Raw genomic sequence first — 72,089 nt, 5'->3', positions numbered from 1 at the left:
TTAAAAATAAATGGCAACCAAATTTTCATCACTAAAAATGTAATTTTCTAATTTTTTTAATATAAATTTGTTAGTAAAATTAATTAGGGACAAAAATTTTATTGCTAAAAATGTACTTTTCTACATTTTTTAAATTTAAATTTACAGGTAAAAATAAGTAATGTTGGAATTCCATCATTAAAATTATTCATTCTCAGACTTTTAGATTGATCTTTTTGAATGGAAATTAATCCCTATTGAATAGAGAGAATTAATGAAAAAATTCTATCGCTAAAAAGGTAGATTTCCATCACCATTTCTCTTTCATTTTGTCGTATTTTGGGAATTGATCTTTGTTAATTAAGGATTGATCCCTATTCTTAAAGGATCAATTCTTCCTCAAAACGATCAATCCTTTTTACTTTTAAGCAAATTTTCAATTACAAACCGTACAAAAATCATTAACATAAATCTTAATATAATTATATAATATCAGAATTCAACATTCAATTCATTTCTATGTAATAAATCCATAAATATTCATAAATAGTCATAAATAGCCATAAATATCCATAAATATTCAAATTTGACCACAACTATTCATTTGCATCATTCATCAAAGAACAAAAATTTGGTGCCCTAGTATTTGGTTGTGGCTCTTCAAATCTTGACTCATTACCAAAATTAACATTTGAGTGAAAATTCGAATATAGAGCATTCATAATTATACTGGCATATGAATTTTCTTTTTTTACTTGAGACATTGGATCAAATTCTTTATCTTTACTTTTTGATAATTGACCTAGTTGAACTTCTCCATGTGCATACCAATTCATGTAATCAATTTAAAAACCTTTAAACAAAGGTGTTTACGTATATCATCGGCTTTATTAAATCGTTTATTTTTACATCCGATGCAAGGACACTTAATTCTGTCCCCACTAACAAACTTTGTACAAGAAAATACAAAATTTATAAACTCTTCAACTCTTGACAAGAAGTCATCGATAACAAGCTCATTTGCATCTAACCAATGATACATCCAAGATCTATGCCTATCCATTTTGTAAGCCTAATTGATTCCAAAAGATAATAAGCATATAATGTCATAAAGATTTCAAATCATTCAAAACAAATCGAATATATTAGAACTTGATATCCAAAGCACTTAATTATATATATGACCTAATTCAACATTAATTCTATAAATTCCACAAATTTTACACAAATTTCACAAATTTTTCATAATTAAACAAATTCCACTTTAATTTCATAAATTTCACACCAATTCCATAAATTTCACAATTTCCACAATAATTTCATACCAATTTCCACAATCATTTCATACCAATTTCACAAATTCAACAAAAATATGATAATTTCCACAATAATTCCATATCAATTTCACAATATTCACAAATTACTAAAAACCTTAAGTTTCCTCTAATTTTGAAAAATTAAAATTTACTAGCAAAAAGATTAACAAAGTGTTGTATTCCACATCAATTTCACAATATTCACAAATTACTAAAAACCTTAAGTTTCCTCTAATTTTGAAAAATTAAAATTTACTAGCAAAAAGATTAACAAAGTGTTAACCTTAAGTTTCCTCTAATTTTGAAAAATTAAAATTTACTAGCAAAAAGATTAACAAAGTGTTGTTGGACCGTAACTAAGATCTTGTAGGTTTTTAAAACTTGCAAAAAAAACAAGTAAAAAATTTATTATTTAAAAAAAGAAACAAATAGACTAAAATTAAACTACAAAATATAACATAAATAATAAAAATTCAACACCTAAAAATAACATATAAAAAATACCAAAAATTTAAAATTTAAAAAAATAAAGAAAAAGAAAAAGAAAAAGAAAAGGAAAGAAACTAAAAATAAAAAAAAGGAAAAAAAAGGATCAGGAGCTTACCAACAGATTTAGGAGTTAAAGAAAGTTGGGTTTGTGATTTGAAAGGGGAACTAGTGGTGTGGCTGGTGGTCGATTTCATAAAAAAGGGAGGGTGCTATTTGGGTTATTGTTAGTGGTTGAAAGCATTATTTCTTGCGAATAAGGAGGATTTGGTTCGAGGACGATGGCAAAGCTTTTAATGGTCGGAAGGCATAAGTTGTCTGAAGTCAATCAAGGTAAGGTGTTTTCTAGAATAAGGTTTAGGGTCGGGAGAAAAAAAGAGAGAAAAGGAAAAATGGGATTTAAAGTATTTAGTTGTTAGCAATGGAATTCTATTGCTAATTCCAAATGTCAATAATTAGTGACAAAATGATCTTAATTACTTAATATTTTATTGTAATTAATCGAGCACTTAAACAAAAAAGGTATATTTTGTTTAATTTTTACATATATTACTTGTGCCATATGGTAAATTTTCTTCTATTTTATTGATATCACATGAAATTTTATATTAGTTGGCAAAAAATAATAATGTTAATTTTTCATCCAAATAAGAGCTTAATTGAATGCAAATAAATATTTGAAGCATTGATTGATTGTAATAAAAAAAAAAAAGGTTAAGATGATTTTTTAATTATAGTTTAGGGAGTTATTTTATACCATTTAGCCTAAAAATGGGAAAAAATTGTAAAAGCTCTCTTCAAAATCTCCAAATGGCCAGCCAACCCTCTTATTTATAGGCCAAATGTGAGGTGGTTGAACTAATTGAAAAGTAGGAAAATTCAAGCTAAGTTGCCACATCTTCTAGGTCTTTCTAACTCATCTACCTTCCTTCCTTAACTTCTTTGTTTGCTTCTTCTTACTTCACTTCACTTTATGCTTTCTTCCATTGATCTTATAAGCTCTAAAAAGTCAAAGTATGTCCAGTGTGAAGCTTTCAAATTGGCAACTAAGCACTGTATTTGATCCTTTACTGAATCCACAAAATGGTGCTACAAGCTTTGATCACCCATCAAATACATATAATAGCATACATTGAATCCTTGTTTCAATTTTTGGTGCCAACTTGTAATCAGTTTCTTTTTAATTTGCTACCAAATGCAGACCATTTAGTTACCAATTTATACAAGAAAAAGTCTAGAAAATTCTCAATTCTAAAGATGGCTTCAAATTACACTAATGTAATGATCACCATCTAACACATGTAAAAATACTATAAAGGTGACAAAGCACTAGTGAACTAAAAAAGATATTTTCAAATGAAAAATATGAGAATTAAAACTTGAAATAAAGTTCAATTATGCTCAAATAAGCTAAAAAAATCATAGAGTAAAAAAGTAAGCAAAACTCTTATAAGTGGCAATGTAGCACAAGTACATTAATTTTAGCATTTCATAACTTTTTACACCAAAATTCCTCCAAAATAAGTCTAAAAGCTCCAAATTTCTTGATTTTTCATATTTTTACCTACACATTGAATATTTATACATTTAGGAGCATTTTGCCAAATTTCTCAACAAACAAGTAAATATTTAAGAGAAATTGCTCTAAAAAGAGGTAATAAAACGCTAAAATTTTAGTGCAATCCAATCCCAAACTTAAGCTTTTGCTTGTCCTCAAGCGAAACAAGATTGAGAAGAATCATCACCAACTTTCAATGCTTCTTTCAACATGAATACCTCATGGATTAATTAATGGATACAATTAAAGCAAAATCATGAGCATGTGCTAATCTACAAAAATCAACCTAAGTTAAGTTTTTTCCTAACTATGTTTCTAAGTACAAGCAATACATCTCTATTATCCTTGCATGAAATATAAAGATGCTATGTAAAACATGAAGTTTCGAAAACAAAGATTAATAAAGTGTGACAATTTTCATATGTTTGCTTATCATATCTTTCTCCACTAATGTAGATAAACACATGACCATAAATCATTTAAGTATTTATAAGCTTGTAATGTAAGTTAGGGTCAAGATATAATAAAAGTCATTTAGGCTTAAGTACCCTAACTATGCATTACTTTGTTTAGGACCATTCAATGTTGGGCTTTCAAGGGGAAAAAAAGTTAAAGTTTTTCTAAAGAATCACCAACAAACTTAGTTTTTCTCATATTTGTCTTTTTTTTCTTTTTTTGCTATTTCACCACTTTATTGATTTTTCTTTCTTCTTTTCCTTTTTTCTTTTCTTTTTCATTATTTTTTTCTTTTTCTTTTTAGTTTTTCATTTTGTTTTTTTCATTCTTTTTCCAAGCTCCACCTTTCATCCGTAATAATGCAAAACTAAAAAATAATGCATGAATGTCCTAATACACAAGGTAATAGACCAAAAGATAAGAAATATAATAACAAAGGTTTTAGTTTGTAATGTGCTTTCATAACAAAGAAGGGTATCATTAGGCTTAAATGGGTGACTATCAAAAAATTATATCAAACTTTGCTTCAAAGGTTCAATCAATCCAAAGATAGCCTATATTATTTCTCTAATCATGTATCTTTTAATATATCACCTCTAGAGATGATCAAAGCAAATTCTATATCATGAAACATAACTTTAAAGACCAATGAAAAAAAATCTCATACTCACATAATAATACACTAGATAAAAAATGTAATTCAATTATCAAAGTATTAGTCACAAATGACAACTCATACTTAAGAAGTCACAAAACCTAAGCATCGTCTCATATTTTACACAATATTCAATCATTTCTTAAAGCTATATTCATTTTCAATCTCTACCTACCATTTGGCTTAATGAAAAACTAATAAAAAAATATACTAATAGTTCAAGCTACAACAAGTCAAGCTCAAATTCAAGGTAAAACTTAAAGAAAATTTAAAAATTTTACAAAAAATTTAAGCAATTTTCCCGTACCTCTAAACTTAAAGATCACATTATCCTCAATGTGTAGTAAAAAAGAAATAAAACACATAAAAGGAACAAGGAAACTCTCCTATCATCTTGATAACTTGGGCTGAAACTTCCTCTTTTCAATCTTTTCTTTAATCTTAAAAACCAATAAAACAACTTCACTAAGAAACAACATCAATATGTACAAGAAATATATAAGCAGCATAACAAAATAAATAAATGAAAACCAAACATCAAAATATACAAATGAAAAAACACAAATCAACAACATGAAAAATAAAACTTGGGTTGCCTCCTAAAAAGCACTTGTTTAAAGTCAAAAGCTTGACTTTCATTGATGTTAGAGAATCACACCATATTTTCTTCTTGTATCTGCCCACTTTATTTTTTTCCTTTACACCAAACATGTAATAAAAAACTCTAAATGACCCCTATGCTCAATGATAGATTTGTATCCCACTTTTATGAATATTCTAAGCATATTGCAATCTAACCAAATAGAGGTGTTTATTGGCTTCAATACCAATAATAAAAGTACCACCATGGAGAATATGAATTTTGGCTCTACAATGAAAGAACCCCCTATAGATGGTAAAAATTGAGTGAGCATAAAAAAATGAGAAGTCAAAGGTATCAAGTTAAGAATTAGAGGTTGTGAAAATTTCTAAGCAAGTAGAGAACCTTTTTATATCATTATCATCCAAATCGTCTATATTATCAACTTTTGACATTTCTTTTAAATGTTTTTCTATTTCATCTTTATCATTTTCACTAGGCTCATAATAGTGTCAAACAGTGGGTTTTCAGCCACTTGAATTTCTAATCATCATAAAATGGGTTTTCAAATAATAAAAAAAATTACATAGGTGAACTATAAGGCTCAATTTTTTGTTGACCAAGACTATAGCTAAAACCTTCTTGAAAATCAAAGGAATTGATCCATCCTTACTAAAATCATTTTTATTCACTTTTTCTTCCATGAATGGTTTATCTTGATAAATCTTAAAAGATGAGGTATCTAAAGCTTTATACATATAATCATGGAATGAAAACGCTACTAGATAAGTAAGTTTTTTACTAATGAGTTTTTCATCATTCTTAAGCTTAAAACTAGATTCAAGAGGGAATGTGTTTAAGAGCTTAAGTGATCTATTTAATAGGCTTACCTTATTAACACATCTATCCATCTCATCCATCTCCAAACAATCAGGTAAGTGATCTTCAAGGAATTTAAAAAATGGCATGAGTGAAATGTTAAGCTTAATTTTTTTTAAATGTTTTTCTCTTTCTAAACTTTCCTAAATGATCCTTTATCATTATATTCCCTAACCATAAGCTTATTCTTTACCTCCATTAACTTTTCCTCCATAACTTTAACAAAATGCGACATTTTCAACACAACAAACTTATCATCATCATAAAACCATATCAAAGTCCCTTTCCTATAGTAATCCCTTGATGTGCACTCCTTCTTATCTACCCAATATGGTTTTGACTCTATAATACTAGACATGAAATCTTTAGGGAAAGTATTTATGGTATGTTCATTTTGACTAAATGGCCCAAAATTCCTATTAAGTGCCTCTTATAGTTTTGCATAAGTTTGAAGTAATTAGTGAATGCCTCATCAGGGAATGGTTTCTTTTCTTGTAAAGGAGGTGATGGTGAATAAATGATATAAAAAAGAATGGTGTTGTGATGAAAAAACATATCATTGTAGTGGAACATAATGTGGCATTTAAGCAAATTGTGGTAATGGTGGAAACTATTGGCGTAGTGAAGGGTATTGTTAAAATGAAGGCTTAGTAGGATAAGTTAGGGTGTACTTAAATGGTAAACTAAAAGAAAAGCTCCAAACTAGTATCTCACATGTTTTTAAGATGACCTTCATAATTTTAAGTAATGTAGGTGTTTAAGTAAGATTGGAATTATTGGTCAAGAATATACTTATCACTAAGGTAATTCCATCATGCACTTTACCATTGTCATATTGGCTTGAGAATTTATGGCCAACGGCCTCTAAATTAATTGTTATAAAGTTAAATTTTTAGGATAAAGCTTCAAAAACTGACTTTTTTTTGCCTTTATTTTCATCACTTGGCCATTATACTAAGTAGTCATCAGAAGAATAAGGTCTAGCATGGTTCATATGATACTTGGCTACTCATAAGATTTGAATTCCCATAAGAGATGAAAAATAAAACCTAAACAAGAACATAAGAGCTATGTATACTAAAACTCTTTACATTAGCCTATCTATACCAAAGCTATGAAAACTAAAGAACGATGCATGTACTCTAGTATAAGCTATGCTAATACTATGTAAACTAAGTAACTACTAAGGCTATATAACTACGTAACTATTCTAAGTATTGACAACCAATAAAATGAGATAACAAAAAAAGTTAGCTTATGTACAACCCAAGGAAATAACAACAAGGCAAATTAGTAACTAGCCTAGCAAATCTACACTAAGGGTGAACTGATAATTCTATTTTTTTTAGAATTATTATGTACTTAATTGGTTAAATTTTAACTTACTTTATTTATTTTTGCTTGATTATCCACCTAAATTCTCTAAATTTCATGTGTAGAAAAAATAGAAACACTATACCCACACCTATTGTCATCATGTAAGCAATAGCCAAAATTTAGTAGAAAATTCACCAAGGTAATTCAAGGGCCTGTAAGAGATGAAAAGAGCTGAGTTCCATGAAAAAATAGAGCCATGAAGAAGAAGAAAAAAATGCCAAGACATGTCTATAAAGTCTCAAGCTATGAGCCACTAACAAAGGTATGTGGAGCTTTTCTTTTCTTACATAAAATGGCTTGCTTGAGAGGAGCTGTTATATAAGCTGATATGGAAAAGCATTAGGTTGAGTTTAGAGCTGAAATGAGATAAAAAGCAAGCCAAAAATTTAAGCAAACTTGACCAAAAAGAATCGACAAAGAAGGATAGAGCAAAGGGAACAAATTGCAAGTCAAGTTAGAAGTAGGAACACAATGAAAAATAAAAGTCAAACATGGTTGCTGGTTTGCATGGCTCAAGAAATCATTTATGGACTAAGAAAAGACCTAGGCTAGGGTTAGAAAATATGACATTTTAAAGAGACAAAAAGGGGGAACCGATTGCTTGTAAGATTTTTTCTTCTTTCCTTTTTAGTTTTCACATCACTAGTAAGGTAACCTTTGTTAATTTTGCCGTGACTTTTGGAGGATTATTTTAGCTTGTTTTCATAGATTTAATGGGGGCTTGACTTATGCTTAGAGAGGACACTATTATAGGAAGCTTTTAATTTTACATTTTGCTATTGTTTTCTTTACAATTTTAGTAATGAATTTTCAGCTTTCATTTTTTTTCCCCAACTTTGTTTCTTTTTATTTTCTGCCTTAGTTTGTTGTATATTTTAGCTTTTGATTGGATGAAGAGGATAATCCAAGGTGGCCTTGGTTTGAGAAAATTCTCAAAGGGGCTTAAAAGACTTGATTCATTCTTTTTATTTTCATTTCATGCTATTTCACTTTGTATTAATTTATGCCCAGTTTTCTTTTTGTTTTATGTTCTGCCTTATGGTTTTTGGTGCATGTTTTTATGATGTTTTTACATTGATAAGATGATAAAAAGAAAGTTGGTTTATGTTTGGTGAAATGATTAGGAAGTAGTTTTGGTTTCCATGCATCAAGCATTTTTCTTTACTAGTTTTCTAAACTGTTTTGCTCATTTTTTGGTCAGTTTTAGGCAAAGCTTTCTATAACTTTTTTTTTCTTGTTTTTATGTCTATTTTAAGGTATTAAAACAGTTTTTGTAAATTCCCTAGGTAGGATTACATTTGCCAAACATTTTAGTTGATAGGTCTTAGAGTTTATGCATTCTAGTATTTCGGTTTGCATTTAATTTTTTGCATTTTGTGAACTATTTTAGAGAGGGGTCACATGTATCCTTTTGGTTCATTTTTTAGTCTATTTTAATGTAGAAAAATAGGTTTTGCAAATTCTAGAGGTAGGGTCAAATTTGCATAGCATTCTAGGCTATAGGTTGCATGTAGTGTGCATTTTTCAGTTTGGTTTTGCATTGTAAATTTTTGCATTTTTGTTTAGTTTTCATAGTTTTTCCACGCTTCATTTTAGTTCATTTTCAAGTCCATTTTTATGTAGTGCAATTAGTTTTTATAGTACCTTATAGATTTAGGTAATTTTCATTCGATAAAGTAGGCTAGGTTGCATTTTAGCTTTAATTAAAGTGTTTAGCAATTTTTTTTTGTTTTTCTACTTTTTTATATGTCATTTTCATTAAGCTTAGCTGAGATTTAATTCTAGTTATATGTCTTAGGATTTAGGTTAGTTAATTAAGGAGTTTGCATATAATATATTAGTTGTTCGATGAAGTGCCTTAATGAAAGTTAATGGCCATTTCATTTAGGATTTTAGTTTAGCTTTTAGGTAACTTTTAATTTTTATTTTTAGGACATCATTCAATGCATTTCCATGCTAATTTCATGTTTAATCTTTGTTCCATACATTTCATGCATTCTAAGCTAGATTAGGATTTTTAAGTAAGTTAATCTTTAAATTAAAATGCTAATTATACTTTTTATGTTTTATTAGGTTAATTTCAATTTTTATTGCTGAATTTAAATTCTATTTTGATCCATCTGCTCTTAAATTTCAATATTAAATTATGTTTCTAATTATGTTTAATTTAATTTTAGATTTTGTTGCTTTCCATTTTTAGTAACCCATCATTTTAGGAAATTAACTTTTTTAGTAATTTTCCTTGTAAATCTTTAACCTTCATAATTTGTAGTTAAATTTAGGTTTTGATTATATTGTAATTTTATTAGATTAATTTTAGGTTTGTTAGATCTTTTAAAATAAAATTTGTATAACCAAATATACCTAAAAGGTTGAAATCAGTATTTACCCTTGTGGTTTAAAACTCTTAGATCTCCAAGGAGATGATATTCAGAATACTTTCAATCTTTATTACTTTTATGACCTGTACACTTGTAGTATTTTTTATGGGTAGTAGATAGAAGAGTATGGTGAAGCATGGCATTAGCCTAAGACTTTTGACTTTTAATCCTTGGCAACAGTGCCAAAAACTTGATTGGATTATTTTTGCAAGTGTATAGGTCATTCAAGTAATAATAGAGACTGTAAGTCTAGATATCATTCCCCTAAAGATTAGCTAAGCTAAAGAAATTCTTAGTCTAAGTACCTTTTATCCCCACACTCCCTCTAAAGTTGATTTAATCAAAAGATTTACATAAGAGTGAGCTAGCATCAACACATGGATTAATAAGAGAAAAGTGAGAAAAGAGTAAACCAATCACCCAACTAGGACAGGAGAGTCTTAAAATGTTGTCACTCATTTAAGCTTTAACTTTACCACTAGATCTAATTGGAACTTTCAAAAATTTTTTGGAATTTTGTAGAAAGAATTTGAACATGAAATTTTCCAAATTTGTAGATATATGAATGTAGAATTTATAAAAAAAAATGGCTCAAAACTCATAAAAATTGATGGAGATTTGATGTAGAAACCGTAACTAGGTCAAATGAAGAATTAGCCAAACATATTTGAGATTCAAATGAAATTGCATCAAATTGAATAAGAAATCTTAAAGAACATGAAATTTTATTGACTGAATCTTAAAATGCATGTAAAATAAAGGCAAGAAAAGTAAATTATGCTAGAAAATAAATGCAATTTTCTTCTAAATAGCCTCTAAAAGAATAAGGAGGAAATTGTTTGGAAAGAGAAAAAAATAAAATACAAAAACTATAAAAGTCTCTTCAAAATCTCCAAATGCCCAGCCAACCCTCCTATTTATAGGCCAAATGTGAGGAGGTTCAACCAATCAAAATGCAGGAAAATGTCAGCTACCATATCTTCTAGATCCTTCCAACTCATTTATCTTGCTTCATTAGCTTCCTTGTTTGCTTCTTCTTGCTTCACTTCACTTCAAGCTTTCTTCCATTGATTTTGTCAGCTTCAAAGAGTCAAAATTATGTCCAATGAGAAGCCTTAAAATTTCCAACTAAGCAGCTACATTTGATCCCTCTTTGAATCCATAAAATGGCACCACAAACTTTGATCACCCATTAAGTGCATCTAATGGCATACATTGAATTCTTGTTTTAATTTTTAGCACCAAACATGTAACCAATTTCTCCTTTAATTTTCTGCCAAATATAGACCATTTGGTTACCAATCTATGCATGAAAAATTATAGAAATTTCTAGAAATTTCTCAATTCTAAAGATGGCTTCAAACTACACTAATGCAATGATCACCATTCTAGCACATGTAAAAATATTACAAAGGTGACAAAGCACTAGTGAGCTAAAAAAGACATTTTTAAATGAAAAATATGAGAATTAAAGCTTGAAATAAAGTTCAATTAAGTTCAAATAAACTAAAGAAATCATAGAGTAAAAGGGTAAGAAAAACACCCATAAGTGGTAATATAGCACATGCGCACTAGTTTTGGCCTTTCATAGCTTTTGTACCAAAATTCCACTCAAATGAGTTCAAAAGCTCTAAATTTCCTCATTTTCCATATTTTCACCTACACATTGAGTATTTATGCATTTAGAAATATTTTTACCAATTTTGTCAAGAAATAAGCAAATATTCAAAAGAAATTGCATTAAAAAAAGGTAATAAAAAGCTAAAATTTTAGTGCAATCATGTTCCATATAGAAACATGTATCTGTACATCAAAATTATGTAAACCTTATCTGGTATAAAATCATTAATAACTATTTTCTTCATGAAACACATGAGATAACAGCCGCATTCTTGAGTTCCTAATTAATGAGAAACCTACGAATCATTATTTGGTTGTCCAGTGCTTTTTACTAAACCCTAAACAATTACAAAAAATAAAATAAATAAACTTACCAAAAATGTAACCTAGGTTATTTTCTTCTTTTTATTATGGATATTCAATCCCTGAAACAACATAAAGGAAACTTTAAACAAAACATTATACTTGTAAATAAACTGTAAACATAACAAAAATTATTTGACATAACTAAGATAAGTACCCATTTATTACACCTTTTAGTTTTAATGATGGTTTCAGGTTACCTTTTCTTGAGTCAAAAAAGTAAATTGTATAGGTTGCATATTCAATGACAACCAACAACCAATGACCTCAGAATAAATAGTATCGATTCCAATGTTAGAATTTAACACTTTTAACAATTATCAAATTTGTATAAAACAATGTAAAGTAATTAACAAAGTAAACAATGAACACATACACAGGATTATAAGGCACAAAAAAGTATTAGGACTCTCTTTCCAATGCACATGTCAAAGCAAATACAGGTTCGAGTACAAAGCCCACACCATTGATATGACTTGGGTGAATGAATCTATAGGTAGCAGTCATCTATCTCTCATTCACATGGTTGTAAAGGAGACTATATGATAAATAAAAATAAATTATAATACCAGTATACAATATATATGAATGAATATATAAACTAACTTCATTTACACCAAGATTTCTATAACTAATATTTTCATCATTGAATAAAATCTAATAATCTCTTTTTATCCAATCCAAGAAGCAGATGGATCATTAAATATTTCATCTTCGATTTTCACATTTATTAATGATCCACCTATTAATTGATGTTTCCTAAAACTGAAAAGTGCATACATACTAGATTCCGTAAATGAATTTTGGATAATTTCAATTTCTCAATTTCCAAAACTTGTTACATATAAAATTCAAATGTATTCATAAAAAATCAAATCACAATTACCAAATAATCCAATTAATTAATTCAGAATGTGTATTACTAGAGAAAAAGAATGGTCAAAAGTTTTATCTAAGAATTCATTTCCTATATTTTCGATAAATGTCTTACCCATTGTGTTAGTTGCCATAACTACCAATTGTGCCTCCAATTTAGCTATTCATTCATTTTGTCGAGTTATTATGGATAAATATGTAGTAGTTTTGGATGTCCGAGGTTCAGGTTTTGTTTTGAAATAATTTGTTTGACAAACAAAGCTACCAACACCTTTCTAACACAGTCAAGTTTGTCTTTAAAACCAAAAGCTAAGGTTAGCACATCTATGCCATCACCAATTTCAATTTCACTAGATATACATCTCATAGCTAAGTCATCCTAAAACATAAAATGCTTACGTAAATAAACACGATTTATTAACATGCATAAATCAAGAAGTAACAAATGAGATATACATGAACTTACCATCTTCTCAGCTATTTTTTCAGTTACTTCATCATTATACTCTCTAGTTTTTTATGCATGTACTTTTTTTTGAATATCTCATCTTAATATTTTATTAATTGATCCAGATGTTTCTTGAAATTATATGAAATTATAAGTTTGCAACTTGAATGTAAATGAATTTCAAATTCTTAAAACCAAGTGTATAATAAAACAATCAAAAGAACTTTCAAGTTCATACTTCACATTTGTATACCTTTTTCTTGATACTTGATGGTTATACTTTTTTTTAGCCTTTATTTTTTGTTGGGCTTATTTTATTTTTTGCAACAAACAATTTGAAGAACACATGAAATAAACAATTTTAATAACATTAAAACAAACATCTCATCTTCAATAAATTAGGTAAATAAAAAAGATTGTTATGTGATAGCACCTAAATTTATAGCGATTTTTCATGTTAAAATAGGTGTAAAATTTTAAAATTTGATGGATTTTGGTAATGTTAATGCTGTTTTCATGATTTCTAAGGTTTAAGACCAAGGAATGTGATTTTTATGCAATCTATACATGCAAGCATTCAAGATGAAATTCAGTCATGCAATGGAAATGGTGACCGAAACCTTATTAACCTTACACTACTACCATTTGGCCAAGAGATGAAGTTTACATAAACAAGGACTCCCATAAACGAGGACTCCTATTTCCCAATTGCATTCAGCTAAATCAACTTTCAAGAGAATTTCATGCAATTTCAAGCACACAAAGACATTATCATATTCGACCAAAGGTGTTTGTATACAAGAATAACTCTTGTGTTCATCTTTTGAAGAGTTGTGATGAAGGAAGGACTTTTGCAAGCTACATCCTAAGAGTTTGGGTAAGAAGAAATCACATTATCTTAGAATCCAAGCCTTAGCGGAATACATTGATGAAGCAAGATCAAGATATACAAAATAAAATGAACAACCAAGATGATTTTATATGTTCAAATAGGTCTACAATTTTAAAATTTGATGGATTTTGGCATTGTTAATGCTGTTTTTATGATTTTTAAGGTTTAAGACCTTAGAATGTGATTTTCATATAATCCATGCACACAACCATTCAAGATGCAAATTCAGCCATGCAATGGAGACGGTGACCAAAATCCTATTAGCCTTACACTACTACTATTTGGCCAAGAGAAGAAGTTTATTTAAACATGGGCTCCTATTTTCCAATCACATTCGGCTAAATCAACTTTTAAAAAGATTTCACAATTTCAAGCACACACTAACATTATCATATTCAACTAAAGGTGTTTGTATACAAGAATGACTCTTGTGTTCATCCTTTGAAGAGTTGTAATGAAAAAAGGATTTTTGCAAGCTATATCATAAGAGTTTGGATTAGAAGAAACCACATTATCTTAGAATCCAAGCCTTAGCCAAATGCATTGATGAAACAAGATCAAGATATGCAAAATAAGATGAACGACCAAGATGAATCCCAAAGAAAAATATTTGGCTAAGACACTTCAAGGCCTAGAGTCACATTTAATCATGCCTTATTTAAAGATGAAGATAACTCTATCTCTTAACATTTGAATAGAAAAATAACTTTTGTAATCCCTATCCCCCCTATGGCCAAACCCTTTATTATAAATAAGGGGCCCTCCTATTATTTAATCCATCCCTCATACTATTCTTCTTTTCTCTTCTCTAGTTGTCTCTTAATTTTCTTGTAATTTCTTATAATTGACTTAGGTGACAGATTTACCAATACAAGTTATTTTCTAAACTCTTTTCTTTAATTAAAGTATCATTGCATTCAAAATCTAGTTTTTACAAAGCTTTCTTTTCTTTACAAAATTTGGTCTTAGTATTTCTTTATTAATTCCAAGTTTCAGCCATTGTTATTTTTGCATTCTAGATTTTGATTTACATGCACTTTGCCCTAATCTTTCTTTTATGCTTTAATTCTTTTTGGTTTTATTGTTTACAACTTTTAACAATCTTAATCTCTATTACGATCTTTTAGACCTAGTTTTGGCTATCATTTTATTACTTACCAAATGACAGTTGGTTAAGTAAGATTTAGGCCTATAAACTTTTTTATTGCTTTCATTCTCTGATTTGCAAATCACCTTAAGTTTCTAATAGATATAAAATAGTACTCTATCAATTTTGGTACTTGAATTAACTCGACAATTAATTCTATTATCTTATAGGACAATACTTTGACACTTATCACTTTATTATTTGATTTGATCTATGTATTTACAAACATTGCAAAAATAGGTAATCACTTTGCATTTGTTGAATTCACTTTATAGTCGAATTGAAACAAAATTTATCCACTTTGTATCACTAATTACATCTGAATATGTGGCTAGGGAATGTGCTAAAAGTTTAGAATTGTCAGCATTAGGTAATATATATTTTTGAGTTAATTGAAGTCTTTGAATTTCAGCCCAATAGATTGCAATACAACATTCTTATACTTAACTGGTATGTCAAAGCGTTCTTATAAAGAATAAGAACATACATTTGAACAAAATAATGTAATTGCATTCCATAAGCTATAAACATCAATGACTAATAATTTCAATTTGATTAATATAACTTACTAGAATCGATTGCCATATATGGTCCTTTTTCTCTGTTGGAATGTTCTTTTAATTGTTGTAGTTAATGGATATTATCTTTCAAACAAGACATCCACTAATGCTAGTCATCTTTGACTTACCACTTAAGACAGGTTGGCCATCAGCATTAAATTCAATGTGTATTTTCTTACCAATTGCTTGAAGCAACTTAGATCGTCCCTTAGATTTTCTTTTTTTTGAACATGATGTGTCAAACTAATGTTTTCTTCATATTCGATTGAAGTAGACATGTGTTCTTCAAAATCTATTATATCAACTATTCTATATAAATAAATATGGAATGGGAAAAAGATAAATAAAATAACATTGACAAAATGACAAGAACAACATTCAAATACTATTATTATTTACATTATTTCATAATATAAGAACAATGGAGAAAATGATTTACAATAGTATAGCATATTCGAATACTATTATTTATATTGTTTCATAACATAAGAACAAGGGGAAAATGATTTACAATAGTATAGTATATTTGAATACTATTATTCACATTGTTTCATAACATAAGAACAAAAGAGAAAATAATTTGTTACCTGAAACAATGATGACGAAAATGACAGCAACAATGGCGGCAATGACTATTATTCCATGATGTAGTATTAGGGTTTAAAAATATCAAAAGATGCAAGACTAGTAATCTGATTTAGAGAAAAAAATTTATAAAAAACCTAAACACTATATTTATCATTTCATAAATGTAGTGCTTGTAAAATCTTTTTTTTTTTACATGGAAACATTGCATTTTTAATGGTAGAAACATTGTCTTTGACATAGACTACATTTGAACATGTGAAAACATCATGCTTGGTTACATATCAAAGACTGCATTTCTTTCTCCGTAAATATTGTCTTTGATTAAATGATTACATTTAGCAAATAGAAACGTGGTACTTGTATGCTTCTTTATAAACCAAAATGTAATGGTTGGTTATTTATTAAATATTATGTTTATTACCATAGAAATGTAGTATTTGTTTCAAACACTGTGTGTATACAAGAAAAACGTAGTGGTTGGCTGTTTATTAAACAATGTGTTTATCGTCATAGAAACAAAGTGTTTATTTCAAACACTGCATTTATACAATATATATATATATATATATATAGTGGTTGGTGTGTTTATTGTAATAGAAACGAAATGTTTGTTTTAAACCTGCGTTTATATAATAAAAATATAGTGCTTGTGTCAATTGTTTTCTTAAAGACTGCTTTTATATTTAAAAAAAATGTGGTCTTTGAACTTTATTTTATATATATATATATAGTCTTGTCATAATATACAACTTTATTTTAAACATAATAAAAATGAAAACTTTCTTTATTTTTATTGTTTAATGGTTGTCACATATTTAATTTTAATAACATCAATTGGAAGTTGAAATATTTGTCATGTGTTATTCACATGTAATAAAAGATATTATAATAAAAAAATCTTTATTATATAATATGAGATTTTATGAACCAAACATAAAAATCTAATACATTCATGATAGAAAGAATCATTCTTTATCATAAATCTATTTTTTTTCAAAGATCACTTTCTTTTTTGAAATTTAAAATTTCACAAACCAAATACTTCTTAAGATTAAATTTATTAATATACCAAGATTAGATGGTGAATTTTGTCATTATATTTTAATTTTATTAAAATTTTTCATTATATTTTTAATTTCATTAATTTTTTGACAAAAAATAACATAATTGAAATATTTAATAATTTATGTAAATGACAATGATAAATTTTCATCAATTTTATTACTTTATTTAAAAAATATAATACATACAATTTTAAAATTTAATTTTGTTTTGTAATTATTTATAAAATTGATTTAAATATAATAATAATCATGTAAGTTATTCTAGAATATTAAAATTTTAATTTAAGTTACCTAATTGAATGCATGAAAGTGAAAATTTAAAACCAATAAGTGGTTAACTTAATTGATTAAAACTCATCTTTTTTAAAAAAAAGTTTTGAATTTGAGTTTTATCAATTGTTATTTGTTGATATCATCTTAAATACATGACTTATAATTAATCACATATCTTAATTTGTATTTTAAGCTATAAGATAAAACATTAAATTTTTTTATAAAATAAAATAAGAAATTGAAAATTTAAAAAATATATTCGAAAGCGGACCAAACATTGCCTTGAACTTGAAGCCCAAGGAAAGACATGATATCGCGGACGTGGACCGAAGACGGAAAGTCGCTCAAATCAGATTTCATTCCTTATATATAAATTTAAGAAAATATCACAGAATTTCACTTGCCCAGTGCGATCTATACTTTCCAACGGATTCCATAGAATCTGACCCTTTTCCCTCACGCCAAAAATTCACCCTGGATTCAATTTTCCCTGGTTAGGGTTTATACCAATTTTTACCCATTCCCTGTCTTACACAACCAGCCCATCCTCTCCACTCTTCCTTCTTACACTCCAACCTAATCAAAATCCTAAGAAAGAAAAAAATAGTCGAATAAAATGGTGGTGAAAGGCGAAAACTCTGATAAAACCTTAGAGCTCTTCTTGAAGATTGGTTTAGACGACCGAACTGCGCGTAACACCATCGCTAACAACAAGGTCACTGCTAACCTCACTGCCGTCATTCACGAGGTACGCTTCTACATTTTACTCTTCTTTTTTTTCTTTTTTTGCTTTACTTTGGATTTTTTAATTTATAATTATAATAAAGTTTCCCTTTAGGCTGCGTTGACTAACGGATGCGACCGTACAATTGGAAATCTTTTATACACGGTAAGTTGATATTTTTTCTTGGTTAATTTCTCTCTGTTTATTTATAAGGTTCAAAAAATTGTAAAATGGAGATGATTTTTGCTATATATGTTTCATAGGTTGCCACGAAGTTCCCTGCGAATGCGATCGTGCATCGACCCACTTTACTTGAATATGTTGTCTCATCCAAGGTTTGGAAAATAATCTGTGTTTTCGCAATATTAATTAGCTTGATTAAGGGGAAGCGGTGGGAAGGGAAATATTAGGGATTCTTTGGTTGTATTTTTATTACTATTTCTTAAGGCTGTTGAATTTTTTCAGATTAAGACGCCGGCACAGTTAGAAGCTGCATTTTCATTTCTCTCTAATGTTGCATCGGAGAATTTTAGGCGGAATGAATTTGAAGAAGCATGCGGCGTTGGTATGTCATTAGATTGTTTATGCTTCGGATGAATGATAATGTTAGATGCACTGGCTTTAATGATAATGTTAGATGCACTGGCTTTGTTTCCTAATTTTATTGTTCGTGTTTCTCTCAAAGGATTTGTTTGTTTGTTTTAGCTTGAGTTTTCTTTAGTGCCGCATATTATTGATCTTGATTACTTTTTGTACTTATGAACAGGAGTTGAAGTTTCTGTGGAGGAAATTACACATACTGTCAATGAAATTTTTGAGGAGAATAGGGCTGTAATTTTGGAGCGACGTTATCGAACAAATGGTTTTTCTACCTTTCTCTCTCTCCCTCTTGCTTTCTTGCTCTTTTGCTCTTATACACATGCACACAGATGTAGAGGATCAAAATATACTTGCTAACATACACACCTATAAAAACATGCGCGCATAAAATAGGTCAAGCTCGAATGTGCATGTATAAAGATGTGCTAACTGTACACATTCTCACATAAAGTGTAAACATAGGAGCTTATAGCATAAGCAGCCTGTTAGGCATTCCTTTATTTTTCTTTTTGAAATCTCTCAGCTTTTCACTTTATTCTAGTTCCTCTATTGTGATATATATTGTCTGAGATTTTTGCACCTCTTTCTCTTGTGGAGGTGCATTTTAATAAATTTTTCTAATTTTTATCATTTACCATCATATCTAGTTGGTGAGTTGTTGGGGAGCGTTAGGAAGAAGCATCCATGGGCTGATCCAAAGATTGCTAAGGTGATTTTCTATACTTTCTAAATAGTCTGAATAGGTATTAGTTATTATAAAATTCTCTGATTCTGCTATCTTCTTCTCTGTCAGCAACTTGTAGATGCAAAAATGTATGAATTACTTGGTGAGAGGACAGCAGCAGATGATGAGAAGCCTTCAAAAAAGAAGGAAAAGAAAGAGAAACCTGCTAAAGTTGAGATGAGCTTCAGTACATGCTTTTCACATTTTGCACATGCATGTTATGTGATAATAATTTCTCTGACATCTGTTCTTATTGTACTTGTGTAGAATGAAGCTGTTGTTGATGCTACTCCTGCACAGCCATCTGAAGAAGAACTTAATCCATTTTCAATATTTCCTGCCCCAGAAGACAATATAAAGGTATATGAATAAACTAGTCTTGCTTAGTTTTTCATCTTCACTTGCCTTCTATTCATCCAAGATTCAAGAACAATGTTGTTCGGCTCAGTATTATTGTTACTAGAATCTTTATTTGTTGTCTATAGTTCTGGTTGTATATATTTGTGCTACTCATGTTTGTTGGTCTGGTGATGACAATTATAAAATTAAAGGGAATGATGATGGCAAGGAGTGTAGGTTTAGGGCAATTTTCTGATATGAATTCTTATGAAAATAGAGAAAATTGAATAGAGAAAAGTTAGATATTCCTAAGCTTGACACAATGGTTCCTTAGGAGCAGATTGGAGAAATCCCCAATCCTCAAACCCAGGGTTCCTTAGGAGTTACAGCTAAGCTTAATTGCGTCATTCAATCACAAGAATTAATGCTGAAATTTTCTGATAGTAATTCTATATTTTCCAATAGAAAAGTACATTGATTTATATAGTCCTACGATCCTAATTCTTCAAGAACTAGACCTGGAAAATATGAAGAAAACAAGAGGAAAAGAAGATGAATGGTGAAGCAAGGGTTTACATGATCTATAGTGTTCTTTTCATGGAAAATCAGTTGGACTGTCCAATCAATGGTATCTCTCTTGTGGGTATTAGGTGCACACCGAAGTATTTTTCAGCAATGGCTCTGTTCTAAGATGTTGCAATACGAGGGAAATGCTTGACAAACACTTGAAGGTGACAAGGGGAAAAGTTTTTACTCGCTTCCCTCCTGAACCAAATGGATATCTTCACATTGGACATGCAAAAGTAAGTTTTATTGATGATTCATTTGGAAATTACCCAAGCACTGTATTGATATACTTTTTGATTTATAATAATTGTTCCTAATGCTATAACTATTTCTCAGGCAATGTTTATTGACTTTGGTCTTGCAAAAGAGAGGGGTGGATGCTGCTACCTGAGGCAAAAATTGCTTTTTTGTGCTATCATCTTAAGATTTTCAATAAAATTTTTTCTTTGTTTTATGCTTGTCAATAATTTTTTGAATGTGCTTTGTCAACTCAAATGGATTAGTGGTGTTTCTAGCTGCATGCTTTTCTAATCTTATCTTTGGTTTTTTAGATATGATGACACAAACCCCGAAGCTGAAAAGAAAGAATATATTAATCACATCGAAGAAATTGTCCAGTGGATGGGTTGGGAACCATTCAAGGTATAACATTTCTAAACATTATAATGAGTGTTCTATTAAATATTTCTTGGTTGACATCTGTTATGGATTGGATTTTTTGTAGATAACTTACACCAGTGATTATTTCCAAGATTTATACGAGTTAGCAGTGGAGCTTATACGAAGGGGTCATGCATATGTTGATCACCAGGTTCTAAACGGGGAGCAACAAATGCACACATCACCTTTTGTTTTAGTTTGTCACTTAATCTTTGCCTTCAGGGCAATGCTTTATTGTCCTAACCAGCGCTGCTTCTCTTGTTATTAGACCCCTGAAGAGATAAAGGAGTACAGGGAAAAAAAGATGAACAGTCCTTGGAGAGATAGACCAATTGCAGAGTCATTGAAACTCTTTGATGACATGAACAGAGGTTTGATTGAAGAGGGCAAAGCAACACTTAGGATGAAGCAAGATATGCAGAGTGATAATTTTAATATGTATGACCTCATTGCTTATCGTGTCAAGGCAAGTGTGTATCCTATATGTGTTTGATTACTTAATTAATCAGTTTCCTTGTGCCACTATTTGTGACATACTCTCACTCTCTTTCTCTCTCTCTACAGTTTACACCTCACCCTCATGCAGGGGATAAGTGGTGCATTTATCCGAGCTATGATTATGCTCACTGCATTGTGGACTCTCTTGAGAATATCACACATTCAGTATGTTCTTTAACCATCCTATTTAATTTTTGCAACTTTCAAGGACAATTTTGGGTAATTTTCCATTTAGTTTTAACCAGTCTAGCTTCTAAAGGCATGTAAATGCTAGATGTGTCTGATATAAGATTCCTTTGGGTAATTTCACCTACTTTGGGTTTGTGCTGGTTGGAGGTAGAAAAATAGAGATGGTAGGGTTTATGCCTAATTAGGGTTAAGATGTAGATAACAATCAGAGTTGGACTCAATTGACATTTTATCTCAAACTGGAATTAAGGGGATGGAATGCTAGAATTAGGTTAAAGTACCTGGTACATCCTTTTACTATTTTAATCCCTCTTCCCAATTTTGATTAATTTAATAATCTCTATACTTTTAGGATTGAAAACAATAAAGGATAATTGATAACACTGTCAAAGAAGACTGTTAACCATGCTAACATAGAGATGACAAGGCACGGGCACAATTTTTTGCTGACAAATCGATGATGTGGAGTTTATATAATATTTTCAGCTGATATGGATTATTTTTTCCAAGTGTGAAACTGTCACCTGGGACCCTTTTTCCCCCCGTAAGTGACCAATAATCTGAATTAACAACAAAAAATAACATATGCCTTTTTTTTTCAAAAAAAAAAAAAAATACTGACACTGCTTTCTTTAGTCTTTTTTTAATTTAGTTTTTTAGATTGAAGAAAAATTTTCACTTTCTTTCAGTTTTTTAGGAGCCAAACAACTCAATTAGATCTTCAAGCTTTGCATTGATTCATCAATCTCTGGCAGTGGGAAAAAGAAAAACGAATTTTTCTACAAATTAAAACAAAATTATTCATAAACTGTAGAAATTAGGTTTAAAAATTAGCCAGAATTCCTGTGACTCAAGAAACCCATAATCTGCAAACTTCAATCTATTCTAAAATTCAACAGGGCTTGGTTGGTGAGAAGCCTTTTGGGGTTTGGGTATAACTGTGACCTTTATTTCATTACAGCTAAAGAAAAAGAGAAAGGGAGTGTTGAGGTTATGGGATTGAGTGGGGGAGGGGGGAGAATGAGAGAGCATCTGTGGAAGGGGAACCAGGGAGGGAGGGAGGGAGGGAAGAGTAAGGTATAAATGTCATGGCATAGGGGCAAAGAAACAAAAGAGAGTCATTTTGGGGGGTGGGGGGAGAGAGGCTGAGGATCCGGCCCAATGCTGGTTGGAAGTAAAGTAAGGTTGAAGGTTAAGATGAATGAAGAGAAAGAGATAAAGGAGGGGAAATGAGAAAAATGTGAATGAAAAGGTGATACTACAATTTAAAAGAAAAAAGAAACAGCCAAAGGTAGGCTGTTGACATGTGGCTTAAAAAGCCAAATGTGACGGTTTGCAGCCAGTAATTCTACTTAAATATAATATCACATTACATCATAATAAAGTATCATTTGTCATGATGAGATTTTCACCATGCCCAAGTTGCATGTTGACATGGCAAAGAATGCCACGTATTATTGTTTTTTAATTTTTTTAAAAAATATTCCACATCAAGAAAAAGAAATATAAATCGATATCATTAATTTGTTAGGAAAAGATTACATGTCAGTATCTTGATTTCAAGGCATCAGCATGGTTAACAGCTTTGATGGGGTTATCAGTTATTCTTCATTGTTAACAAATCTAATAGGAATTAAATTACTTGAAATTGGGCTAGAGTGACTAAAATACACTTCCTGCTATGGTGCAAAGACCTACCAGGTACTTTAACCCTAGAAATTATGAGCAACTGCTGAATTGTATGTATCAGTTTAATGGCCTTTTTTTGGTAGTCAACAGTAACCAAAAATATGTAGAGAGATAAAATGCCTTCCATCAGAAATTCTCCAAGAACTCAAACTCACAGATCCTTGGTGAACATCAAGTCTACCAAGAACTCTCAAATTACAAAGAGATATATGTTGGCACATACTAACTTGTCCAACTAGGACATGGATTCTTAGATTCATTTGGCACATCCTTAGTGAACATCAAGTCTACCAAAGTCCCAACTTATGCAAAACAAAGAGCATGTAAAGCCTGAATAACTTAAGTAAAGCAAAATAACACCCCAGGGACCAGGAGTAGGGCCCATTCGAGCAGAACAAACCAAAACACCCATGAACGCTGGAAATTAGTTAAATCAATAAATTACTATTATATATCTAACTACCAAGAATACTTTCCCTTGGAACCAAAGAACCTTTTATTGATGAATGATTCCTGATCTTAGCCTTTGTCTTCCAAGAGAAAATAAAATGTATCAAACCAAGTTATTGGTCAATTGTCAGTTTCCCCTTGGATGTAATGTCTGAAGGGGTAGAATGTTTATGTACTGAAGTTTATTACATGTTACCAGTCTGATGATCATGAATATATTTAAAATACCTGAACAATTAATTGAATACCAGTAGGATGGTGTCTGGAAAAAATGGCTTTCTATTTTGTTTTGTTTTGTATTTTTGCTTTTGTTTCTATGGTTTTATTTTTGGTAGGGTTGGAGGAGGCATTAGATGGAAGTTTACGGTTTATATTATTCTAACATAGACCATTTTGATAGTGATTTCCTAAAAACACTTGAAAAAGAAAATAAAAAAAGGTTTTTCAACTGTAAATTTTACTGACAAATACCTGAACATCATGGTGGTTTCTTATATATATATATATATATGTGAAGGGTTCTTGGATTTTTATAATCAAAATAACTTGCGTATTACTTGTTGTTTCTGAAGCTCTACCATTTTTTCGCTGAATTCTTCGTGTAGGAAGCTTAAGTAGCATTTTTACTATACTGCTTGTTAGTGAACTAGTAGCAGAGTTGTTAAAAGCTTACTCATTAGTCTATCAGGCCTTGTACTAAATAATAGTGAAAACTATTTATATTGCATCTGAATATTGATATTTTCCAGCAATTAGAACTTTTTTCTGGCCTATGGTTGTCATCATGCTTGGATGTTGAGAATGTATAATACCCTGTCCTCTCAAATTTCTGGTACTTGTTCCTTTTAGTTAACTGTTAAGGACTTCATCAATAACAATGAGAAATCTAAGCATGTTGGTTCTCCCCATGGCTAAGGGGTTTGTGCTTATCATTTCTTTCTACTATTAAGATAGTTTCTTGCTTGATGGACCTAATGTTGCACATCTAAGATCTTCAGTGTTTGTTTGTTTGTTTGTTTTGTTTTGTTTTGTTTTTTTTCCCCAATAAACTAAATAAAACTTGAAATCTAAAAAGTGTGCAATCTTCCAGGGCATGCAAGATCATGTTTTGTTAGCCGTTCCTGACAAATAGTGTATTGAGTTCTTTATACTTTGTGCTCAGTTAATATTTAAAGTGCCATTTCATTCTTAAACATATTTATGTTTGTGTAGCTATGTACACTTGAATTTGAGACAAGGCGTGCTTCATACTACTGGCTGTTACATGTACTGGACCTTTACCAGCCATATGTGTGGGAATACTCGCGACTGAATGTTACAAACACTGTGATGTCTAAACGGAAGGTGAAACAAAAGATATTTTTGTATGGAAAGTTTCAGTGTGTTTTATTAAGTCAATTGAGTTATAAATCTAATGTTCATCTACTATGATGTGATTTAGTTAAATTACATTGTGACAAACAAATATGTTGATGGTTGGGATGATCCTCGTCTCATGACATTAGCTGGTTTACGGCGTCGGGGTGTGACTTCAACTGCAATCAATGCTTTTGTTCGAGGAATTGGAATCACTAGAAGGTTGAAAATGGAAATTCTTATCTCATGCGCTTGTTATATGTGTAGTTATTGGCTAGCAGACTATTTGTGCATTAAAGACAAACCTGGCTTTTCAAATTTGCTAAGCCTGTCGTTAATGTTTTAACATCTTGTACCACAGTGATTGTAGTATGATTCGTTTGGATCGCCTTGAGTATCACATAAGAGAAGAATTAAACAAGACAGCACCTCGTGTATTGGTTGTGCTGCATCCTCTTAAGGTCATCATCTAGTCTGAATTATTCCTTAAAAATCCATCTTTTCCATTGTCCATTTCATCATCTTTTTGTTCTCAGGTAGTCATAACCAACCTCAAATCTGGCTCTGTTATGGATCTTGATGCAAAGAAATGGCCAGATGCTCAAGCAGATGACACATCTGCCTTCTACAAGGTGGGAAAAAATAAGAGAGACATGTTTTTAGGTTGTTTTAAATTTGAATAGTCTGTGCGGTTTTTTTTAATAAAAATCATGTTGGAATGGTATTGATATGCTAATGAATCTCTTACATCAATGAAAAGCATAAATTAACTTCAAATTGTAATTTGCTCCAAATTTTATGTTATTCTAGCCAGTGACCATAACCATTTGTTCTGCTTGGGCTTTAGGTACCCTTTTCAAATGTTATATACATTGAGCACTCAGATTTCCGGATGAAAGATTCTAAAGATTACTATGGGTTGGCTCCTGGAAAGTCAGTCCTACTAAGGTATGAATATGTACACACAGACACATGCACTTGGATATATGTTGTCAATTATGAGTATTAGATTTTTATTTAATAGTTTCCATGTTTCCATTTGGACAGATATGCATTTCCCATAAAATGCACAGACGTAGTATTGGCTGATGATAACGAGACTGTGCTTGAGATTCGAGCTGAATATGATCCTTCTAAGAAAAGCAAGCCAAAGGTTTTTATTTATTTATTTATCTTTTGAAGTCATACTGGAATTCTCTGATTAATTCTAATTGTTTGAATCATTTTCTCCAAGGGTTGTACAATTTATATTCTTTTCCAGTTAGTATTTATTCCTTTGCTCTTTTGGAAAATTTCACACAGGGGGTTCTCCACTGGGTTGCTGAACCTTTCCCAGGGGCTGATCCATTGAAGGTGGAAGTCCGATTGTTTGAGAAACTCTTTAATTCTGAGGTTTGCGGTTTTTTATTGGGAAATTGGATCCTTTTCTTGCTTTCTGCCACAATGTATTTTGAATTCTTATGACTTAAATTATTTCTTCAGAATCCTGCTGAACTTGATAATTGGCTCGCTGATCTGAACCTGGATTCCAAAGTGGTGATACCTACTGCATATGCAGTACCAGCACTTCGGAATGCTGCTATAGGGGATACATTTCAGTTTGAAAGGCTTGGTAGGTTTGATAAGTCTTGTGTGGTTGTTTGCTTTCTGAATTATTGGATGACTTAAAAGAAATAACATCCATATAATATCAGTGTATGTGCAGTGGTCTAATGGGCACCTCTTTCTTAGTTTGGCATAGTGACTGATTCTAATAATTTTTTCTGAGTATGGCTTATAACGGATATGATGAAAGTGCCTAGAAAGTGCTTAGTTCTTATAATATTATATGGAGTACCTTCTGACTTTTACTAGAGGTTAAAAGGCTGGGTATTTTTTTCGAAGTTTCTGGTTCGTTGTAGTGTATTAATTTGTCATACTTGTTTTGGTTTTCAATTGCAGGCTACTTTACTGTTGACAAGGACTCTACTGCAGAAAAACTTGTCTTTAACCGAACGGTTACGCTTAAGGATACCTATGGTAAGAATGGGAAATAGGTTCTCAACCCATGAACCGCACAACAAGAATGCAGTTATGAACACGTTATCTTGCACAAAAGATATTTATTTGGCTTTTTGACAGAAAGTCATACTACAGTTTACTAGCTTTAATGAATTCAAAGCACTTTATTTAAATCTTTTTTTTCACTGGGAAACTTGTTGAAAGTTTGCCGAAAGTTATACAGTCTTTAAGGTTTAGATGCTTCTACTTGTAAGGAATTAATTCTGCTCCCTTTCAATTAATGTGTGGTGTAATGAGTGGTTTATCACTAGGATTTTTTAATGAACTATTGGGAGATACTGACATTATTGCTACTTTTTCGGTTTTTTTTTTTTTTTTCATTGTTTAATGTTAATGATTGTTCACCATTAGAGGGCTGTATTTGATTTTTATTTTCTCTCTTGATTAGTAAGATTTGAGGTGTTTAAAATTAAAACAGATTGAATTTCTCCCGTTTTTGCATTACGTGAATGGCAATTTGATCTTAAAACCAGGTAGTTATTCCTTCTATTTTTCCCCTTGGGAGAAGTTTTTATATTTATACAAAACATTTGGTGTACGAGTAATACAAGCATGCCAAGATCTGATGGTTGCTAGTTTTAATTTCTCAATTTTCTGGTCCAAGCCAGAAAATTAATCGTTTTTAAGGCAATTAGTAGGCATCGGCACGGATTAAACCAATGTTTTTCCGTTTCTGCTCTTCAAAAGATACCTGAACTTGAAAGTATTAAAGAGAGAAAGATAATGAATTTTTATTTAAGCCATGGCTTGATTGCAACAAACTTTGCTTTAGATTGATTGCAATTACTACGTTTTTTTGTATAATTTAGTTTAATAAAAGTTACTTCAATCATTTGGTATGATTTGATTTTTGTGAGGAACAATTTAAAAATAAAATCTCGAATACATCGTGTCGTAACGGTTTTGCGTCCGCCCGACGAATTTGGAAACGAAATAAAAAAAACGGAGTCGACACCAATCTTTTTTGGCTAGGTGCGATTGGCCACCTATTAAAACATACCTTTTTAATGAAATCTTAAAATTAATTAAAATTTATTAAAAAGATAATTTTACGGTCTGCGAAACAGTCTGAGTTCGGGAGTCGGTTACGCGTGAGGAAGGATTAGCACCCCCACAACGCCTGTTAAAAACGGTACCAATTAACGTGTTATCCTTTGATTTTAATACAAACAGTCTTATTTTCAATATTAAAAAAATAATTTTCTTGATTTTTATTTATTAAAAATTATTCTCGAGAAAATAAATCAAAACCTTTTTATTGAAATAATTCTTAAAATGTTCCAGTACGTTGGTAACATTAAAAGAACTCTTTTTCACCTAGAGATTTCTTAAAGCATCTCTACTCGGAATACTTTTAGAATCTCATCTTTGGAGGCTCAAATTTATTTTTCGTAAGAAAATGTCATGTTAAAAAAATTTATTCTCGAGAAAAATAAATTAAAACCTTTTTATCGAAATAATTCTTAAAATGTTCCAGTACGTTGGTAACATTAAAAGAATTCTTTCTCACCTAGAGATTTCTTAAAGCATCTCTACTCGGAATACTTTTAGAATCTCATCTTTGGAGGTCTAAATTTACTTTTCGTAAGAAATTATGTCATGCATGCCATGCAAAATATTTTCATGTTTATGCACACATTTTATTCTCATTCAAAAATTTATTAATTGTTTTATTAATTTTAATTAAAATTTTGAAGAAAAAAAGGAATTTAATCATATTGAAAATTTTCTATAAATATTCCAATACGCTGGTAATATTTTAAAAAAATCTTCTCACCTAGAGATTTCTTAAAGCATCTCTACTCGGAATACTTTTAGAATCTCATCATTGGATTAAATTTTTTTCTTCCTATTTTATTACTTATATTTTTAATATATTCATCAATTTTTATTTATTATTCTTAAAAAAGAAAATCTTTACTGTATTGAAAAATTTTTTTATAAATACTCCAATACGCTGGTAGTATTTAAAAAAATCTTCTCACCTAGAGATTTCGTAGGCATCACTACTCGGAATACCTTTAAATCTCATTGTCGGATAAAAATTTTCTTTTCTTTCATTTTTTATCACTTTAGTATTATTATTAAATTTATTTTTATATAATTGTTTTTAAAGTTTATCTTAAAAATAAAAAAATTTAACTACAATTTCATCAATTAGTTTAACAAATATAAACATTTTAACATACATAAATATTAATAAAATAAAAAGTAAAAAATAAAAAAAATTTTTTTACCTGAACCGGACCGGTCAACGGTCCGGTCAACGCCCGGTTTGGTTCGACGGTTCGGTTCGGTCTGGATGGTCCAGTATCGGTTCGGTTCGGTCTGGGCGGTTCGGTTCCGGTTCGGTTCAGTCTGGGCGGTTCGGTTCTGGTCCAGTCAGACCGGTCAGATGCTGATGAAGGAAACGGGTCGCGGGTCGGGTGCGCAGACCCAGGGTCGGGTCGCGGGTGGACGCGCGGATCCTCCTTAGCTGAAACGGTGTCGTTTTGGCCCTATGCCCAAAACGACGTCGTTTTGCTTTTAATTTTTTCTATAAATAACTTGAAAAATTTTTTTTTGTTCATTTGGTCCTGTTTTCAGAAAAAAAACGAGAGAGAGAGCTCTGGGGGAGGGGTTCGGCCGATCGCCGTCCGGCCGTCGGATCGCCTTGTCGGCCGCCGCCTGGTCCACCGTCGGCGGTGGTCGCCGGTGATCGGAAAATGGTTAGAAGGTCACGAAGACTCCTCGAGATGCCCTCTTTCCAGATCCGATCTCCTTTTCACCGGAAGCAGCCCCGATCAGCGTAGATCGAGGTTCAAAGTTTCTGTTTTCAAGACTTTTTTCGTTTGTTTTGTTGAAACAAGATTGATGCAATTTTCTTTGCTTTTGCAGGTAGCTTCGGCGCTGGGTTCCTCCCTGCGGGGAGGACTGTGTTGTTTTTTTTTGTTTTGTGTAGATCTGTTTTCGGTTTGGGTGCTTTGGGGGGTTGCGTGAAACTGAGTTTTTTACGCGTAGGAATGGGGTCTGTCTGGGGTTGAATGGGGATTCCAGAGGGAGATTGAAGGGGATTTCAGCCAGCTCTTTTTTTTCTTTTTTCTTTTCGAAAAGGAAATGGCTGGAGATTTTTAAAGGCTTCAATTAGGGGAATCTAGGTTTCTGTAAGGTAGTTGGTTGGTGGCTGTAGGGTGACTGGTCGGGAGGCTGGTCGGGGGGCTGGTAGGGTAGTTGGTCGGGGGCTGGCGACAGCGGCGCCGTACCAACTCCCTGACTTCTATCTTATTCTGTTTCTTTTGTTTGTTTATTTTGTTTTTTTGTTTTGTTTATTAATAAAATGGTAGACCCGGACAAAATCAGTATCTACAGTTGCCCCTCTTTGCACATTACTGAGAATCAGTAATAGGGCAAAGACAAAGACAATGATTTTGTCCGAAAATAGATCGTGAATTTTTTTTATTTTTGTTTTTGAAAAAGCTCCTCTGCTCTCAGCAAAAGCTCAACAACTTTAAAATTCTCATCTTGAAAAAGTTCCTCTATTTTCAGTAGAGGCTCAACAACTTTAAAATTCTCATCTTGGAAAAGCTCCTCTGTTTTCCACAGAGGCTCCACAACTTTAAAATTCTCATCTTGAAAAGCTCCTCTCAGCAGAGGTTCCACAACTTTAAAAAATCTCATCTTGAAAAGCTCCTCTCAGCAGAGGTTCCACAACTTTAAAAATTCTCATCTTGGAAAAGCTCCTCTCAGCAGAGGCTCAACAACTTTAAAAATCTCATCTTGGAAAAGCTCCTCTCAGCAGAGGCTCAACAACTTTAAAATTTCTTCTTGAAAAAGCTCCTCTCAACAGAGGCTCCACAACTTTAAAATTCTCATCTTGAAAAGCTCCTCTCAGCAGAGGTTCCACAACTTTAAAAAATCTCATCTTGAAAAGCTCCTCTCAGCAGAGGTTCCACAACTTTAAAAATTCTCATCTTGGAAAAGCTCCTCTCAGCAGAGGCTCAACAACTTTAAAAATCTCATCTTGGAAAAGCTCCTCTCAGCAGAGGCTCAACAACTTTAAAATTTCTTCTTGAAAAAGCTCCTCTCAACAGAGGCTCCACAACTTTAAAATTCTCATCTTTTTCAAATTTGAGTTCTCATCTTTGAACAAGTAAATTTCTCTCTTTTGAATTCCTTTGTTTGATCATTGTCTTTACCAAAATCTTGTTTTTTTCATTACAAAATGGAAAATTTCTATCTTTGTTACAACTTCTCATGGATGCATGTACTGAGCGCTCATAATGCAATGCATGTAATGCAATCAAAATCATTCATTGTAGTAAAAAGGTTCTCGAAATCTCTTACTTTTGGCTTCTTTTATCAGAATTCTCATATGATCAATCTGTTATCAACATCTGACCATAATTTTTTCAAAAGTCTGCAACATCAATGTCTTGTCATGCTTTTCTCATCCTTTTTCATTTGCCTTTGTCAGCTTTAAAAGTAATGCTGAGATCTTTCATGTTTGTTTTTCTTTTTATCATTTTAAGTTCAAAACAAATAAAATGCAATCACATTTCTCTGATGGACAAAAATATTAGATAAGGATAAAGGAAAGGATAGGCATTATTTTCAATGGAAAGATAATGTATTTCATATGGCTGATAACAAGTGCATGTCAAAGTGTTTGAGTTAAAACAAAGGTGTCAAAAGAATGATCATAAGATAATCATGAACAAAATATTCTCAGATTCTTTCTCTAAAACTAAATCAGATGATTTCTTTGATCATTCAGAGTTCGTCAAACTACACTTGCCCCTGCATTGTGGGATCTCTCTCTCTTTTTTTTTTTTATGATGCTTTTATTTCACATCCAAGCCGCCTTTTCAGGTTTTCAACTTAGATAAGTCATCATTTTTTTCTTTTTTTTTTTAAGCAAAATATTTCTTCACAACATCTGAATTTATTGGGGTAGGCAAATCACCTCTGTCCATTTCTGCCAAAATCAATGCCCCACCAGAAAAGGCCTTTTTCACCACATACGGGCCTTTCCAATTTGGTGTCCATTTTCCCCGATTATCATGTTGATTTGGAAGGATTCTTTTTAGCACTAAGTCTCCTTCCTTAAAGCAACGGGGATGAGTTTTCTTATCATGTGCTCTCATCATCCTCTTTTGATATAATTGACCATGACAAAGTGCTGACAATCTTTTCTCTTCGATGAGGTTTAACTGCTCGTAGCGATTTCGAACCCATTCTGCTTCCTCTAACTCTACCTCCATCAAGACTCTAAGTGAGGGAATTTCCACTTCGACTGGTAGTACAGCTTCCATACCATATACCAAAGAGAACGGTGTGGCTCCAGTAGACGTTCTGACTGATGTTCTATAAGCATGCAAGGCAAAAGGCAATTTCTCATGCCAATCTTTGTAAGTTTCAGTCGTTTTCTCCAGGATTCTTTTGATATTCTTGTTCGCAGCCTCCACTGCCCCATTCATCTTCGGACGATATGGTGCCGAATTACGATGACGGATCTTGAACTGAGTGCATACTTCATTCATCATTTTGTTGTTCAAGTTTTTGGCATTATCAGAAATAATTGTCTCCGGAAGTCCATATCTGCATATTATCTCTCTTTTCATGAACTTACATACCACAGATCGGGTCACGCTAGCATATGATGCAGCTTCTACCCATTTGGTGAAGTAATCAATAATTACAAAAATGAATCTATGCCCATTCGAAGCTTTTGGAGTGATGGGACCAATAACATCCATGCCCCACATAGAGAACGGCCAAGGTGGAACTAGAACATGTAATGTTGATGGCGGAGCATGAATCTTGTCAGCATAAATCTGACATTTATGACATCTCTTAGCATAATCAATACAGTCTCTCTCTATTGTCAACCAATAATAGCCAGCCCTCATAATTTGTCTAGCCATCATATGACCATTTGCATGTGCCCCACAAACTCCATCATGCACTTCTTCAATAATCTTTTTTGCTTCAGCTGCATTTACACATCTTAAGAGCACTTGATCTCGACCTCTTTTGTAAAGGATATCTCCATCAATGAAGAAACTCATAGCCAATCTTCTGATAGTCCTCTTATCATTTTCAGTTGCATGTTCTGGGTATTGCTGGTTTTTAATGTATTGCATGATATCATGATACCATGGCTTCCCATCAATTTCTTTTTCAACACCTGAGCAATGTGCTGGAACATCTTTCACATCCAGCTTGATGGGTTGGATTTCAGTATTTGCATCTATTTTGATCATTGCAGCTAGAGTAGCCAGTGCATCAGCAATTTGGTTTTCCTCTCTAGGTAGATGCTCAAATTGAACTTCTTTAAATTGCTTAACCAACTCAGAGATATATTTATGGTACTGAATCAGCTTAGAGTCTCTTGTCTCCCATTCACCTCGTAACTGATAGATGACTAAAGCTGAATCTCCAAACACATCTAACACTTTGATCTTTTTTTCAATTGCTGCTTGTAGACCCATAACGCAGGCCTCATATTCAGCCACATTGTTTGTGCAATTAAAATTTAATCTGGCTGTGATGGGGTAATAATGTCCATCAGGAGATATCAAAATTGCCCCAATACCATGACCCAAAGCATTAGCAGCTCCATCAAAATACATCCTCCATGATTTTTCAACAGGTTTATTTTCTTCAATGGCCATCACATCCTCATCAGGAAAATCTAATTTCATTGGCTCATAATCTTCGGCTGCACGATCAGCAAGGAATTCAGCTATTGCACTCCCTTTAATAGCTTTTTGAGCCACATAAATGATATCATATTCTGAAAGCATAACTTGCCACCGTGCTATTCTTCCTGTCAATGAGGGCTTTTCGAAGATATACTTAATAGGATCCAGTTTTGCTATGAGCCAAGTAGTGTGATAAAGCATGTATTGTCTAAGCCTTCGAGCTGTCCAGGTTAATGCACAACACATTTTCTCTAATGGTGAATACTTTGACTCATAATCAGTGAACTTCTTACTCAAGTAGTAAATTGCTCGTTCTTTCTTATCAGTTTCATCTCTTTGCCCCAGCACACATCCCATTGAATTTTTATGCACTGTTAAGTACAAAATCAAAGGTTTTCTTGGCATTGGTGGCACCAACACAGGTGGATTTGACAAGTATTCTTTGATCTTATCAAAAGCTTCTTGACACTCATCATTCCATTCTCCAGGATCATGTTTTCTGAGAAGCTTGAAAATAGGATCACACTTATAAGTGAGTTGAGAGATGAAGCGAGCAATATAATTTAATCTCCCTAAGAAGCCTCGCACTTCTTTTGAAGTATGAGGAGGAGATAAGTTTTGGATGGCTTGTATCTTATCCGGGTCCACTTTGATTCCTTTTTCACTGACTACAAAGCCCAATAGTTTTCCTGATTTGGCTCCAAATGTACATTTGGCAGGATTCAACTTCAACTGAAATCTTCTCAACCTGTCGAACAGCTTTTTGAGATTGACTATATGATCCTCTCATTCACGAGATTTTACAATCATATCATCCACATACACTTCTATCTCTTTATGCATCATGTCATGAAAAAGAGTCACCATTGCTCTTTGATAAGTAGCACCAGCATTTTTCAACCCAAAAGGCATGACTTTGTAACAGAATGTTCCCCACATGGTCACAAATGTAGTTTTCTCCATATCATCTCGAGCCATCTTGATCTGATTATAGCCTGAGAAACCATCCATAAAGGAAAATGTGAAGTGCCTAGCAGTATTATCCACTAGAGTATCGATGTGAGGTAAAGGAAAGTTATCCTTGGGACTTGCTCTATTTAGATCTCGATAATCGACACACATTCTCACTTTTCCATCCTTCTTAGGAACTGGCACTATGTTGGCTACCCATTCAGGATATTTTGCCACTTCTAAAAATCCAGCATCGAATTGTTTCTTCACTTCCTCTTTAATTTTCAGTAGCATCTCTGGTTTCATGCGCCTTAGCTTTTGCTGCATCGGCTTACATCCTGGTTTTAAAGGTAACTTGTGCTCTACAATATCAGTGCTGAGTCCTGGCATATCCTGGTAAGTCCACGCGAACACATCTACATATTCTCGGAGTAACTCTTCTAGCTTCTTTCTTTCAACTGGTAAAAGAGATGTACCAATTTTGACCTCCCTTTTATTCTCACCATCTCCCAAATTTACTGATTCAGTAATTTCTTGGTGGGGTTCAATTGGCTTATCTTCATGTTCTATTAATTTTAACAAATCAAGAGGCAGTGTGTAGTTATCTGAATCTTCCTCATTATCAAGTTCATCAACATGAATTAAATTTTCAAAATCAAATCCGAGATTATTGCCATGATTATCTTCATGTTCATTGTTTGGGACCCTGCAAAAGGGTAAGATGAAGAAAATAAAATGGAATGGCAAGAAAATGTAGGAAAGAAAAGAATGAAAGGTAAAATGAAGATAATAGAAGAAATGTGGATGCATCTTCTAAGTCTTTTATTAAAATGACAAACATAAACACACCATAAAAGATCTCCTAATACTCGTAGAAAGTAATTAGGGATTTAAAGTTTCACATTACTTTTCCAAAGCTTTAAAAACAATAGGCAGCTCCGTAACTTTCCAATTATCCAGCTCAAAATCTGAAGGACAAGGGTACACGAACAGCTCTTCACTTCGACTCTTCTTTTCTCCATCCACCATTTGAATGGCCAGCTCTGAAAATTTTTCCATGAATCCTGCACTTGAGGCTCCCGGTAAATCTGAATAAATGTATCCTCCCGAGTGAAAAGAATCATAGAGATATGGAATGACTATGGGTTCTGACTCTGGTTCATATCCTTTAAGATTAGCTATCCTCTTATATCTTTTCTCATTCCCCATTCTTACTTTATCCCCTCTTGTTGGCTTATATCCCAAGCCAAACCTGTCTCTCTTTTCATATATGGCCGATGGCTTCGTGATTCCTTGCAGGTTCTTCCCAAGTCCGGCTTCAGGTTGCCATCCCATCTTGGTAAGCTGTCTGACTACCATTTTAGTAGTCGTAGATAAGTGTGGCGAATACAATTTAGATCCTTCAGCTATATATGTTGCATTGGTAATCTCGAAAGATCTATAAGAGCATTCTAAAGCTTCATCTGCCGATTCCACATAAGGAGTATTTATCGGTTGAGTTACCAATAAATCTTCTTCTCCTGCCACACATGTTAGCTTCCCTTCAACAATGAATTTGACTTTTTGATGTAATGAGGATGGGACAGCACCTGCCATATGGATCCACGGTCTACCCAATAAACAACTATATGAAAGAGAGATGTCCATGACTTGAAATTTCACGTTGAAAGTACATGGGCCAATCTGCAGTGGCACTTCTATATCTCCCAACACTTCTCTTCTGGTTCCATCAAAAGCTCTCACTATCATATGACTAGATTTCATATAAGATCCATCAACAGGGAGTTTTGCCAGAGTAGCCGCAGGCATAACATTGATGGATGAGCCATTATCAATCAAAACCTTAGCCATTATATGACTTTTACATTTCACAGTAATGTGAAGAGCCCTGATACTTCCTCTACCCTCAGGAGGAATCTCTTCATCATTGAAAGAGATATAGTTTGAAATCGTCAGATTACCAACAAGCTGTTCCACATATTCAACAGAAGCATTGTGAGACACATATGCTTGATTTAGCACCTTCAGTAAAGCATTACGGTGTGACTCTGAATTGAGCAATAATGACAATAGCGAAATTCTAGCTGGCATCTTGTTAAGCTGTTCTACCACGCTATACTCACTATGTTTTATTAGCTTCAAAAATTCACCTGCTTCACTCTCAGATACTGGCTTCTGACATTCTTTTTCTGGTGTTGCATCAAGATCACTCTGACTTTCATTTTCTTCCCCTACCTTGGCTTTCTCCTTTCTAGCTTTTTCTAGAGCCTCTGGGGTATAGCACCTGCCACTTCGGGTTATGCCTCCTACACCCGTTATATTAGCAGTATCTGGGTTGACTACGACACCATAATCGTACTTCCAAGGTACTGCTTTATCATTCTGATATGAAAAAGGGGCAGGAACTTTAATTGTCACCACTGGTCGAGAGACGAGTTTTTCTAGCTTCGATGTTGGCTTCTCATCATAATAGATAGTTACTGGTCTACGCCCAAACTTATTCTTTGAATCAATGGTAGACACTTTCACCAACTCTTCTCTCTCTTGGTAAAACTCTATTCGACCTTCATCCATCAATTTTTGCACCTCTTGACGAAATTGGTGACAATTCTCGATAGAATGCCCCAGAACATCTCTGTGATAAGTGCAGCTTTCAGTTGAGTTTATCATTTCAGAGTAATTTTGAGGTTCTATTGGCTTCAACATGTCAGTTTTGACCAATACTTCGAACACCTTAGCCATAGGAGTTTGGACCTCCTCTATTCTTCTTTTCACATAACTTGTTTGCCCATCAATCAAAGCATTTATTGATGGTTTGGTATGATTTGGTAGAGGGTTTCCATTGACATTTGGAGTCCTTTGTTGGCTGGTATCAAAATTTAATACTCCTTCATTGATTAACCCCTGCACTTTACGCTTCCAAGCAGTACAGTTCTCAGTGGAATGACCTGGATTCCCATAATGATAATCACAATGTGCATTGGGGTCATACCATTTGGGAAACGGAGGTTTCATAGGTTCAATGATAACAGGAGCAAGCAGATGTTTCTCAACAAGTTGAGGATACAGATCTGTATATGTCATGGGAATGGGATCGAAAGTGAATTTTTCTTGGATATTTCTTGGGGCTCGTGGACTACTATTAGGTCTCCAGTCTGGTCTTGTAGGTACAACAGGACGGTTATAGGAATAAGTGGGTGTTCGAAAGGATGGTTGAAAATGAGGTGAATAAGCTGGTTGTGGTAATGACTGGTATGGTTGATGTGAATGAGGGATGGATGTAACATGGTTTACAGAAGGGTAATGGGTCTGGTATACTGGTGTAGGATAAGGTGTGAAACCTCTGAATTGTTGCCCCATATAGTTCACTGCTGGAGCTTCATTCTCCTTCTTTCTAGGAGCTCCACCTTTCTTTACTCCACTTGTCTCTCCCGTATCGAGCTTACCATTTTTTATGGCATTTTCAATGATCTCACCGGATATCACCATATCGACAAAATTCTTGGTTGCATTACCTATCAATCTTTCATAATACGGTGCTTTCAAGGTATTCACAAATAAAACAATTGTTTCTTTCTCAGTGAGAGGGGGTTGAACTTATGCAGCCACGTCTCTCCATCTTTGTGCATACTCCTTAAAGTTTTCAGTTACTTTCTTTTCCATGCTTTGAAGAGACAGACGATCTGGAACCATATCCGTGACATGCCGATATTGTGTAAGGAATGCCTTTGTAAGCTCTTGCCAAGAACGAATATGAGTCCTATCTAGCTGGACATACCACCTAGCTGCAGAACCCGTAAGACTATCTTGAAAAATGTGCATTAACAACTTCTCATCTCGAGCATATGCTGCCATCTTTCGACAATACATGGTGATATGGGTCATTGGGCATTTTGTACCATCATATTTTTCAAATTCAGGGACCTTGAATTTAGGTGGAATTACCACATCTGGAACTAAACAAAGATCAGCTGCATCTGTGGAGCCATAAAAATTCATTCCCTCTACAGCCCTAAGCCTTTCCTCCAATATCTTCATCTTCTCCCGGGCACTGGTATCTTCTACTTTTTCAGGTGTCTGCATCCCTAGCTTTTCTCTTTCCTTGGGATCATCTAAATCAGGAACTAAGATTGGCTCAGGTGGTTTTTCCATCATAATGGGATTAACAAAATTCTGAAATTGTCCTGGAGCAGGTGTGGATGTCATTCCTGGATAAGGATTAGGATATCCACCAGGAGTAAAAATTGGTACTCTAGTTCCTTGTGAAGGTTGGTTCAGTCGTGGCTCAAACCCTGGAGGATAGACAGGATCTACCATATCTGGCGATTGTTCTTGAAAGCTAGGATTTTCTTCCACTGTTTTTCCTTTGTCAAGTTTCTTGAGCATATCCATTATTATACTAAGATCTCCTTTTAGTTCTTCTTGAGCTTTTTCAATTCTCTCAAATCGACTGGCCTGTTCTTGCTCCATGATTCTTGTCTGTGTCCTGGTATTGTATGAATGACGAGTAGGTTGGGCCGAAATTTTTGATGGGCGAGCTATTCTTGAACCTTTATTACCACAAAATTTTTTTATTTTGAAAAAGAAAAGAAAAAAATAAAATTAGAATGCTATGTGTTAAAAATTTTACTTTATGAAAAATGATGTATATGATGCATGAATGCAAGTGAGAGATATTTGTTCTTGAACGAATTTCAACATTAGAAATTTTTATTGATCTCATACAACTTTTATTACATAGGATTTATCATCCTAGAGTTATATCCATAAAAGCATTTGACTTGCTCATTATGGTCCTTCACCTCATCTAGAAAGTTCACTAGGCACTGTCCATATTCTCCTATGGGATTGACTTCTCTTCTTAATGCTTCTACCTTTTCAACCATCTCCCATGCTTTCCTCACTGCCTTGCAAACTTGATTAGTCAAGTGCTTTATGTACTGTTGCCTCCCTAAACTTTCTGCCTTCCATCTCATATAAGCATCCCTTTCTGAATCACATGTGAAGATCCAATCTTTTTCCCTTCTATGCCACTCATCTATCATTGCTGAAATATGACTTTTGTGGTCTTGCAGTTGTAGCTCTAACCCTTGGATCACCTGGTGAAGCGATTCTTTTTCATTCAATACTTCGAAGTGCTTTTTTCTTTCTTCTGCGAGCATGACTTTTAATCTTTTCTTTTCATTTTGGCATTCCACCAATCTTGCTGAGGTTGTAGAGTATAATCCCTTCCAATTCTGACATTCTTGAGAAATTCTGGTGGTCTCCTCTTGCTTTTCTTGAGCTTTGCCCTTCCATTGGTTTATTCCCTCTCGGAGCTTATCCATTTCACGTTGTCGGCCAAGGTAAGACTTGGTAACTAGTAACCTCTTATTTTCTTGATGTAAATCTTTCAAGTCACTATTAGCCAAATCTCGCTCTTTTATGACTTTTTCTAATATGCTCCCTTGTATCTCCGCTTCATATCTTAATTGCCCTACTTTTTCACGAAGTCTCAAATTTTCTCTTCTTATTTCTTCTTTTTCAGCTTCTAATTCTTTCTTAACAAGCTCAACTTCTGATAATTGCACCTCTTCTGAAAGATTAACCAATTGATATGAGCTATCATCAGGAGGGAGTACTATGTCTCTAGGCCGCATTGCTTTCCAAATCTGATAATCAGAAGTGACTTTATCGATGAGAGGCCCTAACCTCATTCTTTGTGTTCTCTTCCATGCTTGGATCAACTGCTCCGAAGTTCTTGATGGATTTGATTCCCCATAAATGAATTCTACTTGGACCAGGCCATGAGTAGCAGGAACAAACTGTTTTGCACCAAATTGCCTAAGTGCCATCAATGGAGCATAACTTACAACACCCCATAGCCCTAATAACGGAATCCATGGCTCATTTCCTCCACGATACAACAAGGGCACACGAGGCATCCAAGGCACCATCCATTCGATTTCATCCCCAGTAATCCTTCGTAAGAAAAGGACCCATTCTTCCTTAGTCTTTAATGTCGGCCATTGGCTTTTGCAAAACTCTTCGAGTGGTGCTTTATTTCGAAGATATGGTTTCGAAAATGCACTTTTCCCACATTTGAAATGACTTCTGACCCATACGTATAATAGAGATGCACATCCTATGAATCGACCTTTCCCATTTCGTCGACAAAAATTCAATGACCTGATGGTTTCGGCTAGGACTGCTGGAGCGGGATTAATTGTTTGGGTTTTAATTTGCTCGAAAAAGTCTACCACAGTTATCTCAATGTAACCCAAAGTCTTTGGAAAGATTACCATGCCATACAATGCTAGAGCAAACACATCCATACCTTGATCATTATCCAAATGCTCCTGAATGAAATTTCGAAGAAAGTCCCAACGAATGCCGAGATGTTTACCTTTAGACTTCACAAAGGAATCAATGGTTTCTACTTTAACCTCCATAAGCTTGGCTAACTTTTTACGATAACCTGATTTTGGCTTTCGGGTAAATACTTTATCTGGACATTGTAATTCTATCCCGAGCAAAATCGAATACTCCTCGATGGTTGGCACCAAATCTTCCTGATTAAAAGTGAAGCATCTATAGGATGGATCCCAAAACTGTATAGCTGCTTTGACCAGCTGTTCATCAACCACTACTGAAATGAGAGATGCAATCTGCCCATACTTTTTGCAAAAGCTTTCTTTTTTTCCTTCACTTAACTGACCCCAGATAGCAGCTAACTCTTTTAAATCATTCTGTGCGAGATCTAAATGCACTTTTTCGGGTAACTCAGACATATAACTGGTATGCAAACAATCTCCGTTCTTTTGTTGAGCCTCTTTCGACCAAACATGTACTTCATTATACGACTCACATGGCACACTGACTGAGGATGAGCAAATCTGTAGTTCTATGGGATCCATGAAAACTTCTTGGGAGAAATGTCCTTGAGCAAATATCTCGATGCAAAACTGTATGATATGATTAATGTAACAAAATTGAGTTAGTGTGAGGATGTGATTTTAAAAAAAATTTGTTTTTTTTTTTTTTAGAGATTTTTTTGTTTGTTTTGTTTTGTTTTGTATTATACACAACTTTTATTCTTGGATATTTTTTACAAGAAAGTGGATGGAGCTCTACATAAGGCTGGTTTCCTAGGCTTATTATATGCTGGGTTTGGATTGACAGGGTCTAAAGGTTCCCAAATTGTTCCTCACTGTCGTCCATATTGGACTAGTAAGGCATCCCGATCCTCACCCATTACAGGCTACTAACGGAAAAGGTTCAATTCGAGTGGAAGTATTTCGCTTGCCATTGCGGAGGTTATCACCTCACGAGAGCAATAGGTACTTTACTTCCTTCTATAAAGGACGAAGCCCGGGTATAGAGCTCATGTATGAGATGCATCGTGCCATTGTGTGCAAATATATCCTAATTTATTGAAAGCAATATATATACAAAAAATAAAACATAAGAGGCATAATAAGAGAAATGTGTGTGAATTTTTTTGCTTTTTATTTTTGATTTGTTTGGTTTTGTTTTGTTTTACTAAAAATGAAGAATAAAAAATTAAGAATTTGATTAAGACTATTTAAATCAAAATTTAAGGATAACAAGTAGTTAATTTTGGCTTGACTCTCAAAAACAAAATGCGTCCCCAGCGGAGTCGCCAAGCTGTCGTAACGGTTTTGCGTCCGCCCGACGAATTTGGAAACGAAATAAAAAAAACGGAGTCGCCACCAATCTTTTTTGGCTAGGTGCGATTGGCCACCTATTAAAACATACCTTTTTAATGAAATCTTAAAATTAATTAAAATTTATTAAAAAGATAATTTTACGGTCTGCGAAACAGTCTGAGTTCGGGAGTCGGTTACGCGTGAGGAAGGATTAGCACCCCCACAACGCCCGTTAAAAACAGTACCAATTAACGTGTTATCCTTTGATTTTAATACAAACAGTCTTATTTTCAATATTAAAAAAATAATTTTCTTGATTTTTATTTATTAAAAATTATTCTCGAGAAAATAAATCAAAACCTTTTTATTGAAATAATTCTTAAAATGTTCCAGTACGTTGGTAACATTAAAAGAACTCTTTCTCACCTAGAGATTTCTTAAAGCATCTCTACTCGGAATACTTTTAGAATCTCATCTTTGGAGGCTCGAATTTATTTTTCGTAAGAAAATGTCATGTTAAAAAAATTTATTCTCGAGAAAAATAAATTAAAACCTTTTTATTGAAATAATTCTTAAAATGTTCCAGTACGTTGGTAACATTAAAAGAATTCTTTCTCACCTAGAGATTTCTTAAAGCATCTCTACTCGGAATACTTTTAGAATCTCATCTTTGGAGGTCTAAATTTACTTTTCGTAAGAAATTATGTCATGCATGCCATGCAAAATATTTTCATGTTTATGCACACATTTTATTCTCATTCAAAAATTTATTAATTATTTTATTAATTTTAATTAAAATTTTGAAGAAAAAAAGGAATTTAATCATATTGAAAATTTTCTATAAATATTCCAATACGCTGGTAATATTTTAAAAAAATCTTCTCACCTAGAGATTTCTTAAAGCATCTCTACTCGGAATACTTTTAGAATCTCATCATTGGATTAAATTTTTTTCTTCCTATTTTATTACTTATATTTTTAATATATTCATCAATTTTTATTTATTATTCTTAAAAAAGAAAATCTTTACTGTATTGAAAATTTTTTTTATAAATACTCCAATACGCTGGTAGTATTTAAAAAAATCTTCTCACCTAGAGATTTCGTAGGCATCACTACTCGGAATACCTTTAAATCTCATCGTCGGATAAAAATTTTCTTTTCTTTCATTTTTTATCACTTTACTATTATTATTAAATTTATTTTTATATAATTGTTTTTAAAGTTTATCTTAAAAATAAAAAAATTTAACTACAATTTCATCAATTAGTTTAACAAATATAAACATTTTAACATACATAAATATTAATAAAATAAAAAGTAAAAAATAAAAAAAAATTTTTACCTGAACCGGACCGGTCAACGCCCGGTTTGGTTCGACGGCTCGGTTCGGCTAAGGAGGATCCGCGCGTCCACCCGCGACCCGACCCTGGGTCCGCGCACCCGACCCGCGACCCGTTTCCTTCATCAGCATCTGACCGGTCTGACTGGACTAGAACCGAACCGCCCAGACCGAACCGAACCGGAACCGAACCGCCCAGACCGAACCGAACCGGTACTGGACCGTCCAGACCGAACCGAACCGTCGAACCAAACCGGGCGTTGACCGGACCGTTGACCGGTCCGGTTCAGGTAAAAAATTTTTTTTTATTTTTTACTTTTTATTTTATTAATATTTATGTATGTTAAAATGTTTATATTTGTTAAACTAATTGATGAAATTGTAGTTAAATTTTTTTATTTTTAAGATAAACTTTAAAAACAATTATATAAAAATAAATTTAATAATAATACTAAAGTGATAAAAAATGAAAGAAAAGAAAATTTTTATCCGACGATGAGATTTAAAGGTATTCCGAGTAGTGATGCCTACGAAATCTCTAGGTGAGAAGATTTTTTTAAATACTACCAGCGTATTGGAGTATTTATAAAAAAATTTTTCAATACAGTAAAGATTTTCTTTTTTAAGAATAATAAATAAAAATTGATGAATATATTAAAAATATAAGTAATAAAATAGGAAGAAAAAAATTTAATCCAATGATGAGATTCTAAAAGTATTCCGAGTAGAGATGCTTTAAGAAATCTCTAGGTGAGAAGATTTTTTTAAAATATTACCAGCGTATTGGAATATTTATAGAAAATTTTCAATATGATTAAATTCCTTTTTTTCTTCAAAATTTTAATTAAAATTAATAAAATAATTAATAAATTTTTGAATGAGAATAAAATGTGTGCATAAACATGAAAATATTTTGCATGGCATGCATGACATAATTTCTTACGAAAAGTAAATTTAGACCTCCAAAGATGAGATTCTAAAAGTATTCCGAGTAGAGATGCTTTAAGAAATCTCTAGGTGAGAAAGAATTCTTTTAATGTTACCAACGTACTGGAACATTTTAAGAATTATTTCAATAAAAAGGTTTTAATTTATTTTTCTCGAGAATAAATTTTTTTAACATGACATTTTCTTACGAAAAATAAATTCGAGCCTCCAAAGATGAGATTCTAAAAGTATTCCGAGTAGAGATGCTTTAAGAAATCTCTAGGTGAGAAAGAGTTCTTTTAATGTTACCAACGTACTGGAACATTTTAAGAATTATTTCAATAAAAAAGTTTTGATTTATTTTCTCGAGAATAATTTTTAATAAATAAAAATCAAGAAAATTATTTTTTTAATATTGAAAATAAGACTGTTTGTATTAAAATCAAAGGATAACACGTTAATTGGTACCGTTTTTAACGGGCGTTGTGGAGGTGCTAATCCTTCCTCACGCGTAACCGACTCCCGAACTCAGACTGTTTCGCAGACCGTAAAATTATCTTTTTAATAAATTTTAATTAATTTTAAGATTTCATTAAAAAGGTATGTTTTAATAGGTGGCCAATCGCACCTAGCCAAAAAAGATTGGTGGCGACTCCGTTTTTTTTATTTCGTTTCTAAATTCGTCGGGCGGACGCAAAACCGTTACGACACATCGTATTTATACTAGTGAGTGAACCTACAAAATCATGAGAAAAAAAATTAGATTGAGGTAAAGATTAAGGAAAACCTAGAAAAACGTCTGCCTTACTATAAAAAAAAAGAAATGTGTTCACATTATGCGTTAAACGAGCATTTAAAAGAGAGTATCTAGCAGGTAGTAGTATGTAGGGCGCATTAATCCTTTAGTTCAAGATGGCTTTATCCGTTCCAATTAGAAACGAGACATGACATATTTGGATTTTGGGTCTCCATGGTCAGAACTTTGACTGAGACTGATGAGAGTGACAGGTACCCTACCTCTTTTGAAAAAGGCTCAGTTCATGCATCAATTGACTTCAATTTTTTTGTGATATATATATATATATATATATATATATATATAAGGAAACCTTGTGCTCCAATTTGAGGGTTTAAAAAAGTAAGGACCAATAAGAGATAGGAACTAGTAAGTCTTCCTGACGGGCAGCAGAAGCAGCAGAGAGAGTTTAATCTCTTCACGCTTATTTGTGTGAAAAAGCTAAAGGCTGGTGATTCGATTGAAACTTGAAAGAAAGAAAGAACGAGTATCAGAAGCTTTCTGCTAAATTCCATTCGCGACGAACGAATGAAATGAAATGACAGCAAACCAAAACCTTTGGTTTGCACTTTGCATTTTGCATTTTGCATTTGCCACGTTTGTCCTTGTCACATGCTTAGTCTCCCATGACTTTTCGTACGCGTAAGTTTGTGATTTGACTAGGCTGTTTCTCGCAAAAATTAAGAAAAAAAAAAGGAAAGAAATTTCTATTACGGAATTTTGTCAGAATAGGATACTGATACGGTGAATCTTTATGTAAGGAGCGGTGACCACCTCATTTCATTCATTCACTCATCCAATCAGCTAGCTTTAATGTCAGCATGTGCAGAATCAAGAGATTGAATTCGATGGCAACAGTATTCCGTCCTTCCTAGATCCTTGCCTATGTATTATATTCTTCCTTCTCTTCTACAACTCCTACCCTCCGTCAGTTGCTCCCTTACCCAAAAAAAAAAAAACACCCTCTTTCCTCTATTCTCATTTGTACCGTGAAGAATTTTAGATGATGCTTTTCTCGGGGAAATTTTTAATTAATTAATAAAAATATTTAATTAATTAATTAATAAATTTATAACTTAAATATCATATTAAACTTTTTTAAAAATTTAAATATCATATTAAATATTTTATTATAATTTAGATATAATTCATAATATTATCCCTTCATTTTATTTAAAAATATCATCCATTTTAACTATAAATTTCATTATAATTTATTATCATTTCATAATTTTTAATTTTAAAAACATTATTTTTTTCATGACTTACGAATTTATTTTAAATTTATCCATCTGTCAACATGATATCAAACTTTGAACAATTTGCATCTTTATCCCTAACCGTGTATCAAATTTAGTAATATTTCATTCAAATTCTAACAGTATATTGATGAGTGAATAATTGAAACAAAAATAAAAAGGTGAAGAAATTGAGTTAATTAGATTATGAATACAAATGAAACGTTATGAAAAGATTTTAAGACTGGCAATGTAATTAACTCTCGATTTTAGCAGAGTCTTTAAAATTAAACATTTAAAAAACAAATATAAGATGCTTGCATCAGAAATTTGGTTTAAAATCTCCAAAATTCTCCGAAGGGCCCCCATTTTTTTGTTTTGTATGTTTTAATTAGCTACATAATATGTAAACTTCCATTGAGTGCATCAGCGTAGTGAATTTCATCTCAGCAATAACGCAAAAGAGGTCCAAGCAACTAAAGACGCTATTATTGCTCTCTCCTTTTTTTTTTTTAATTTTCTTTTTATTTTTGGCTATAATTCACGTCGATACCAAGGCCAGGTTGGGATAATCATTTTATGGTCGTGTTGTGCAAAAACCAATTCGAAATTACTGTGTGAAGTTTCATTGGAATGGATGCATTTTGAAAGGGAAGAAAAATTGTTTCAGTACCCTGTTTCTTCATTTTTTTTTCCAAAGAAAATGCCAATCACCTCTTTTAATTTTTGGCAGAAGCCAATCATCTCTTTACTTAATTAAGTTACTAATTTCCCCACAATTATGGGAAAATACTATTACTTTTCCTCTATCATTTTAGTTATGGTTTTATTAAAGGCTATGACAGTACTTGGGACTTTATATTTGTCAAAGAACCATATTTAACTATTCCCATTCCTTTACCTAAAAAAGGAGGAAAACAAATACATATTCCCACTCCAAACCCCTTCCGTTGTAACTAGCTTAGAATTGTCTAAAAAATGGATGTGACTCCACTTTTGAAGTGGTCATTTCCTTCTTTTCCTTGAATTGACTACACCATTGAAACTTCTTCAGGGTTCAGGGAGCAATCGACTTGATTTGCTAATAGAAAGTGAAATATTTTATTAATTGATAATAACCAAATAAGAAAAGATAGTCTTAATCACCATGCAGTGCTTTTCAACTAGTAAAATAATATCATTAGTACATAGAAAGCTCTCCATTGAAAATCACTTTCACCATCTTAAATGATGGGTCATATAAATTCATTCCAATGTGGATCGATATGATTCCTTAGTCAAGATGACATGTGGTGGGGGGGGCTTCAAGTTCCAGGATAACTTTTGACTAAGTACTACCCCCCTGGCCATATCTAGTTGCTCATCTCTCCCAACTCCCCAAACTGCCATATGTCATCCATGTTCCATAAAGTATCTGTCATCTCATTAGAGATCCAGTTGCCTTCAACCATCTGGCATTCAGATGGGGATCTTTCGTAGGAGCCCACAGCTGATATGGATGCCAGGCTGAAACCCTCCATGCCATAGCCACTGCTGTCAATATTGTAACTTTCATTTAGAATTTGGTTATTGTTATAGACACAAGGATCGGCATACACAATTGGACTTGTTAGGTGTTGGGAAATTTGAGTTTGCTCTGAAATGTTCATGAAATCTGTGGGATAAAGACTTTGGCTGGTGACTGAACTTGAATTTTCGAAGGAATTATTTGAATTGTCTGTTATTTTGTTTGGAAGTGGGGAAAATGTTGACAATGAAGGATATGTGCAGTCTGATAATTGTGAAGGAACTGAGCTTTGATAGCTTATTTCTTTCAAAGAGGAGGAAGAAGAGGATGTCTGCTCCACTTTCTGAAGCAATCTTGGCATCCAAAAACATCGAACTGCCTCAAGGAATCTCTTGCTGTTGGACTCGATATTAAGTTGGCGTGCCTGTTTTTGCACCCTCGTTCTCCAGTAGTTCTTGATCTCGTTGTCTGTTCTTCCTGGAAGATGTTGTGCAATTTTCGACCACCTAGAGCAACAACAAATTTCGAAGAATTTCATACCAGGTCATTGGTAAACAACGATAAATACGAATAGTTAAATCAACAGATAAATTACCTGTTTCCCCACTTGGAATGAAGTTCAAGAATCAAGAGCTGCTCTTGGGGAGTCAGGTTTCCGCGCTTAATATCAGGTTTTAAGTAATTCAGCCACCTCAATCTGCAGCTTTTGCCAGTTCTCTTGAGACCTGAGGAGGTTAAAAGTGGATCATTGACAATATCGGATAAACAACTGAAGAAAAGAGTAAAGATTATTGTACACCAATAAATTCAACTTGTTTAATAAATTTATCAATGTTTTGGTACCTGCACATTTTGCTAACATATTCCAACGACCTTCCCCATAACGAGCAACGTAATGAGTTAGGAGAGTATCCTCTTCAAGGGTCCAGGGCCCTCGTCTCAGCTCACTGTCCTCTTCTATAGGGATAGACATGCTCTTTGTAACCGGAGGCATATATAGCTGCTCTCGGTCTTTGTGTTTATGTGGGTGTGCGTGTATCGACAGGTAGAGCTCTGACCCTTGGATCAAGGTTTTTTCAATTTTTGGGAGTTGTTAAAAGTTAACGTGGAGGTACTTGGCAAGCTGAAATTTATAGGCTTCAGGGGTCTAAAACAGGGTTCGAACTACACCTAGAAAGTCGAAAACCAGAAAGCAGACACCGCAATTTGAGTTTCTGCACATGCCCCGATCAGCCTTTATACGTAGCTTGGCTAGAAGAATTTTCTTAGATGGGGTTGGTATCAATTGTACAATAGCCTATGAATTATAGGCTGAAGAGGTGGCACAGCTAGAATAGTCACACAAATGGCCCTCTTATTGGTCATACAAAAGAGCAATGGTAAAAGACTTGAAATTGGAACACTCAAAAAGTATTTCCTTAATCATCAATCAATCAAAGATAGGAACCAAATCGGAGGGTTAATGATCATTTAAATAAGTACAAAGTTGGTCCTGTTACTTTATATCCCTCTAACTGTATGCCCTCGTATTTGAACTTTGTAGAGTAGTTTAAGTTCCCCATTCAACCCTGCAAACAAACACTTTGTCAGAAAGTTTAATCTAATTAAGAACGGCTAAAAAGCATATAGAAGAGGAGAAAAGATGCTTGAAATTGAAATCCATGGAGCATTCCTCCCATTTTCTTTTCTTTCTAGATTAACTTTAAAAGAAACGTGCTTGACTGAACAAAATATATTATACGATAAACTACAGTACTAAACGTGGAATTATGGGTTTTTTTTTTTTTCGACCGGGGTTGTTGGATAATTTTGTAACAGTGACAGTGATTTGGAAGAGAACGACTGACGCACTGTCCAAGCAAAAAACATTGTTGTTTCCTATGCAATTCTTGTTTCTCCAGAGCCCGCTCAATAAATGGGTCAAGGTCACTAATTAAATAAGTCAGTGCAGCTAAATTTGACCATATTAACAGTACATTTCTTCACTAGGTTCCTTGGACTCGAAAAATAAAGGAAAAGATTCTGAACTATAGATTAGTCCAAGTGTGTTTTACATTTCTTCTTTTCTCTCCCATCTCCTCCCCTTTCAACATCTCACCATTGATGGTGGTGAGTTTTTTTTATCGTTTTACAAGGGGGTTACATGATGATCAGAACTCAAATTTTGAAGATAGTACTTGGGTTGAGGGGGTTTTAAGGATATGAATAGATTGGAAAGAAGAAGTTGAGAAAAGAATAGGAATCAATAATTAATGGGGAGAGAGGTTTTGTACTTTGTAAAGAGGTAAGAGAATTCATGCATAAAGATTGAGGCTTTTTACCAATTTGAGTTGATTGATCTCAATTAGTGGTACAGATGCCTTTCTCACTCATCTTATTTTAGTATCTAAATGCTAGAAAGCTCGTGTGACCCGGTGTGGATAGGGATTGGATACATCAGTTCTCCTTCATGGCGATACCATTCCTACAATAATAGTGGCCAAGATGACATGAACATGAACATGAACAAGAACAATGATAAAAATGTGACCGTACGTGCGCACGCATGTTCTTAAAGGCGGTGGGGGCAAACGATAATTCAAACCTGTTGAATGAACGAATGATCAACAACAGAGAAAAGGAAGTGATAATGATGATCTCCATATATAATTATTCTAGGCTAGGATTGATGATTTTTGGCTGAAGTACATGATTTGGAGATTGTGTGCTTTAACCCTATAGGAGCTAGCCTCGCTTTCTGTACATGGGTAAAGTTTAGTTTCAACAATGTGAGGTTAGCCTACTACTTACTGATGACACGATTGATGTGAAAACTCCCAAAGCAGAAAATCATTTGATGCTGTAAAGCACTGAGCAACTTGGGTAGTTGATGTTTGACTTATATGCCCGTATAATGATTTAAGTGGTGAAGTTCTGTAGTTGTCCTTGGTCTGAGTTCCCCCACCATTTGATACCCCCAAGTCAATATCTTGCCTTGCTGGTAATTAATTAGATAAAAAGCTGGTACAGGAAAATATTTTCATATTTTGCTTCTCCCGTCAAATAATCTTTACGCTCTTTCCGTGAATTAACATTGTGACTTTTGGGAAATTCTTTTGTTTAGATAATACCATCCCAAGTGGTTTGATTTCATCAGAAACAGTTTCTCAATGTAACCGTTTGCTCAATGATGAAATTTGATATGCCAACTTGATGGTTAAACTTTTAACTTTAATAATCATAATCAATTTTTTTTATAATTTCAAATAAAGAAATTAAATCTCATATAAATATACAATTTCTTTTTTGTAAAATGAAAGAAAATTTAAATTTACTTTTTTATATTTAAAGATATCAAGATTTGAACTTTAGTATAAGTCAAATACCTATATACAAAAGCTTTCAAAATTTGATGTAAGTATACAATTATTCTTTTGTTGAAGTATAATTTTGTGGGATTTGCCATTAATAAGCTCTTAATTTATTGACCTTATTTTAAGGTTATGAGATATCATGATATCTCATAAAAAAAAGAAAAAATTATAAAAAATAAAATGAAAAATGACAAAACAAGTTAATAAGTTAACTAAAAATATATATAAATTATTTTATTTATTTTATTTATCTAACAAATAAAAAATTATAAATTACATATTTTATACTTGTTTTCATCTATTCTTATAAATAATAACATTCAAATAAAAATTCAACTATAGTATGTTATATATTATTTTAATAAATAATATTTTTGCTATTTCTTCATTATTAACAAATAACAATATTACAATAATAATTAATACAAATTTTAGCATTAATATTAATAATTTTTTATTTTTTTAAATTTAAAATATCAATTACTTTATGTTATATTTTTTATCGTAAAATTATTTTTTTAGTTATTTATGTTATATATTTTATAATTTTATTTGTATAATTTTTATTTCTAGTCTTAGAAATTTATTAACATAAATCATAAAAATGAAAGCTACAATTTTACTATTTTATTTATATGATTTTTTTATAAATAATTTGATTGCAAATTTTGGTGTCTTTTTATTAAAAAAAATCAGCATATTTGAAACACCACTTGATTAAGATGTGACATTTTTTTGCTATTACATAAATATTTTTACTTACAGTAAAAAATAAAATTACTATGTGAATATTTAAGTCAATAAATTTTTTGAATAAAAATGATTTAATGATAGCATTCAAATATGAGAAAAATTTTATTGTTCCTCTTGTTTACGTTAATAAATTTTTGATTGTTTATTACTTTTTTTATATATTTGCAAAAATATTAATTAATTAAATTTTATATTATTAACTTAATTATTTATATTACAATAATATTTTCTTATAATTGTTCTTCCCTTTTATTACATTTAGAATTATCATAAATTTTTTTTATTATATTAAAAGACTTTTTGCACAGTTTATGCCAATGATACGGAATTTACATTTTCTCTCACATGTTTAAGTTACAAATTTTTTTTTTATTATTTATTAAATTTTTTTTATATAGTTACATAAACAATAATTAATTAAAATTTTATATTATCAATTTAATTATTTACATTACATTAATATTTTTGTACCATTGTTCTCACATTCCAATAAGTTTTGAATTGTCATAACTTTTTTAATGTGTTATAACACTTTTTACTCATTTTATGTCAATGATACAAATTTTATACTTTTTCTCACTTGTTCACATTACCTATTTGTTTTTTTTTTTTTTAAATTTTATCTATTTTTCTTATATATTCACAAAATAATAATTAATTAAAATTTTATGCTACTTGCTTAATTATTTACGTTGCAATTATATCTTCTTATGATTGTTTTTACATTCCATTACGTTTAAATTTGTTATAACTCTTTCTTAATATGTATTACAACACTTCTTACTTATTTTACATCAAATGATATAAATTTTACGATTCTTCTTACTTGTTTATGTTACCTATTTATTTTTTTAATTTTTATCTTTTTTTTTTGCATATTAACAAAATAATAATTAATTAAAATTTTACGTTACCTACTTAATTATTTACGTTGCAATAATATCTTTTTATAGTTTTTCTTAGTTTTAATTATGTTTATAATTGTTATTGCTTTTTCATAGTGTGCTACGATATTTTTTACCCATTTTATAGTAAATGATACAAATTTTACATTTTCCTCACTTGTTTATGTAACCGATTTGTTTTTTAATTTTTAGTTATTTTTATTATATATTTATTAAAACAATAATCAATTAAAAATTTACGTTATCTACTTAATTATTTATGTTATAATAATATTTTATAGTTATTCTTATCTTTCTTTACATTTAGAATTATCATAACTTTTTCTTATTTTATGCCAAATAATACAAATTTTATGTTTTTCTTATTTGTTTAGTTACTTATTTACTTTTTAATCATTAGCTATTTTTCTTATATATTTATAAAAATAATAATTAATTAAAATTTTACGTTATCTACTTGGATATTTATGTTATAATAATATCTTCTTATGGTTATTCTTATAATCTATTATATTTAGAATTATCATAACTTTTTTTTAATGTGTTACAACACTTCTTTCTAATTTTATGCAAAATGATATTAATTTTACGTTTCTTCTCACTTATTTACATTACTAATTTTTTTAATTTCTAGCTATTTTCCTTATATATATACATTAACAATAATTAATTAAAATTTTACATTGTCATCATAATTATTTACGTTGCAATATTATATTTTTATTGTTGTTCTTGCTTTTCATCATGTTTGAAATTATTGTAACTTTTTCTTAGTGCGTTGTAATACTTCTAACACATTTTATTCCAAATGATACTAATTTTACATTGCTTCTCACTTGTTTACGTTATCAATTTATTTTTAATTTTAGCTATTTTCTTTTATATTTACAAGAATAATAAATAATTATTATTTTATGTTGTTAACATAATTATTACCTTTATAATAATATTTTTTTATGATTTTTTTTTTACTTTTCATTTTGTTTGCAAATGTCATAACTCTTTCTTAATATGTTATAACACTTTTTACCCATTTTATGCTAAATGGTATTAATTTACGTTTATTCTCACTTGTTTATATTATCAATTTATTTTTTTAATTTCTAACTATTTTTTTTAGATATTTATAAAATAATAATTAATTAAATTTTAAGTTACCAATATAATTATTTACATTATAGTAATATATTATTATGGTTGTTCTTTCATTATGTTTAAAATTTCATAACTTTTTTTTATCATATTATGACAATTTATACCCATTTTACACCAAATGATATTAATTTTATGTTTCTTTTCACTTGTTTATGTTACCAATTGTTTTTTAATTTTTAATTATTTTTCTTATATATTTAAAAAAGTTAAAATTTTAGGTTTGTAACTTAATTATTTATGTTGTAATAATTTAGTTTTTATGATTGTTCTTGCCTTTAATTATATTTAGATTGTCATTTTCTTCTTAGTATGCTATGATATTTTTTACTTATATTACATTAAATTATACTAATTTTACACTTTTTTCACTTTTTTACATTACCTATTTATTTTTAAATTTTTAGTTATATTCTTTATATATTTTAAAAAATAATAATTAGTTAAAATTTTCAATTGCCAAGATAACTATTTATGTTACAATAATATATTCTTACATTGTTTTTATTTTTCATTATGTTTAGAATTGTCATAACTCTTTTCTAGTATGTTACTACCTTTCTTACCTATTTTACATCAAATAATACTAATTTTATGTTTCTTCTCAGTTGTTTACATTACTATTTTATTTTTTTTAATTTTTTTCTATTTTCCTTATTTATACACAAAAATAATAATTAATTAAAATTTTACATTGCCATCATAATTATTTATATTATAATAATATATTTTTATGATTGTTATTACTTTCAATTACATTTAGAATTGCTATAACTCTTTCTTAGTATTTTATGACTCTTCTTACCCATTTCATACCAAATGATACTAATTTTACATTTCTCACTTGTTACCATTATCAATTTATTTTTTAATTTATAATTATTTTTCTTATATATTTACAGGAACAATAATTAATTAAAATTTAAAGTTGTCAATATAATTATTTACTTTACAATAATATCTTCTTATGGTCATTTATTTTTCTATTATGTTTAAAATTGTCATAACTCTTTCTTAATGTGTTCTGATGCTTCTTACCTATCTTAGGCCAAATGATACTAACTTTACATTTCTAATATAATTATTTACATTATAATAATATCTTATTATGGCTATTCTTATTTTCAATTATGATTAGAATTATCATAACACTTTTTAGTGTATTATAACAAGTCATACCCATTTTATGCTAAATGATACTAATTTTATATTTTTCTCACTTGTTTATGTTACTAGTATGTTTTTTAATTTTTAGCTATTTTCTTCTATGTTTAAAAAATAATTAATTAAAAATTTGTGTTAACAATTTAATTATTTACGTTAAAATAATTTGTTTTTATAATTGTTCTTAACTTTAATTATGTTTAGAGTTATAATAGCTCTTTCTTATTGTGTTAAAACATTTTTTTTTTTTTTAGTTTTACACTAAATGATAGTAATTTTATATTATCTATTTGTTTTTCAATTTTAGCTATTTTCTTTATATTTAAAAAATTAATAATTAGTTAAAATTTTACATTAACAATATAATTATTTACATTATAATAATATATCCTTACGGTTGTTCTTACCTTCTATTATGTTTAAAATTGCCATAACTCTTTTTTATACTTTTTACCTATTTTACTCTAAACAACACTAATTTTACGTTTTTTCACACTCTTATACGTTACTAATTTATTTTTTAATTTGTAGCTATTTTATTTATTTATATACAAAAATAATAATTAATTAAAATTTTATATTATCATCATAATTATTTACATTATAATAATATATTTTACGTTTGTTTTTACTTGTAATATGTTTAGAATTGTTATCGTTATTTCTTAGTTTATTTTTAGTTTGTTAAATCCTTCAAAAATTTTGATTTGTTCAATTACTTATTGCTTATACTCATTTTGTGGCATATAAGTCTTAAAGATACCAACAATTTAGCATGCCTAAAATCTTTTAACTATGTGATTTAGATTTTTTTTTTTTTGGATAAATACTATGTCATTTAGAGCTTTAACCAATTTAAATACAAATATTGTAGAATTTTGAGATTTTAGATTCAAGTCTTATTTTGTGTGGATTTGATTTTACTTTATTTTAAATTTGTTTAGTTATATTCTAATTTGTAAGATTGTTTATTTGATTATTCAATGATTTTTAATACATAGATATAATATTTAATTATAATTGTAATTTTTCTTATATTTGTAATTTTTTAAAAAAATTGTTGTAATTAATTAAAAACTAAACATTCTTAAGATCTTTTAAAGTATATGAGAATATATATTTCATGCATGTCCATTTTTTTTAATTTTATAATAATATCTAACAAGTTTTGATAAAGTGAGGCTAACTTAGGAAAGTTACTACCGTAATTGTATTACTTTGTACTATTATGTGGAACGGTAGATAGAGTTTTGTTAAATTTTAGAATATACTTTTTGAAACTTTTTTGTTTTATTTAGATATAGTCAATTATAATAGAACCATAGTTCATAAAAGTCGTATACAATTTTTATTGACTAATCAAATTATTAGTTACCCCAAAAAAAATTAATTTTAAATATAACATACACAAACAAATGGCAGCAATATGATATAATTATATCAATAAAAAAAAGTTGGCCCTAAAAGAATAATAAAAGAAAAAAATGTACATAAATGTGTGAATACAAGTATCATAAAAATAAAAATTGTTAGTTTTTTATTATTTTAGTGAAAACTTTGGGATCTTATAGGGTTACTTTTTATGAAAATTAATTATCTAAAATTTGGTGGTAATAATTTAACTTTTAATCTAGTTCCGTAAAAACTAAACTAAGAAGATTTCAATTATTTAAATCCATCACATGTTGGAAAAAACTACTAACAAAAAAATTTCTAAAACATGGATTTTATGTGCATGACTATTTTCATAAGGTCAACTTTTTTAATCAAATACTCTTAATAAAAGTCATACATTGATGGTGATGGTGATCATTTTGAGACATTAGTTTTTATAAATATAAATAAAAATAAATATTTGTATTACAAAAATTTTGAAAAATTGTGATAATTTTTTTAAGTGACGCATAACATTTCGTCACATAAAATATGTCAAACATGAAGAATACTACAATTCATCATACTTTTCTGATGTTTTAATATTTTATATGACAATATATAAAATTATCACATAATAACATCATTAAAAATGTGGCATCAAAGTTTAATGTCAAATAAAGATGGTGAAAAACCTTTTTTATGATGTTTTGAATTTTAGGCAATGTTTGTATTTTTATTAAAAATTGAGCAGTTTATATGTGAAGTGTTGTTTAACAATCTTGTTTTGTAAAGAAATTTTAATATGATATTATCTCAAGATGATTATTGAACGTAATAAAATTCTTATAAAAATCAAAATATAAATTTACAAAACAAAATCCATAATTCCATAAATTCAATCATAAACTACACAAACATCATAAACATCCATAAAACCTTTAACAATATCTATCAAATGCATATGCAATATAGATAATGCAATATTGATAAAAGATTGAGATAATCTCATTAAGCATTGCCTCCCATCCTTGTTGTCTAGTGCCACTTCTATGTCGAGAAGATCCAAATGTAGGGAATATGCTAACATCGATCTTAAGAAAAACCACCTTCATTTTCTTTTTTGATTACTTCATTTTTGCTTATGAATGCTTCATTTCTTTCTGTGATTACACTACACTCTTGATTTGGTCTTGCATGTCTAACACCTTTTCTTTTAAACCATCAATTTCAATGAATGAGTTTTTGCTGGAATTGAAATTTGTAAGACCACAAGTTAAGTAGATGAACTAACACTAAAGAAGGAGGTACCAAATATATATGTTGCACATAGCTTTGTCCTAAATCCATACAAATGGGTGGAAGTGGTTTTCAACCCCCCAATAACTTGACACAAATCTTGCGAATTGAACTCAAGATGAACATATGTGTCCTCATCATATTTCGGATTCCATGAAAAGGTATAGTTTTCTTATAAATACATGATTCACATTGGTTAAAGTAAACAAAATTCATAATGAAAACTAATTTTCATTTTGAAATGTAGCATACATAAAGTAACATTCACTTGCTAACGGTTTTGGACATGTTATCCTTAAAATTATCATGTCCCATTGTTTTGTGGATGTGATTGAAAAGTTCCTTATATGTTGCCTGTCGACCAAGCTTTTATGACTACACTTAGTTAGAAAATGATGTAACTATTTATAAATAAAAAAAACAGTATAAAAGATTGTCAAATATACCAATTTAAAAGTTATTGTCAATTTGTGTACATGAATCAAAAAATGAGACAAACCACTTATGTGCTTTGTGATGTTTTTTTTTCTTGTTAAGTGATTTTCACTTGTTTTATTATACTTTTATTGTTATCTTTAGGTATGTCATTATGTTTCAATGAGTTTATTCCAAATTTGAACTTTAATCCATTTTGATTTATTATAATCACTATACTTTGCTATGTTGTTTGTGCTGAAATACGTCATTGCCTTTTTTCTTTGGGCTTGCAACGTGTCTTTAACTTGTGTTTCACACATTTCTTATATTTCACGCACCAGAGACATATATTCTGAAGACCATATGCATTTTCTCTAAAAAAAATTGTCTATATTATCTTTGAATAACGAAATAAACAAATGAAAAGATACCCATATTATATATAGTAAAAAATTACTTGGAATTTCTCCCATAAGCTCACTTCATAAGATTCGAAACTTTTTTCTATGTCAGCCATGAACCATTTTAGTAATTTTTGATCACATCGATTATTGTTCAAACAATTATGGATTCCAAGAAAGTGTTGTAGACAAGTAATAAAATAATTATCATCTTAAAAATATTAGTTGTTCAATTGAATAAACAAATAAAGTAAATAAATTGTAAATACCTTACCTGCTTTATAGATAAGTAATCTGTAGCCTGTTGTCTAGATTTGTTGCAATAGGTAACCTTTGATTCTTCCCTTTAGTTTATTTATTTGAGGTGTTAGGTGTAGTGGTGTCAACACCATTAAAAAGGTTAGGGGATGGGTGCTTGATGGATGGCATCTTGTGTGTAGTATGCTCTGTGGGTGGAGTCTTAGAGTTGAAGACTTAGAGGATTGGTGCTTGTTGTTAGAAGATCAATTAGTGGAGTGATAACACTAAAATATATAGTATTTTACAAGTTCTTTTTAGTTGAAAATTTTTGAAATTTGATAGAATTTGGTGCCTTTAGTGTTTTTTTTTTCTTGATCTTTAGGTTTAATGTACTTGGACACAAATTCCCTGCAAATTCATGCAAACTCTATGTAAGATTAGGACAAGCCTAATCATTGTCTTGTTAGGCCATGTTAAATGAAGATCAGTTGAATCCTATTTGTAATTGGTTTCTTAAATTTACTTGGATTAAGGAATCCTAATGGTACTAAAACTCTTACATGTATTCAATTATCCTATTTACAAGAGGACTCCTACATGCAATTGAATATTGAAGACTTATATTTGATGAAAGATTCCTCATTGTATTCGGCGAAGAGAGATTTATAAAGATAAAGACTCTTTGATTACCATTGTAAGAGTTATTATGGAAGAAAGACTATTTAATCTTTTATTCAAAAGAGTTTGAATTAGATGCAACTACATGGTTTTGATAAACCATGTCTAGCCGAACCATTCTTGATGAATGCAAGATCAATCATGCAAGATAATTGGATGGATAAGATTGAATATCAAGATGACCTATTTGGCCAACACTCTTCATGATCCAAGACTCCATGTTTGGCCAAGCACTTGAAGATTAAGATAACTTTTATCTCTTAGAATTTGGATAGGAAAAGAACTCTTGTAATTTAAATCCCTCATAGTTTAACCCATTATTATAAATAGGGAGGTTCTCTTTTGTATTTAATATCCCATTCTACACATCTATTCTCTTTCTTTTTTGGTTTTTTTTAGTTTTTAATTTCTTTAAGTTTTCTTTTATAGTTTGGCTAAGGTGATAGATTAGCCATAACTAAACTATTTTCTAAATTATTTCTTTTCTTAATATAATTATTCTTTCATTCAAGATCTAATTTTTTTAAAGCTTTCTCTACAAGTTTTTTTGTTCAAGTTGTTTTATTATTCTTACATTTTTGATCATATTACTTTCTTTCATTCTAAGTTTTGGTTTAATACAATCATGTTTCCATTCTTGCTTTTATGCTTCTATAACTTTTTGCCTTTATTAATCTTTCTTTTTCTTTCAAACCTTTCGATTATTTTAGTCATAGATCTATTTGGCCACAATCTAATACTTTCCAAGTAATAGTTGGATAAGTAGTCTAAGCCTACACAATCTTTCTTTCATTATTTTGAATTACTTTCAAACCAATATTTCCATTAGTTTAGATATAAGAAAGTAGATTATCACTTTTGCTACTTGATTGTCACCTAACAACTTAATTTTATAATCTTCATGGGAACGATACTCTACTTATTCACTTTATTACTTGATTATGATCTGTACACTTATAAACATTACAAAAAGTAATAATCAAGTTTTTGACGTCATTACCAGGGATTATATCGATGTTCAGAATCAATATCAATAAGGATTTTCTACTCCCTTGTAATCTAAACATTTTTCTTTATTTGTTTTAAACTGTTTAGATATGTTCTTTGTTTGTATGCATAGATCTAGAAGTGTTGACCAATTCTACTCAATAAAGAAATTGAAAAGACCTTTAGGCATTTGAGAAGAGAATAAACAACACCACCAACTCCAATCCAAATGGTGAATGCGAACAATGAAGGGTAAAAAATGTTGAGAGACTATGTAGTTTTTAATGCTGATAGATTTCAACCATCAATAAGAAGGTTGGCTATCCAAGCAAATAATTTTGAGATTAAGCTTCTAATGATTCAAATGATCCAAACTTCTTACAGTTTGGAGGGTTGCTAAAGAATGATCCAAATTTTTATCCTTTTAATTTTCTTGAATTATGCGATACATTTAAATGCAATAGTGTTTCAAATTATGCAATTCGACTAAAACTTTTTCCCTTTTCTCTTAGGAACAAGACAAAGAGTTAGTTATCTTCTTTACCATTTGGATTGATCACAATGTGGGAAGACTTAGTACAAAAGTTCCTCGCTAAAATTTTTTTCACCTACTAAGACGCTAAGACAAGGAGCAAAATCACTACATTTATACAGTTTGATGGTGAGAACTTATATGATGTGGGAGAGAGATATAAAAAGTTATTGTGCAGGTGTCCATACCATGGTTTCCCACAATGGTTGCAAATTTAGATTTTTTTACAAGGGACTAATGCCATTAATGAGAACTACACTTAATTATGATACTGGAGGAGTCATTATGAGTAAAATTGTTGATAAGGCACATGAGTTGATTGAAGAGATGATGGCCAACAATTACCAATGGGTATAAAGTGTAAGGTAATAAGAAAACTGCTAAGGTGTATGAACTTGATACTTATATTCTATTACTTCATAGTTAGCTAGTTTGAATAAAAAAATTGAAGCCTTAGGTACCCTATCCCAAACTGCCGTTGTCTATGCTATACATGATTGGGTAAACTTTGTAAGTGCATAGACCGTACAAGTAATAATAGTGACCAAAAGGTTAAGATGTCGATATCACAAGGATTAGCTAAAGAAACTCCTAAGCTAAGTACCTATTATCCCCATACCCTTTTAAAGTTGGTTCAATCAAGGAAGGATCATAAAACTAAGCTAACTATAAAACATAAAACAAAGCCATGCATATGTAAACTAAGTAAAATAACAAAATGTGCAAAAATAATAGCACTAAGGTAAAAGACAAAATTGTATGAAATTGAGCTGTAAAAGACAAAAACAATGAATGGACTAAGGTAAAAACAAATAAACATTACAATTAAATGAAGAAAATTTCACGAGCTAGGATGAAAAACTGAATATAGCACTACACCTAGGAACCAAAGCTTCAATCTAAAAATCTAAAATTAATTTAGGGAAAATCAATTAAACTTTAGCTAAAAGTAAGAGAACAATGAAATAACAATGAGAGTAACTGAATTGAAGACAAAAGCTATAAAAAAAGGTGCAAGGATTAACCAAAAAACTTAAAAACAAAAATTGACTTTAGCTCAATAACAACCAAATCAATAGAGAAAAAATTAGATTTGAAATTTTATGGAAAGAATGAACTTAAATTGAACTAATATATCATTCATCAATAATTTTACTATAAAATTAAAAAAAAATACAACAATTAACAAGGAAACAAGCTCAATGAACTTAAATTCAAACACAATGTAGAATATGAAAAAATAGAACATCATTAACAAAAATTAACCAAACATTAATGAAAAGCATGAGATAAATTGCATAAAATTAAATAAGTAAGCAAACAAGTAAAACTAAAGATCTAAAGAAGAAAAGAATGAAAACAAATTGTCAAAGTGGAGAAAGAATCCACACCAAACTAGTTGCTCAAAACTGGAATTGCCCTGTCAGTTGCATCTAACTAGAACATCCAAGCTTTATCTAGAATGCTTTGGTGTGAGTTTGAAGCTAAATTTTTAGTATGTTGTAGCTAAATGAATTAGGAAACTATGAAAAAAGTTTTGAGCAAAAAAAAAAGAAGATTTGATAGAGATATCATCCAAAAATCGCAAGTATGTCAGAACTAGCAAATTACAAAATAGATTTGAGTATCAACAAAAAATTAGTAGATTTGAGCTAGAAAACGAATTCAAATGTAAATTTTATTGAAAGATTCTGAAATAGAATTGAAAAAAACTTAAGAAATAGTAAATTTGCAATGAAATTCAAAGGAAAAATGCTAGAAAATAATGTTTGACAATTAAGAAAACATAAAATGCAGAAAGAAAAGTGTAGGAAAGTAAAGGAAAAAAAAATTCAAATCCTAAACTAACTCTCTTCCTATGGCTAGCCCTTACCCATTATTTACAGGCAGAGGGGAGGAGCTTAAAGTTAAAAAAATTCTAGAAAAATCTCCCAGCAATTAGGCTCCTAAAACCTTTTTCTTCTGGTGTGCATGGTTGGGTGCATGCTGGTGCTGCTCCTAGTGCTTGGTTGTTTCTTCAACAGGTTTGCAACTTGCTTTCACATGTCATGGCTGCTCCACAAAGTCAACATAATATCCAATCATAGTCCCTTAAAATGTCATATCAACTCCTCACCTTGGTGCTTTTAAACCTTGCAATTTTGGTGCTTAACTTACTTCTCATGCACACATCCAATGCATCACGTCCAAGTATCTTGCATCGTTCATTTTTTTTTTTTCAAAAAATTTCAAACACTTTATGAATATTTTTATCCTACAATTAACTAAAAAAAAAAAACTATGAAAATAATACTAAAAATTATTCAAGAAAATCAATAAAACTCTCTAAGTGTCAATTTTGCATATTAACATTAGTTTAGGCCACTTGCACAAATTGCACCAAAAATTCTCCAAAAATGTATCAAAATTGACCAAAATTCTTCATTTTCTTTAATTGCACTTACACCTGAGATAAATGTGCATTTAGGAGTATTTTTGTCAAAAATGCCAAGGAATGAGCCAAAATATTAGTCAAATTGCACTAAAAATGATCATGAAAAAGCTAAAATTTAAGTTCAATCAAACCACCAAACTTAAACATTTGCTTGTCCTCAAGCAAACAAGATTGTGCAAAAATCATACTATACTCTCAATGCCTCATTCAACATGAATGCTTAATGGATTGTTCAACAGATATAATTAAAGCAAAATCTTGGAAAAGTTTTAATATACAATAGTCAACCAAGGTTAAGATCATTCCTAAATATGATTTCACAAGCAAGTAACACTTCTCACATATCCTTGAATAAAATCTAGTAATGTTATGAAAAGCATGAAACTTTAATAACAAGGATCAATAAAGTATGTTCATGTTCTATAAGTTTGTTAATCACATCTCTCTTCAATAATGTAGCTAAACATATGACTAAGGATCATTTAAAACTTTATCAAGCTTGTAATGTAAGCTAGGGAAAAAGTATGATAAAAGTCATTTAGGCTTAAGTACTTTAATAATACATTACATGTCTAGGATCATTCATAGTTTAACTTTTAAAGTAAGAAAGGTAAGCTTGACCAAAGAATCATCCCTCCAAACTTTGATTTTACTAATTTTTCTTTCTTTTTTTTGCTTTTCCACCACTTTATTTTTTGGTTTTGCTTTTTCTATTTTTTTTTTCAGTTTCTCAAACTTTCCAAGCTTTACCTTTCCTCTTTACTAATACATAGCTCACAAATAGTGCATGAATGTCCTAAATGCATATAGGACAAGGGACCAAAAAGATAGAAAATCTACAAAATAAGGTTATAAGCTTGTAATGTGATTTTAAAACAAAGAAAAGGCATCATAAGGCTCAAATGGGGTGGCTATGGAAGTTTTTTTATTAAGGTTGCTTCGAAAGGCTTAAACGATCTAAAGATGGCCTATATCATTTTTCTAATCATATGTCCTCTAATATTTTACCTCGATAAATGATCAAAATAAATTCTAAAATCATAAAACATAACTCTAAAGACTAATGCAAAAATAATCTCATGCTCACATAATCAATACTAGATAAAAAAAATGCAATTCAATGTTTAAGACATCACTCAAATGAAAACACATACTTAAGAAGTTACTAAACCTAAATATCATCTCATATTTCACACAATATTCAATTTTTTTCTAAAGCTATATTCATTCTTAATCTCTACTTATCAATGGCTTCATGAAGGACTCATCAAATAAAACATAATAATGATTCAAGCTACCACATGTTAAGCTCAATTTCAAGGCAAAACTCAAGGAAAATTCAAATTTTTTTTTAAAATTTAAGCAATTTTCCCATACCCCCAAATTTAAGCAACACATTATCTTTAATGTGTAAGCATTAAGCAATAAAGCACAAAAAAGAGGAACAATGAAACTCTCCTATCATCATGAAGGCATGGTGATAGAATCTCTTATATAGCTTTAGCCAAAACTAGTGTATCCAAGCTTTTATTTATCCTACAAAACAAAAAAAAAAAAAACAATTATACAAAGAACTACATCAATATGTATAATCAAAAGTATAACCGAAAGAAAAGAAATGAACACATAAACAAGTATATACAACCTAACTGAATGAACAAAAATGACAACTATGTACAAATTAGAAAAATTGAATGTGCAAAACAAAAAAAAAAACAATCATGTAAACACATATGTATGAAAACATGTAAAACAAAAAATAGCATGAAAAGTAAAACTTGAGTTACCTCCTAAGAAGCATTGTATTTAAAGTCAAAAGCTAGACTATCATTGGTGTTAGAGAATCACACCATACTTTATTCTAGAATTTACCCATTTTATTCTTTTCCTTTGCACCAAATTTGTATTGATAAGCTTTAAGTGAATGTGGTGCTTAAGGGTAGAATTGTATCCCACCTCTATGAATGTTCTAAACATATTGTAATATGGACTAAGAGAGGTGGCCATTGGCTTTACTACCAATGAGATGGGTACCACCATGAAGAATATGGATATAAGGTCTACAATGAAAAAGTCTTTCATAGATGATATAAGTGTAAGCTCAACAAGGGTTGTGTCTAATGGTGGAGTCAAACAACCCTCATCAAAATTATTAAACGGTGGGTTCTCAACCACATACTTTTCTAACTCATCATATAATGGATTCTCAAAGAACTGAGGAAATAGCATGGTTATACTATAAGGTTCACTTTCTTATTGATTAAGACCACTGCTAAAACCTTATTGCAACTTAAAGTATGGAATTGAGTCATCTTTTCCAAAATCTATACCATTCATAATTTCTTCCATGGATGGTCTATCTAAAGAAAGCTAAAAAAATGAGGTGTTTAAAGCTTTAGGCATAATATCATGAAATGGAGAAACTATTAGACAAATAAGTTCTTTGATAATGAATTCTTCCTTATCTTTATGCTTAATACTAGATTCAAGAAGAAATATGTTTAAGGGCTTAAGTGATATATCTAGTAAGCTTGCCTTATCAACACATTTATCTATCTCATTAATCTTCACATAATCAGGTAAGTGATCATCAAAGAACTCAAAAAATAACACAAAAGGAATATCAAGCTTAACTTCTTCTTGAATGCTTTTCTCCTTTTTAACTTTCCTAAATGATCCTCTATCATTAACTTTCCTAGCCATAAGCATGTCATCTACCTTTACTATCTCTTCTTCAACAACTTTTACAAAATGTGGTGTCTCCAACACTTTGGGCTCATCATCATCATCAATCCACATCAGAGCTTCTCTCTTCAAATGATTCTCTAATGTATGCTCCTCCTTTTTCTCTCAATAAGATGTTGACTCTATAGTCCTAGGCATAGGATCTAAAAAGAAAGTAATTGAGGAATGTACATTATGAACCAGTTGCCCAAGAGTCTTTATGAATGCCTCTTAGTCTTCCTAGAATTTTGCCTGAGTTTGGAGTAATTCAATAAGCATCTTTTCAAGGGACGATTTCTTTTCTTATGTAGGAGATGTTGATGTATGTGGTATGGATGGAAAGTGATGTGAAGAGAAATGGTGTTTTGATAAAGAAAATGTCACTGTGGTAGAGCATAGTGTGGCACTTGAGGAAGTTGCAATGATGGTGGAGAATATTAGGGTGGTGGAAGGTATTGTGAAAGTAAATGCTAGGTAGGATAAGTCGGGGTGTACTGAAATGGTGAACTAAAAGAATGCCCTGAACTAATGTCCTACATGTTCTTAGGATAACCCTCCCAAGTATGAGTAGTGTAAGAGCTTCTGTAAGATTAGAAGTGTTGGTCAAATAGACACCTATCACTATGGTAAACTCTACCATTATCATGTTGGCTTGGAGAGTTTGGACTACACTAGGCTTTAAATCACTCTTAGCTTTAATGGCCTTTATTAGATTTTCTATAAAGTCAAATTTTTGGTTAAATCTTTAAAGGTTGGCTTAATTTTAACATTGTCTTCCTAGGTAGTCATTAAAATAATAAGATCTAACATGGTCCACATGGTGCTCGATTACCTCGAAAGTATTAGAATCGCACAAGTTAAAAAAAAAAAGAATCCTAAACAAAAATCTATGCAAAGAAAGTTAGTTGAGTACAATATAAGGAAACAAAAACAAAGTAATTTAGCAACTAACCTAACAAAAGCACACTAAGGGTGAACCAATCTATAGAAGAGGATGGTGAAGGACAATATTATCTAAGACTCTTTACACTTAATTCCCGACAAAGATGCCAAAAACTTGATTGGATAAACTCTGCAAGTGCATAGGCCGTACAAGTAATAATAGTGACCAAAAGGTCAAGATGTTGATCCCATGAGGATTAGCTAAAGAAACTCCTAAGCTAAGTACTTATTATCTCTATACCCTTCTAAAGTTGGCTTAATCAAGGAAGGATCATAAAACTAAGCTAACTATAAAAAAAAATCAAACAAAGCATGCAGATGTAAACTAAGTAAAATAACAAACTATGCAAAAATAGTAGCACTAAGATAAAAGAAAAAAATTGTATGAGATTAAGTTGTAAAAGACAAAAACAATGAGTGGACTAAGGTAAAAACAAATATGCATTAGAAGTAAATGAAGAAAATTTCAAGAGCTAAGATGAAAAATCAAACATAGCATTACACCTTGGAACCAAAGTTCAATCTAAAAATCTAAAATTAATTTGTTAAAAAATCAATTAAACTCAAGATGAAAGTTAAGAGAATAATGAAGTAACAATGAAAGTAATTGAATTGAAGACAAAACTAAAAAAAGGTACAAGGATTAACCAAAAAATTTAAAAACAAAAACTAACTTCAGTTCAATAAATACCAAATCAATGGAGAAAAATTTAGATCTAAATTTTTTTGGAAAGAATGAACTTAAATTGAGCTAATATATCATTCATCAACAAGTTTAGTATAGAACTCAACAAAAAATTTGTGAAAATTAACAACAAAACAATTTCAATGAACTCAATTTCAAACACAATACAAAATCTGAAAAAACAAAACATCATTAACAAAAATTAATCAAACAGCAATGAAAAGCATGAAATAAATTGTACAAAACTAAACTAAGTAAGCGAACAAGTAAACTAAAGATGTAAAGAAGAAAAGAATGCAAACAAATCACCAAAGTGGAGAAAGAATCCATGCCAAACTGGTTGCTTAAAATTAGAACTGCACTGTCACTTGCATCTAGTCGAAACTTCCAAGCTTGATCTAAAATGTTGTAGTCGAGTTGGAAACTAAATTTTTACTACATAATAGCTAAACGAATTAGGAAACTATGAAAAAGTTTCAACCAAAAATAATGAAGATTTGATAGAGATATCATCAAAATACTTTATGTATGTTAGAACTGGCATATTCAAAAATATATTTGAGTATCAATAAGAAACCAGTGGATTTGAACTGGAAAACAATTCAAATGTAAATTTTATTGAAAAATTTTGAAAGGGCATTGGAAAAAAAATTAAGACATTGTCAATTTGAAATGAAAATCAAAGAAAAAATGTTGGAAAATAATATTTGGCAACTAAAAAAATGTAACATGTAGAAAGGAAAGTGTCAGAATGTAAAGGAAAAAAAATTAAATCCTAAAGTAACTCTGCTCCTATGGCTAGCCTTTTGCCTTATTTATAGGCAGAGGGGAGGAGCTTAAGGTTTAAAAAAATTTCAAAAAAAATGTCCCAATAGATAAGCTCCTAAAGCCTTATTCTTTTGGTATGCATGGTTGGGTGCATGTTAATGCTGCTCTTGGTGCTTAGCTGTTTCCTCAATAGGTTTGCAACTTGATTTCATGTGTAATGGATACTCCACAAAGTCAAAATAATATCCAATCACATCCCCTTAAAATGCCACATCAACTCCTAGCCTTGTGTTCTTAAGCCTTGCATTTTTGGTGTCAACTCAGCTCCTATGCACACGTCCAATGCACCACATCCAAGTAACTTGCATCTTTCAATTTTTTTTTTTCAAAAAATTTCAAACACATTATGAACATTTTTATCCCACAATTCAATAAAAAAACTATGAAAATAATACTAAAAAATTATTCAAAAAAATCAAGAAAACTCCTTAAGTGTCAATTTTGCATATTGATACTAGTTTAGGACACTTGCACAGATTACACAAAAATCCTTCCAAAATTTATCAAAATTGACTAAAATTTCTCATTTTCTTTAATTGCACCTACATATGAGACATATGTGCATTTAGGAGTATTTTTGCCAAAATGCTAAGGAACAAGCCAAAATACCAGTGAAATTACACTAAAAATGATCATGAAAAAGCTAATATTTTTTCTTTTATCCTCAAGCTTTTGCAAGAGTTCAATTTGGATTAGTAACAAAGGTGATCATGATGTAGGTTATGCCTTTGAAAATTTTAAATCTTATTTGATAGGAAGAAAGGTGATCATGTATACAGATTATACAGCTATCAAGTACTTGATCACAAAGAAAGATGCAAAGATGTAATTGATTAGATGGGTTATGCTTTTACAAGAGTTTGATTTGGACTAGTAGAAAGAAAAAAAGGCTATGAAAATCATGTGGCAGATCACTTGTCAAGAATAAAAAGGGAAGTAGCCAATGAAGAGATTATCCAAGAATCTTTCCTTAATGAGCAACTTTTTTCTATTCAAGAACCACCATAGTATGCTGATCTAGTAAACTACATTATGGGTAATATCCTTCCAACTAATTTAAATTATTAGCAAAAGAAAAAAATTTTTCTTCATGATGTTAAATATTATGTATGGGATGATCTTTTTTGTTTTAAGCAATGTAAGTATCGAGTTTTGAGAAGATGTGTTCCAAAAAAAAAAAACTAGAAAGCATCCTAAAAGAATGCCATGCATTTGAATGTGAATGACACTAAGAAGGAGAAAAGACAATAGCAAAGATATTGCAATGCGGTTTTTATTTGCTTTTTCTATTTAAAAATATACATAGATTTACCATTCAATATGATAGATGTCAAAAGATGGGGAGTTTGACTAAATGACACGAGATGCCAATGAATAGCATTTTGGAAGCTGAGATATTTGATGTTTGGGAGATAGATTTTGTGAGGCTTTTTATGTCTTCTTATGAGAATGTTTATATTTTGTTAGCAATTGATTATGTTTTCAAATGGGTTAAAGCCATAGCATTACCTTCTAATGACACCAAAGTAGTACTTAGATTTCTAACAAAAAATATTTTTGTCAAATTTTGGTACATCTAGGTTTATTATAAGTGATGAAGGCACCTATTTTTGCAACAAAATTTTTGAAAAAATGTTAGCTAAATATGGAGTAACCCATAAGATAGCTATGGAATATCACTCTCAAACCAGTGGCCAAGCTGAGGTTTCTAATAGGGAAATTAAAAGAATCTTTGAGAAATTTATGAACCCATCTAGAAAACATTAGGATGCGAAATTGGATGATTCCCTATGGGTAATAGCCTTCAAAATCCCTCTAGGAATGTTTCCATACCAACTAGTTTATGTAAAAGCTTGTCACCTACTGGTGGAATTAGAACGAAAGGTGCATTGAGCCATCAAAAACCTTAACCTTGACCTGAAGTTGGTAGGTGAAAATAGGCTATTGCAATTAAATGAGTTGGATGAATTCAAGTTATGAGCTTATGAAAATGTCAAGTTATATAAGGAAAGAAAATGAAAAGATGGCATGATAAGAAAATCTTGGAAAAGCATTTTGAGCTTGGTCAACAAGTGTTGCTTTTTAATTCATGACCAAGACTATTTCCTAGTAAACTTAAATTGAGATGGAGTGGACCTTTCATTGTGACTAAAGTTTTCCTATATGGAGCCATAGAAATTATGGATGAGGAAGAGAAGCAACCTTTAAAGGTTAATAGGCATAGATTAAAAATCTATCAAGAGGGAGTCGCAAAGCAAATCAAAGAGTTAATGCACTTAATCGATCCAAAGAATTAGGTATGGTTAAGTTTGACCAAAACTAGCATTGCTTGGGAGGCAACCCTAGTTTTACATTAATTGTTAAGTTTACACTTATTTGATTTGTTTAGGATAGGTTTGAGTTTATCCTTTTGTTTTTGAGTTGTTCTTGTATGATGAAGATATGTAAAGAGATGTCGCATGAAAAATTGAAGTTTCGACCTCAAAAGAAAGCAAAGATAAGGGTGTGTTTCATTTACCTTAGTTTTTTAAAGTTTATTTTGAAATATTGTCCAATTTAAGTGTGGGGGAAAGAAAATTCTTGTTTGAGCTAAAATTGTGTTTTTCAAAAATTTTCCTAATTGCTTTGTTTTCAAACTGAATTGACTTACTAAAATCATGATGATGGTAATTTAGTTAATGTTTTATGAAGTGTCAAGATCGATTTGAGTATGATATGAGGAAAATTATAAATACAGTGAAGCAATGGAATGATTTCTTAAGTATAATTTTCT

The 72,089-nt window shown here is 31.0% G+C and overlaps 3 protein-coding genes and 1 non-coding gene across 5 annotated transcripts; 1 reads left to right on the top strand and 3 right to left on the bottom strand.

Annotated features, from left to right (window-relative positions):
- The first annotated feature begins 17,900 nt into the window (after positions 1 to 17,900).
- Positions 17,901 to 27,648, top strand: LOC111281835 (glutamine--tRNA ligase-like). Of its 2 annotated transcripts, XM_022869556.2 has the most exons (23): positions 17,901 to 18,246; positions 18,337 to 18,387; positions 18,486 to 18,557; positions 18,688 to 18,787; positions 18,989 to 19,084; positions 19,470 to 19,531; positions 19,616 to 19,717; positions 19,814 to 19,906; positions 20,536 to 20,688; positions 20,789 to 20,844; positions 21,004 to 21,094; positions 21,177 to 21,263; positions 21,381 to 21,578; positions 21,677 to 21,775; positions 25,151 to 25,282; positions 25,380 to 25,516; positions 25,656 to 25,755; positions 25,831 to 25,926; positions 26,142 to 26,242; positions 26,342 to 26,447; positions 26,597 to 26,686; positions 26,777 to 26,906; positions 27,236 to 27,648. In XM_022869556.2, exons 1-23 carry the CDS (start codon positions 18,115 to 18,117, stop codon positions 27,328 to 27,330), a joined length of 2,379 nt encoding a protein of 792 aa, XP_022725291.2. In that variant the 5' UTR covers positions 17,901 to 18,114; the 3' UTR covers positions 27,331 to 27,648. The 2 variants fall into 2 exon arrangements, with proteins under 2 accessions (XP_022725291.2, XP_089616960.1); XM_089760834.1 differs by having other exon boundaries at positions 18,326 to 18,387; positions 20,536 to 20,844.
- Positions 27,649 to 32,244: 4,596 nt separating this feature from the next.
- LOC111274201 (uncharacterized) lies at positions 32,245 to 39,763 on the bottom strand. The gene is given in 2 exon segments (XM_089760386.1): positions 32,245 to 35,712; positions 35,896 to 39,763. Coding segments are annotated over 2 exon segments (7,032 nt in total). The 5' UTR covers positions 39,460 to 39,763.
- An 8,314-nt stretch (positions 39,764 to 48,077) lies between these two features.
- LOC111282252 (MYB-like transcription factor EOBI) lies at positions 48,078 to 49,586 on the bottom strand. The gene is made up of 3 exons (XM_022870261.2): positions 49,292 to 49,586; positions 49,044 to 49,173; positions 48,078 to 48,954 (listed from the first exon to the last, which is right to left on the bottom strand). The coding sequence occupies exons 1-3, from the start codon at positions 49,440 to 49,442 to the stop codon at positions 48,294 to 48,296; spliced, it is 942 nt and encodes a 313-aa protein (XP_022725996.1). The 5' UTR covers positions 49,443 to 49,586; the 3' UTR covers positions 48,078 to 48,293.
- A 12,207-nt stretch (positions 49,587 to 61,793) lies between these two features.
- Positions 61,794 to 61,899, bottom strand: LOC149518751 (small nucleolar RNA R71). The gene has a single exon (XR_016342514.1). It is a non-coding gene; the product is annotated as a small nucleolar RNA R71 (small nucleolar RNA).
- Between the last annotated feature and the right edge of the window lie 10,190 nt (positions 61,900 to 72,089).

This window comes from Durio zibethinus, chromosome 5 (genome assembly GCF_047325235.1).
Source record: "Durio zibethinus cultivar Kanyao isolate XHJ-2024 chromosome 5, ASM4732523v1, whole genome shotgun sequence".
NCBI classification, from domain to species: Eukaryota; Viridiplantae; Streptophyta; class Magnoliopsida; order Malvales; family Malvaceae; genus Durio; species Durio zibethinus.
This window is presented reverse-complemented; position numbering and strand designations above follow the sequence as displayed.

Coding starts and splice junctions, on each gene's coding strand:
- LOC111281835 (XM_022869556.2), top strand. CDS start 18,115: ATGGTGGTGAAAGGCGAAAACTCTGATAAAACCTTAGAGCTCTTCTTG. Junction 18,247..18,336: donor TCACTGCCGTCATTCACGAG/GTACGCTTCTAC, acceptor GTTTCCCTTTAG/GCTGCGTTGACTAACGGATG. Junction 25,756..25,830: donor TTGTGCTGCATCCTCTTAAG/GTCATCATCTAG, acceptor TTTTGTTCTCAG/GTAGTCATAACCAACCTCAA.
- LOC111282252 (XM_022870261.2), bottom strand. CDS start 49,442: ATGCCTCCGGTTACAAAGAGCATGTCTATCCCTATAGAAGAGGACAGT. Junction 49,174..49,291: donor TATGTTAGCAAAATGTGCAG/GTACCAAAACAT, acceptor TAACCTCCTCAG/GTCTCAAGAGAACTGGCAAA. Junction 48,955..49,043: donor CATTCCAAGTGGGGAAACAG/GTAATTTATCTG, acceptor TTGTTGCTCTAG/GTGGTCGAAAATTGCACAAC.